Source organism: Podarcis cretensis (assembly GCF_951804945.1).
Source record: "Podarcis cretensis genome assembly, chromosome: 8".
Lineage (NCBI taxonomy): Eukaryota > Metazoa > Chordata > Lepidosauria > Squamata > Lacertidae > Podarcis > Podarcis cretensis.
In genome coordinates this window covers 15,665,604-15,737,692 of record NC_137177.1, presented here as the reverse complement: position 1 = coordinate 15,737,692, position 72,089 = coordinate 15,665,604, and the positions used below count along the sequence as shown (strand labels likewise).

Below are 72,089 nucleotides of genomic sequence, written 5' to 3'. Positions count from 1 at the left end.
GCATTAAACATTAAAAACTTCCCTAAACAGGGAGGCCTTCAGATGTCTTTGAAAAGTAAGATAGTTGCTTATTGCCTTGACATATGATGGGAGGGCGTTCCACAGGGCAGGCACCACTACCGAGAAGGCCCTCTGCCTGCAGACATCTTCCCTATTCTGATTAATTCAAGGGGGCTCTGGAAACTTCTCTGTATGAAAGAAACAAGCAGAAGGGTCATGATGTTTAGGTTACTCCTTCAGAGAAGCTTAGTACTGCTGGCTTGAACTGATTCTGTTATCTCTTTTTTAAGGTCATATTAAGAGGCCAGAAGGAGCCCGGGTTTCATTTCTCTTTCTATATCTCTTCCTTCTGGTGTGGAGTTCCGTATATAGTGTTAAGGTTTAGACTTATTGTAAGTTATTGTAAGTTTATGTGAAGTCTGCTGCAACTGGATTTCTTGTGGACAGTGCCAATCCTGAATGCATTGTATATGTGACCATTGTGTTCATTTGCCTTCAGTAGCAGTAAAACTCTGCTGGATGAAATATTAATTGCCTCCGGTCTATTTTGGGGGGAATCCTAAAACGTGTTTAAGTTTTTACTCTGCTAACTATACATTGGGATCTTCTCTGGATTGATATTGAGTAGAATTTCCATGACAGTTGTGTGGGAATTGTGTATTATAACTACAAAGAACCCTGCAATGTTTCAGTAAAAAATACTTGTTTTCATTATGTTCATTACAATACGAAATAAATGGTTATGGGAAATAAAATGCCGGATCTCAGATATGTTTCTTTCAGATACAAATGCAAGTATTATTTATTGGTTTAGCCAAAGAGATTACAAAAGATAAAATACATAAAAGAGGTTAAAAACAAAACAAAATACATTGCACAGAGTTCATACACAGAGTCTCATATGACAGAGTTCATACACTGGAGTTGTAGAGATGTAAAAGCTTTTCCCCATTTGGTATTTGTAATGCTGGTTACAATCTGAGGGTGAGGGGGGGTGATGAGTAGTCTGGCATTCTAAAGTGCAGGACTGTCCCAACCATGAGGCTAGGTGTGACAACCATCTTAGGCGGCTGGATCCATAAGAGCAGGAGATCTGGCCTCCAGAGAATTCCTTGTCCACTGCTGCTGCCTCAGTGGCAGAAACAGTTGAACTGCACTCCTGAGAGACCAGATTGGCCCCTTCCCCCAAAATCAGGTCACCTCTTCAGTGGCCTCTTGGGCAATAGACAACAGGGCTAGACTGTGCTCTGCATACCCCTTGAGATTCATCTGCAGTAACAGAGGGGTCAAGTTTCCAGTGGATGCAAGCAATTTCATCCTCAATATTTTTTGCAAACAAGTTACAGCATTGACAAGTCGCAAGCATACTCCCTGGCTCCCAATGACATGCCCTCCCCATTTTCACCTTGGAGAATTCCTCACCCAGCCACTCACCCTGGGAGATGGCCACTTCTCCACCTCTCAACCTGGTTACTGGCACCACGTTGAGATTTTCCTCTGGGCCCAAGCACACATGCATATTGTATAAAGGTGCAAAACCCTTCTTTCACACTCTGTGAAACATAAATGCACAGAGTTTTTTTAAAAAACTGGGCAACGGCACGTCACCTGCTTGTGACTCCCGAGCCTTCCCTGATCTCCTTCCCCTTCCCCCTTTGTTTTGACAGATCAGGGGAGGCTCGGGAGTAACGGGCGAATGGCCGTTGCCCAGAAGGGGCCAGCCTGGGAGTGCACTTGGCTCTGGTTGGTTTCAGGAGCTGCTTGCTGTTTGCTGACGTGGTGTCACGGCAGAGAGCAACTCCTGAAGCCAGCCAGAGCCCACTGTGCTAATAGGCTGGCTCTGGGCTGCTGAGGCTGCCACTGCCACATTTCCCAAGGACAGATTTGCAAATCTGGGGACATTCCAGGGACAGAATTTGTCCAGGGACAGATTTGCAAATCGGGGGACATCTGGTAACCCTACAATAGGAGGTTCTACTGATCTCCTCCCACTCTTGTTTCCAATGTAGGTCTTTATTCCTCACCTCTTGCATTCTTCCTGATGCTGAAATTAACTCAACCCTTCTTTCCTGGAATGGGGAGGCACAATTTTGTGGTTTGCCTCTTCTGGCAACATGTCTTGGGGAAGCCTTGCCAAGGAGCACATTTGACCAGACAGGCAGAAGTGTGATTAGCACAGAAATCATGATTTAAAATATGAGATTTCCTGAACTCATCCAGCTCATCTCTCCTGAAATTGAACTACAGGCCAGGGCATGACAACCGGTCTGTCTGTCTCTCCTAGATGCCTTCAGACAGGGTGCCATAGACAGTGTCCCGTCCCCCAAATTCCACGGACTGAGCAACCTGGCAGGAAACTTTGGTCATGCTTACAACAGGCACCACTTGTTTAAGGATAATACCTCCTGTCAATTGCTTATGCCCAACCCCTCAGAGTTTGATGGATGATGTCATATGATAAAATAGGAGGAGGAGGAGGAGGTTTTGGATTTGATATCCAGCTTTATCACTACCCTATGGAGTCTCAAAGCGTCTAACAGTCTCCTTTCCCGTCCTTCCCCACAACAAACACTCTGTGAGGTGAGTGAGGCTGAAAGACTTCAGAGAAGTGTGACTAGCCCAAGGTCAACCTGCAGCTGCATGTGGAGGAGCGGGGACACGAACACGGTTCACCAGATTACGAGTCTACTGCTCTTAACCACTACACCACACTGGCTCTCTTAAACCCTTAACATAGCCACAAATCACACGCAATATCACCACTGAATATCGCCTCCTCGTGGCAGCAAACTATCCAACCAATCATGGAATCATGGTGTTTGGGGGGGGGGGATAGTGTGGTAAAATATCAGCTGGTTGGCTGGCATACAAATCCCCCAATGCTGCTTGGCCAGCAAGTGCTCTAGGGAGCGTTTCTTGCCCATGGTGCTGTGGGGAGGGGGGAGCAGCTGCCCACTTTGCCGAAACCCAGGAACGGCCCTGCTGGGGCGATGGTGCATGTGCCAACAGAGAGGGCCACCAGGCCATTGTTTGCAGGATCATGGAGAACTCTAAGAGATCAGCTTCCTCTAATGATGGCTGGAGTCAGTGGCGGAGGAAGACTTTCCGGCACCCAGGGTGGGGTGCCGAGGGACAGGGCGAACCGCCTGGCATCGCACGCGCAGCGCCCACACCGACGATGCCCTACAGCTGGGGGGGGGAGGCAGTGGGCGGACAGTGTGGAGCCTGCGGGCTCTTGAGATGCATGGCTTCGGCATGCTGCAGGCCCTGCGGTGAGTGCCACCTGCCATATTGTCACCACCCATCAGGGTGACACCCGAGGCGGACTGCACCCACCAAACCCCACTTCCTACGCTCCTAGCTGGAGTTTCTCTTCTTTCTTTCTTTTTTAAAAAATGTTTTATTAGGTTTTTGGTCCCTTTGGAGAAGCAGTCTGGGCACTTCAAACCATTTTCAGCCAGCATGTTGCGATCAGGAACTGCCAAAATCAAAAGTATAGCAGACGGCACAGCGATTTCTCCAAGTAGCTCTTTATTTTTGTAAGCTGGAATAGAACTGCCTGCAAACAGCTCAGCCGGCCTGCTTTTATAGGCAGCCGGCTGTCAACATTGTAACAACAACAGCCCGGAGTTCCCGCCTAAAATAACTGACGTGGACCTGAGGGAAAACTATCTACAGACCTGAGTGAAAACTATATACAGTATCCCCCTGCTGGCCCAGGGTGAAACTTCACTACATAACACTTTCTTTTTTAAAAAATGTTTTATTAGGTTTTTGGTCCCTTTGGAGAAGCAGTCTGGGCACTTCAAACCATTTTCAGCCAGCATGTTGCGATCAGGAACTGCCAAAATCAAAAGTATAGTGAGCATGTTAATGGTTTTATCTGTTTTTGTACCTGTATGTTATATTATTGTAATTCACCCAAGGGCTTTACAGTTTTGGTGGGGCACCAGCAAGTGTTATTGGATGAAAAGATTATCTAGACCCAGTCTGGGTTTAGGACTGACATTGGGACAGATTCAGGAGAAGGCTGGTTGGAAAGGGAACCCATCCCTTCTCAGGCAGAGATGTAGCTGCCCAGTAGGTCCTTTTTAAAAACAGTTTCTCCTCCTGCCTGCTTCTTCATCCTGCCTGCCTCAGCACCCCTTGAGAGGCCCAAATAGTGCTGAACTGCTCAACCCAACCTATAGCCATTTTGGCTGTCTCACCCCATTTGAATGAGGCACATATCCTCTGAGTACTGCTGCTTGACTAAGGATCCAGATCTTGGCCAAGTCCAGTGCAAAGCCCTAACATCCTATGGATTCTAAAATGATGCAGAAACTTACAGCTGAGAGTTGCATTGTTACACAGTTCAGTGTTGCAGCAGTGCCTCTTCATCTGAAAGAATTTACCATTCCCTGCAGTGAAACTGTATTCACCTGAGTCACAATACCTGGTTACTGCGAATGCATTCAGAAGTTGCACTCGGTGTCCCCCTATGAAAAAGAATTTGAAAGAAATATCTTGATCTGGAAAAAATATGCAGGTCTATTGCTCTTAAGGCATATTCAATGTAATGGTTCCAATTTTCTTTGATGCCTGAATCTGGACAATGTGGAAAGTGTTATTAAATTTGGTAATCTAAAGAGAGGTGCTATTTAATTTTTGTTTATTTATTTAAATGTGTGTGCAGTGCAATATCATAAAAGGAAAAAATATCAAAATGTTTTTCACATAGACATTAAATACATAATGGATATGTATTCATGGATAAAGAGCAATATACTGATCAAAGTGCAATGAGAGCCTCAAGGTACTGCTCAGGTGACTGCTCAGCTGCCAAACTAGACATAGCTCAGGGCTGTTGAAAGATGTCAGGGACACACTGGTATGCAGTGAATAGAATACAAGGACTCCAAGATCAACACTGAGAGCTGATTAAATCATTTTCCAGAACTTAATCCCTCCTTGTTTTAATTATGTCAGATTGTTGGGACAGGGAGAGATACTTTGACTCAGCTGTTCTGTTTAGTGATGAGTATCCTTAGCCACATTGTCTTGAACTGAATCCAGCTACGTAGTTGTTTATCCCTGCTTCAAATCCCACCCTCCATTTTCAGAAGACAAGAAGAACCCTGCAGTCTAGCAGCATCCTACTTGGAGTGGCTGATCAGATGTCCATGGGTACAGGACTATCATGACAGGAGGGCAGTAGCCCACTCCCACTGTTTTCCCCCAGCAACTGGAAATAGTATATCCATCAGAATTAATAGCCCCTGATAGCCTCTTCCATAAATGTGACAAGTCCACAGTTAGGTCTATCCAACTGTGGTTTTCATTGCTGATGTGGGTTTTCTATAGCTCAGCCAGTAGAGCATGAGACTCTTAATCTCATGGTCAAGTCCCATGGGGGAAATTGAGGGGTTGGACTAGATGGCCCTTGGGGCCCCTTCCAACTCTACAATTCAATGATTAAACTGAAGAATTTTTCTGATGCAGATTATGCTTTGCTTCAGCAGAATTTCTGATGTCCTGGAGAAGCTAAACTCATTTATCTAGGCCTATTTAGCAATGCAACGCCTTCCTTGATAGCCAAGGATGCTTCTCAAGTTTCTACCCCATCCCTCACTAATAAATATATTTGGCTGGAAGGATTGGAGGCAGGGGGCAGGTATTTTAGCAGACCTTGCCCATACCTGTTGCTCATTCTCCATTGGCTTTCTGGCAAGACTTACTTAACAGTTTCATTCCAGAAGGGAAGAGAAGCAGGATGGATTGCCTGACCTTATACCACCCCAGAATTAAAGGAGGCCTGGGAGCTACAAGCCTCAAGCATAAGGCTTTTAAAATAAAACAGCTAATACATGTTATAAGTGGTTTGGCTTCAGTTCCTTGGGTTAAAATTGAACTTGAATCCCCAATATCCTCTTCTTAAACCCTCCTAGGCATGCACTGGTAAAACAGATGACCCAATCTTACATATGACTTTCCAGATATGGATGTAACTTTGGCCCCTGTCTGTCCAGTGATAATCGATAACTTTCAGTTTGTATAGCCCAAGGATGTGGACAGGATCCTTGGAAATGTGAGAGCTAATGCATGTGGCAAGCAGGAAAACTTAGGCTGTTTTTCTGGCTCGGAGTAACCGAAAGGGATGGGGGAAGGATATAATGAAAGGCTAGGAGGGCTGGTGATGCCTCCCCCCCCCCCCAAGCTCCAACACACAGTTTGGCTGCTTCACTTACTAACATTCTTCAGGATCCTCACTGAACTCCCTTTCCCCAGCATTCATTTCAGGCTTTGACTTTTTCTGCATGAAGGCTGAGAAACTTGAGCTATCATTAAAATAACAGAAGCCTTTTTGTTAGGTATAACAGGTGAAGAGTTACCAAGAGAAGACAAAAGTCTTTTTATGTATGCAACAATGGCAGTGAGCATGCTACTAGCCCAGTGATGGATGGAAGTAGAAGTACCAACAAAAGAAGAATGGCAGATGAAACTGATGGAGTATGTGGAGATGGCAAAACTGATGGGGAAAATCCAAAACCAGGAAGATCAAGTATTTACTAAAGGCTGGAGTAAATTTGTAATTTACTTAAAAGACCACTGTAAATGGTTAAAATATTTGGCAGGGATGTAAGGACACTCGTAATGTGGAATTATTTATGTTAAATATGGTTAATTAATAGATAGATAATGGTAAAAGATGCGGCAAACATACATTTAAATATGGAATCCATGGAGGGAAGGAAGGAGGTCCAAAGGTTCAAAAGAACCTTGTATTTGAATGTTTGAAAAGGTTGTTTTATATGTACAAAATTATCAAACAGCTAATTAAAAAATATTGTAAAAAAGAAAGAATGAAAAAAAAACCAGCTAGGGGCTTAGGAATCATGCTGTGGTGGGTGCGGTCTGCCTCGGGTGTCACCCTGAGGGGGGTGACAAAATGGCAGGCGGCACTCACCACAAGGCCTGCAATGCGCCCGAGCTACACGTCTCGGGTGCCAAAAGGTTCCGCGCTGTCTGCCCACCAGAAGTGGTTTGGTCATGCTGACCACATGACCCGGAAAGCTGTCTGTGGACAAACGTCAGCTCCCTCGGCCTGAAATCGAGATGAGCACCACAACCTTATAGTCTCCTTTGACAGGCTTAGGACTCTTGCAATGTGGAATGATTTATGATTATTATGGTTAATTAATAGATAGGTAAAGGTAAAGGGACCCCTGACCATTAGGTCCAGTTGTGACTGACTCCTGGGTTGAGGCGTTCATCTCACTTTATTGGCTGAGGGAGCTGGTGTACAGCTTCCGGGTCATGTGGCCAGCATGACTAAGCCACTTCTGGCGAACGAGAGCAGCACACAGATATGCCGTTTATCTTCCCGCCGGAGCGGTACCTATTTATCAACTTGCACTTTGACATGCTTTCAAACTGCTAGGTTGGCAGGGACCGAGCAACGGGAGCTCACCCCATCGTGGGGATTCAAACCGCCAATCTTCTGATCGGCAAGTCCTAGGCTCTGTGGTTTAACCCACAGCGCCACCCACGTCCAAATTAATAGATAGATAATGGTAAAAGATGTGGCAAATTACTTCATTGCTTCACCCCAGTTGCATTTGGATCTCTCCACCATTGGTTTGCATTCCAGAACAAAATGTGTCCCTCTTGCTCAAAAAGCATATTTATTATGTAAAAGGCATGTAATAAGTTTCCTTAAATTCTGTGAAAATGAGCAGTGTTTGGCTAACTCAGACCATCAGTGCAAGGATTTACAGTTGTGCAACAGAATTTCCGCTCTCCTCTGCCTGTATGTGTTCTGTATCCTCCCAAAACTTACTCCACAGAATTGGGGAAAACCCCGGAATGTATTTAGGAGGACGAAGAGAGGGAGGATATACTCAGTTCCACAAGAATACATCATTTTGCTGATGTCATGATTTAGCTACATTAGTAAAGATATAGCACTTTTTATTCGTTATAACACTGTGACACCAGATGGCATGACAGAATCCCATCTGTCGTCAATCGCATTTGCTTGTATGAAGGTTGCAACGCATTTAATTGAATTGCTATTTTGATGTGTCTAGATCCAGCCTTAGATGGATACCTCCCTATCAACATAGTTTTGAGGAATAATGCTGTTTGGAGACAAGACAAATTTGCCAAATCCCTCCTTTCTGAAAAGAAGAGGGAATTTGGAATGAATGGGGGAAGGGAATCTGGGTTGATTTGCCCCATAAAGGAAGAGGCAGAGTCAAGGCCATTCTGCCCTACATTCTTTCTTCTTATCCTTCTCCTGCCCTTTATAGCCCCAGGCTTTGCAAATTTCTCTTCTAAGGGCTGAGTAAGAATTCTGAGGGGTGTTCCTGATTGGCTTTTGCAGTCCCCCCTTTTCACTTACCTCATGTTAGATGGGTTTAACATGAAACTTGTAAAATAAAAGGAGGATTCTCTGGATGCTTAGATCACAGTGGGGCAATGAGGAAGCCTCAGTGGGCATCCAACTGTCCTGAGAGACAATGGAGTGCACCTCCAGCTTTTTGTGTGTGTGGCTGTTGACTCATGCCAGGTTCAAACACTCAATGCTCCCACACCAGGGAGGGAGTGTTGTTTTCAAATCTTGCTGTGTGTCCACAGCATGTGACTTTTAACATGCCCAGGAGATGGCACGGACAGAATTCCTCCCATTTTATTCAACTCAGCTGCACACTAGAATTTGACCAGTTTTATCTAGTTAATTAGGCCTGTTTTCAGATCCTCTAATTTCATTATATTTTATAAATATAACCTGTTTACTAATAATCTTCATGTCTTGAGACTCCTTTGGGTATGATGGCCATTCTGAATAACATATGAGTTATTTTTTTTTTTTTATCTGAACTTCATGTTCAAAATTTTGTATATTCATGTTCCGATGAAATTATATTTTTCAGATTTCTTAAATATACACATTTTAAAACTAACTTACTAAAATTCTCATTTAGCCTCACAAGCACAATCTCCTAGTCCCTGAGTAAAGGACTAATGTCAGCATTTCTTTCCTTTTTTCCTAGCCCCCTTTAATTGCCACATTTTCACGTTCCAAGGTTGTGGAACAACAGATTTTTGTGCCATCACGAAAAACAGAAGAAGACTTGGATGTGGGGGATTTGTCCTTTCTATTACCCAAAAAAGATGTTATAATGCTTCAGGAATCTCACACCAGCCTGAACATGAAGGGTAAATAGGACAGTGTAGACCTCTTCCTTGTGTATTGCAAAATCCATAACAATAAGGGGGAACTGGAGGCCTAGTGGTGAAATCCTGGACTTCGGATCTGTGGTTCTTTCTTTTTTGCTTTTGGTGGAGGTAAAGAGAAGCAAGGGGCAGAGAAAAATGGTTCAAAATGTGGGCATTGTAATTTCTAACTACAAAGAACCATATAGTGTATCATTAACAAATAGGTAAGTTTTCATTATGATCATTACAAAACAAAATAAATGATTATGGGAAATAAAAGTTTGGTTCTTAGTTCTGTTTCAGATACAAATGCAATTGTTATTTATTGGTTTAGCTGAAGCAATTACAAAATCAAAAATACATAAAACAGGATAAAAGCAGAATAATTTTTTTTCATTATAATCATCACTGTAAAGGCAGAACAGACAACTTTTTCAGAGGTGTATGGGCACTTGTTCCTTAATAAAAAGTTAATCATATACCCAATCCATCTCTCAGTTGGGAGAATTAAATATTTGAACAAAACTTCTCTTAAGTCCTCATAGATGTGACAAACCAGCAAGTAGTTGGGTAAATATTTAGAAACCTTATCTCCATGTAGGCAAACTTTTTCTACATAGAGAATCCAGTGATAGCATCTGTCAGAGCTGCCTCCAGGTCCCAGCTCACAGAGGACCAACGCTAGGCTGTAGTTACGTACAAAAGTCTTTATCGAGGTTCAGTTTCCATTTTAAAGCCGCAGCGTGCAGCTCTACGTCTCGACCTTAGACCGGCGAAGTCCCGTCTGAGTCTCCTCCCCTTCCACACCAGTTTAAGACTCTCGCCTTGCTCCACCTCTTCCTAAGTTCCTTTCTCCTCTGGGCCCTCCTGCCCGCTAGGGTTTCATCCTTCCTGGACTCCTCTGACGCTGACCCTGATGATTCTTCCCCCTCCTTCCGGCGGGCTTTAGGACCTGGTTCCCTATCCGGGCTACCTTCTGTGCCGCTCGCCTGTACATTTGAACTTGGCACGCCCGCCCAGCCTGCAACATTCCTCTTGACCGTTCCCTCGCTCTCCGATGGAGGCGTGGCCACCCCTGACTCCTCTTCTCTCGCTGGTGGTGAATATGTGGGCTCTGATACCTGGGACTCCTCCCCCCCACTACGCTCTGGTGGGGAAGCTGGTCCTGATTTCCAACTGCTGCTCTGGGAGTCCCCGCTGGCCCCTTGTTTCTGGGGTGTCCCCCTTGGGTCCCCCCTTGCCCTGCCCATCGGCGCCCCCTTCTGTGAATCTTCCGATTCGCTGGAGAGGCTCACGGAATCTATTGGGTTGCTGTCATCCTCTCCTACGCTGCCCTCGGATTGCTCCCCCTCGCTCTCCATCTCCTCTCCTCCCTGCGCTCCCGCTGTGTCCCTGACAGCATCCTTCAACTATGACAGACTTCATACACTGGAGTCACAGAGCTGTAAATGCTTTCCCCCATTTGTTATTTGTGATCCTGGTTACATAGTGAGGGTACTGAATGTGTAGTTTGACATATCATGGTGTCGGATTGCCCCACCCATGAGGCAAGGTGTGGCGATCATCTTAGTGGCTGGATCCATAGGGTCATCAGGAACATGGCCCCCCTCAGAAACTGAGTTGAGCTAGCAAAGGGCTAACTCTGCAGATGCAAGCTATCTGTTTGAGTTTAGAGAGGACAGCCCACCCTCCTTCCCAGGGAATAATCTGTTTGTTCTCAAGAGAAAGAGATGAAGAGTTGGAAGCCAGGCAACCATCAGATAAGCCAGAGTCTGAGGCGGTGTCTTCTGGGGAAGAAAGGTAAAAAAGGTAAAGGACCCCGGACGATTAAGTCCAGTCAAAGGCAACTATGGGATTGTGGTGCTCATCTCGCTTTCAGGCCAAGGGAGTCAGTGTTTGTCCACAGATAGCTTTCTGAGTCATGTGGCTAGCATGACTAAACCACTGAATCCAAATAAGCACGAAAAGTACAGAATACATATTTATAAATAAATAAATAAATAAATAAATAAATAAATAAATAAATAAATAACAGTGTAGTAAGAACCCTGTTATTCGGGAACATTTGGGAAAATACATACACAGAAAACAACAAATCTGACTTAGTCTAAGCTAGTGTATTTTTACACCACTTTCTGAGCCTCAAAGAGATGTGGCAACCATCAGTGAGTACACATCCCTTTCCGGGGCACATCTTCCACTATGATGTGCAAAAACTGGTATTAATAGGCTTAATGGCTCTCATACTGAAGGGAAGGTAGCCATCATGACTGCATAAAAAAGAAAATACTGATAAGGTACAAAACTGCCGGCGCAAACTTGAATGGCGCCATGGATATAAGCAGGTTCCAGGTTCACCTGATTTCTGGGAAGAGCTTGTGTGTGACATGCTAATTGTTGATTACTTTGTGCCTCATTAGGATTAGGTTGTTTCCAGTTCAGTTTTACCATAAAGCCCAAGGGAGGAACACATTTATTTAAAGTACCTGTTCACTGACACTGTAGGTCTGGCTGACTCCCACAGAGTTCTTTAAAAAGATTGCATCCAATATGAAAAAAGAGCTTTGTGTTACAATATAAAAAATATAGGATTTCTGGGAAAGCATGCACTCTCTATTTCCATAATTTCCTGCTCCTCACTAGAACAGTCCTTCCCAGTTGGAATCCTTGGTCACCTTTCCTTGGCCCATAAATCCCTCCAAGTCAGCTTCTTCTTCTTCCATAGGTCACCTGTTGGTTCATTCCTCCTTTGCTTATGAGGGCTTTCCTGAGTAAATGTTTCTTCCATGCACAGATAGTTTTGACTACTGCCCATGCTAAACAATACAGAGGTGTGGGAACAGTGCATTGGTCGGGCAAGCCCCTTCTTTCTGGTCTGAAAGAAGCAGCTTCTGGAAGAAGGGGTGAGGATTCTGACGGGGTCCTAAGTACTATCCCCTTCTTCCCAAAGCCAATAAGCACTGCTAAGTAGTCCTAACAAAAATCATGACGCAAAGAGAAGGACACCCCAAGATAGACAGCATAGTGCAGAATGTCCTCTGTGTCTTCTGTGCTGTGTATGGTTAAAAAATACCTTGGGTGGTGGGAAATGATGGTATTGCTCAATTCCTCACCAGTTAAAGGTGAACATGCTGGATCATGGCAATCACACCTCAAGTCCAGCATCTCAACAGATCCCTGTGGGAAGCCTGAAAGCTGGAATTGACTGTGACAATATTCTGTCCACCAGCAATTCCCAGGCACCAAGTGTTGTTTAGTCATTTAGTTGTGTCCGACTCTTTGTGACCCCATGGACCAGAGCACACCAGGCACTTCTGTTTTCCACTGCCTCCCGCAGTTTGGTCAAACTCATGCTGGTAGTTTCGAGAACACTGTCCAACCATCTCATCCTCTGTCGTCCCCTTCTCCTTGTGCCCTCCATCTTTCCCAATATGCGGGTCTTTTCCAGGGAGTCTTCTCTTCTAATGAGTTGGCCAAAGTTTTGGAGTCTCAGCTTCAGGATCTGTCCTTCCAGTGAGCACCCAGGGCTTCAGACCATATTTTGTGCTCTCCTCTTTCACCCTCATTAAAAGGTTCTTTAATTCCTCCTTACTTTCTGCCATCAAGGTTGTGTCATCTGCATATCTGAGGCTGTTGATATTTCTTCCAGCAATCTTAATTCCGGCTTGGGATTCATCCAGCCCAGCTTTTCGCATCATCTTTTAAAATTTTAAATAGTTCTGCTGGAATATCATCACTTCCACTTGCCTTGTTATTAGTAGTGTCCATGTGTAGAGTCGTCTCTTGTGTTGTTGGAAAAGAGTAGCTGGATTTCTGTGATGTTAAAAGGTCTGCCTTGGATTCGTATCGAGATCATTCTATCATTTTTGAGATTGCATCCCAGTACAGCTCTTGGCACTCTTTTGTTGACTATGAGGGCCACTCCATTTCTTTTATGGGATTCTTGCCCACAGTAGTAGATATGATGGTCATCTGAACTGAATTCGCCATTCCCGTCCATTTTAGTTCACTGATGCCCAGGATTTCAGTATTTATTCTTGCCATCTCATTTTTGACCACATCCAACCTACCTAGGTTCATGGTACTTACATTCCAGATTCCTATGCAATATTTTTCTTTACAGCATTGGACTTTCCTTTCACTTCCAGGCATATCCACAGCTGAGCAACCTTTCGGCTTTGGCCCAGCCGCTTCATCAGCTCTGAATCTACTTGTACTTGCCCTCCGCTCTTCCTCAGTAGCATGTTGGACGCCTTCCGACCTGAAGGGGTCATCTTCCAGTGTCATAACTTTTATATGCCTGTTGTCTTTGTCCATGGAGTTTTCTTGGCAGGGATACTGGAGTGGCTTACCGGTTCCTGCTCCAGGTGGATCATGTTTGGTCAAAACTCTCCACTATGACCTGTTTATCTTGGGTGGCCCTGCACAGCATAGCTCATAGCTTCTCTGAGTTATTCAAGCCCCTTTGCCACGGCAAGGCAATGATCCATGAAGGGACAGGCACCAAGTATTCAGAGGCAAACTTCCTTTGACAATAGAGGTAGAACATAGCTTTTGTGGGTAACTTTGCCCTGCCTGAATTTCTCTAATCCTCTTTTTAAGTCATCTAAGTTGGTAGCCATCACTGCCTCCAGTTAGGGTTGCCATATCTTGAAGAGCAAAAAAGAGCACAGCCAGGGTTCTTTCAAAATGCAGGATTGTATTTCAAACGGGTATAAACAGTGAGCTGGCTTCAATTCAAGACAATGTGGATTAGGGCAGTCATCATCAAACAGATCAGCTGAGTTAAAGCATCTCTCTCTGTCCTAACCATCTGACACAATTGGAACAAGGAGGGTCGAAGTTCTGTAAAATGATTTAATTACCTGTCAGTAATGATCTTGGACTCATTGTTTTCTATTCAGTGTCTACCAGTGTGTCCCTGGAACCGTTCAACAGTCCTGAGCTATGTCTAGCTCTACCACAGTCATCTGAGCAGAACCTTGAGGCTTTCATTGCACTTTGATTAGCAGCCTGGAAGATCGGAAAAAGTATATTGCTCTTTCCAATTCATTAAGACCCCGCATCAAGTAAGAGCAAAGACAGAGACACTAGTTCAGAATATACCTTTATCCATCAAGGACCAAGCAACTTCCCATAGATCTTGGAGGTCATAGTATTAGCAGTTTAGGCACATGTCTGTAGCAAATGAGGGCTACAGCCACGCACTGAAGAATATGGTTGGCGGTCTCAGCCATAGTGGGAGGAAATTTAAAAACCTTATCACAAACCATTCAAGCACTCTGTTTGCAGTAGAACAACCAAAAAACTAAATTAGTTGTTCTGCTTTAATGATGAGCATTAAACCACTTGACTGGTTTAAAGAATGGCCATGGCAGTGAATGAGATGGTTTTTTTACTCAACAAAATGCTTATCAAAAAAAGTTTGAAGAGGGTAAAAAGAAAGAAATATTGGAAGAATTTATTTAAAAACCTGGAAAAGATTCAGAGGTGTTAGTGAACCAAGAAATTGAATGAAAGATTAAAATGTTAAGGCAGGTTTTTGTTTTTTTAAAAGCGAACAAATGAGGAAAACTTCTTGCTTGGCAGTTAAAAAAGAAACATGAATTGAATGCAATAAATAAATTGAAAGTAGAAGGAAAAATAATTGATAATCCGAATGACATTAGACAACAATTTGTAAAATATTATATAGAGCTATATCGAGCCAATAAAGAAAATAAAGATAGAACTGGAGAATATTTATTTAGAGCACAGTAAATTACCATAGATTCCAAAAGAGTAAATCAATTATTTAAATGCACCAATAATAATACAGGAAGGGCAACAAGAAATTAACCAATCAAAATTAGGTAAATTGCCAGGGCCAGATTTATCAGCAAAATATTATTTAAAAACTGCAGGATTTTCTGGGACAACTGTTGAAGGATGAAGGATGTAAAAGAGCTAATTCATCAAGGTCAAGCTAGCTTTCTTCCTGGCTGACAGATGAAGGATAATATAAGGAGAATTGATAAAATAGAGTATGTGGAAGTCAGGAATGAAAAGCAAGCAGCTTTGATGTTTGTGGATGCAGAGAAGGACTTTGATAACGTGTCATGGACCTTTATGGGGGGGAAATATGGAGATGATGAATTTTGGAAAATCATTCCTAAGGGGAATTGACGCAAGTTATGCAGACCAGCAGGCAATGTTGATAAGTCAATAATGTAGTATCAGAAAATGTAAAATTACAAAAGGGACAAGACAGAGTTTGGCCCCTGTCACCATTACTGTTCATTTTAGTATTAGAGACCCTGGTGAGGAATATAAGATCTGATGAAGAAATAAAAGGTATAACAGTTGAGTGCAAAGCATATAAGCTGAGAGCATTTGCAGATGACCTTGTAATGACCGTAGAAGACCCATTGGCAAATGTACCAAGGGTCCTAGATAAAATATCTGAATTTGGTGAGGTAGCGGGATTTAAGATAAATAAAAATGAAATGATAGTACTGGTTAAAAATATGACAGAAAAACATAAAAATGAGTTACAACTAGCAACACAATTGACAATTGAAAAAAAAGGTGAACTGTTTGGGGGTTTGGTTCACAGCTAAGAACAGAAATTTCTTTAAGGATAACTATGTATGGAACTATGGAAAGAAATAAAGGAAAATATGGTTGTTTGGGGAAGGATGAATTTATCACTATGGGGAAGAATTTCAGCAATGAAAATGAATGTATTGCCAAGAATGTTATTTTTATTTCAAACCATACACATAGTCAGTGGAGCAGAACACTTCAAACGATGGCAAAAAGATCTTTCTAGATTTATCTGGCAGGGGGGGAAACCAAGGATTAAATATAAATTATTAACAGATGCCAAAGAAAGAGGTGGATTTTCAATGCCAGATTTGAAGTTATATTATGAAGTATCCTGTCTCTGCTGGCTGTGGGAGTGGATAATTTTTTAAAATACATATATTTTAGACCTTGAGTGTCATGACAGTAGATTTAGATGGCATGCATTTATTTGGTATGAGAAGACTAAAGTGCACAAAGGGTTTTAAAATCATTTGGTATGGAAATCAATTTTCACAGTATGGGAGAATTATAAAAACCTGTTAGAGCAGAAGACACCATGGTGGCTTTCCTCACTGGAAGCAATATCCTTGAAAAAAACTAATGAAAAAAGTGAATGGGCAACCTATAAAGAGTTGCTAATGGAAGTAGAACAAGAATTAAAGTTGAAAAGATTTGAGGATACAAGACATTTAGTAACAGATTGGTTGCAATACCATCAATTGAATGATGTCTTTAACATTGATAAGAAAAATGGGTTTAGTAAGGAAATTTCAAGGTTTGAAAAAGAAAACAATGTGAAGTTACTTTCCAAAATGTATAAGTTGTTGCTAGAATGGCATACTATAGATGAGGAAGTTAAATCGGTAATGATACAATGGGCAAAAGATATTGGGCACAATATTCAATTTTCATCTTGGGAAAAGTTATGGAGGGGGGACTTAAAATTTACAGCATGCTGTGCATTGAAGGAGAACTATATGAAAATGATGTAACACCTACAAAATTAGCAAAGATGTATAGAACTTGTTGTTGTTTAGTCGTGTCCGACACTTCAAATGTGTATTGGAAGTGTACAGAGAAGGATGGCACGTTCTACCACATGTGGTGGATGGGCAAGATAACAAAAACATTCTGGGAAATGATATATAATGAGCAGAAGAAATGTTTAAAATAACATTTTTTGTGGGGGGGGAGAAGCTTTTTTACTAGGAATTTCAGATGTAGAGATGCCAAAGTAGCAGATTATGTATGCGAGGACAACAGCATGGATACTACTGGCCCAAAGATGGAAAAAAGACAAAGTCCTGACCAGACGTGAATGGTTGATGTAGATGATGGACAACACGAAAATGATGGCGAAAATGACCAGGGAAATCAGAAACCAGGACATAGTAACTTTAATAAGGAAAGGGAAAAAATATACAATTTACTTAAGAGAACACTGTAAAGAACTAAAAATTTGACAGGATTTGAGTAACGCTTGCAATGTACTAAAAGCTAAGGTCAAAATGGATTATTTAAAGAAAAATAGAGAAAATATATGATGCAGTAGAAAGTGTTTGAAAATGGAAACCATGGAGGGGTGGAGAGAATCCTAAATGTTGATGATTGTCACTAATGTTTGCATTCAAATGAATCGTGTAAAATTGAATAAAAAATATTTGTTTTTCTTTTTTTAAAAAAGAGAGAATAACCATGTTTGTGTAGCTCCCTAATAGAGAAAGCTCCATGGCCATTGCTGGCTCCAATCGAGACCTTCCTCGTAGTTGTGTAAGTGGCTGATTCATACCTGGCACACTCGGCCACTGGCACATTCAATTCCTGAGGTCTCACTTTATTCTTTTCACCCTCTGGAAACCACGTCGAAGACAGCAGGATCAGTTTTACTGCTTAAAGTCTCCATTGCATCTACAGCCCATTCCACACTTTCCAGCCTTCCTGGAATGGATCTAGTATCCAGGCTTTTCCTGAAAGAGCATCTCCACCCCACCCCCAATTCAGCCCAAACACTGAGATCTAGCTCTGAGGGCCTTATGGAGGTTTTCTCACTGTGAGAAGTGAAGATAGAGGAAACCAGGCAGAGAGCCTTCTTGGAAGTGGTACCCACACTATGGAATGACCTCCTATTAGATGTCAAGGAGATAAGTAACTATAGAACTTTTAGAAGACATCTGAAGGCAGTCCTGTATAGAGAGATTTTAAATGTTTGATATTTTATTATGTTTCTGTATATGCTTGAAGGCACCCAGAGTGGCTGAGGTAACCCAATCAGATAGGGTGGGGAGTAGTAATAATAAAATTATTATTATTACTATTAAGAGGAATCCTTAGATGGAGGCCATTTTGAGGGGCTATTTTGTAGGTGGCTTCAGGGCTTTGTAGGTGGCTTCAGGAGGGTCAGTTAAAGCATCCATTGCATACATGAGACCCTGAGCCCATTCCATACTTTCTAGCCCTGCTGGAATGGATCTAATATCCATTCTGAAGGAGCATCTCTACCCCCATCATTCAGGCCACACACTGAGATCTAGTTCTGAGGGCCTTCTGGCAATTCTGTCACTGTGAGAAGGCAACCAACCAGAGGGGCATCTTTGTAGTGATGCCCACACTGTGGAACAACCTCCCATCAGATGTCAAGGAGATAAGTAACTATGAAACCTTTAATTGTTATCTGAAGACTTCCCTGTATAAAGAGGTTTTTAATGTTTGATGTTTTATTATGTTTCTGTATAGGCTTGAAACCACCCAGAGTGGCTGGGGTGACCCAGTCAGGTGGGTGGGGAAGAAATAATAACATCATCATTATTATTAAGAGGAATCCTTAGATGGAGGCTATTTTGAGGGGCTTTTCTGTAGGTGACCTCTGGGCTTTTGCCCTCACCTATTTTGCTCTAAATTGCTTACTTGAGTGTCCTCACCATTTACATTTAAATTGTAAATTATCTATATCGAAAAATAAATCTGAGAAGTGTCTATCAACAACTAATGAGATCATAGACAATTCCTACGCTGAGCTTTGAATTTCAGTATGTTCCTCTTTATCTTTGTTGTGTACAAACAACACCCATTCCCGGACCTCACTGAACCATTTGTTCCCAAGTGTTGCCTGCAACATGAGACCATGGCCTATAAATTCCTCCAAGTAAGCCTCTACCTGCATCAATTCCCTTGTTGAACCATCTCTGCTCTGAGTCTCCTAATCTTTCCAGAATGATGAAGGCACTCCTGAGTGCTAGCCTCCTCTTGGTCCTGCTTTCTCCAGGTAAGATGGGGAACATTTAATTACCTTTGGAGGACACTGACAAGAACTTGCAGCTTGGGAGAGAAGGGGAGCTAGAAGTGCAGATCAACACCCCAGAGAGCAAGGAGGGCAGGGTTACCAAGAGAAAGTAGCAGAGAGTTAGGTCATGAATATTTCTTGTGTTGTCATTATGATGGGCCCAACGACCTTTTTCCCCCTGGCACCGTTGTGCCCATCCTCTCACTTAAGTATAGTCCACCTGTAATGGGTTAAGGGGCTGCTTGTGCGTAAATGGTTGAGTTCTCAACTCCTGCAATCAGTTTCTAAACTCTCCCAGTCTGCGGAGCCATGGATGCATGGCTACCTCAATCGCTGGCAGAATCCATCAGTGGGCGCTTCCGGAATTTACGCCAACATAAGAGTTCCTTAACGGAAACTCTCCTTCTGGATTCTCTGCGTGACAGTTTCCTGCGCGGAGTAGGCGTCCCCAGCAGAGGTCCTGAAACCTCTCCGCTGTTCTCACTGGAAGTATCTTGGAGCCATCCCTCCGACTGAGTTTCTGCGGGACCTCTCTCTCTCCCCCTGCTGGTTCCTTCCTCAGCATCCGAGGGTCTCCTAGCCTCCTTGAGCCCTTCCACCACCTGACTCTCCGATGGCAGTTCCCTGACACCACCCAACTCACAGAACACCAATCCCACGGATTTCCACAGTCTACCTCAGATTAGTTTGTATAGGATTTGCGTGAAGTAAAACTTAATAATTAGGAGTCTTGGGCAGGATTTGTTCAAATTAACATTAACAATTTTATTTAACAAGGAAGTTTATGACACAAGTTGATAAAACTTAGGATACTTCAGTTTACAATGTTATTTCACTTTTACCTCTTCATATTTCGTTTCCCATTCTAATAGTATGCTATATGTGGCCTTCAGTAATTTCACTTTCCCTTCAATCACTTCCGTTTGAAACCTAGATCTAGTATAACTAAATCCTTTCTTACAGTCTTCTTTATATGTTTCATGTAATTGTCGATAATGCAACCAACTGTGAAAGTGGCCTTTGATCTCATCATAATCTCTTAATTTCCATTTCCCATCATGTTCCTTTAATAAATCAGCATATGTGAGCCATTTTCCTTTCTTTCCAAGTGGTTTGAGCAGTAATGCTTCATGTGGTGAAAGCCACCACGGAGTCTTTTGTTCCAATAAGTCTTTATATCTCTCCCATACTCTCATTAATGATTTCCTGATTATATGGTTGTAAAAGCTTCTATGAATCTTCCCTTTCCCGTACCCTAAGTATGCATGCCAACCAAATCTGTTGTCATGTCCTTCTAGTTCTAGTGCCTCTTGCTTGTCCAATCTCATCCAGTCCCTGATCCATACCAAACAAGCAGATTCGTAATACAATTTAAGGTCTGGGAGGGCAAACCCGCCTCTATCTTTTACATCTGTAAGTATGTTTTATCCTTGGCCTTTTGCCCCCCCAGATAAATCTTAAAATCTCTTTCTGCCATTGTTTAAAGCATTCATCTTTCAGGATGACTGGTATTGATTGAAAATGAAATAGCATTTTAGGCAACACATTCATTTTAATCGCTGATATTTTTCCTAACATTGAGAGATTCATTCTGCTCCATATTTCTAAATTTCTTTTTACCTCAAGCCAATTTTTTTCATAGTTATTTTTAAGTAGGTTTATATTTCTTGATGTTAACCAAATCCCTAAATATTTAATCTTTTTATGGACTTCAATCTCAATATTTTGTTCTAATTCAGTTCTTTCTTCTTCCTTCATGTTTTTAACTAATAATTTAGTTTTATTCCTATTTAGCTTAAATCCTGCCACTTCCCCAAAATTCTGAATTTTTTCTATTACTTTAGGGAGTGAGGTTTTGTAAGATCCAAAAAGGAACAAGACAAGGTTGCCTATTATCACCATTATTGTTTATTCTGGTCTTAGAAGTACTTGCCAAAAACATAAGAGCAAATAAAGAGATTACAGGTTGGGAAAAGTGAATTCAAGTTAAAAGCGTATGCAGATGATTTAGTGATAACAGTGGAAGAACGTAAAACCAATACTTTGGTTCTTAACAAGGTGGTACTTTCTGTCAGTTACACACCCCTAGACAACCCTACTCCTGAAGCACTCCAAGGTTTCACTGGTTTGGGAGACTTCTCTTACTAGAAGAATCTCTCCCTTCCTGATTGGAATGAGACCTAAGTAGACTGTCTCTTTACAGCTTCTACTTCTCCTGTCTCAACCTCAGCCCCCCAGTTACCGTATTTTTCACCCTATAGGATGCACTTTTTCCCCCTCCAAAGATGAAGGGGAAATGTGTGTGCATCCTATGGGGTGAATGCAGGCTTTTGCTGGAGAGCGAGAGGCATCGGTGTGCACCGACCCCTCTCACTCTCCAGGCTTCAGGAAGCTATCCGCAAGCCTCGCGTGCCCGGCGGGAGGTCCCGCCGGACGCGCGAGGCTTGGGGCGGCAGCCTGCAGCCCGAAGTTGGGGGTGAGCTGCGAAGCCCGTCCCCTGCTTCGGGCAGATGTCCTTAAGCCTCGCACGCCCGGCAGGAGGTCCCCGCGAACTGCGGAGCCCGCCCCCTGCTTCGGGCAGATGTCCTTAAGCCTCGCACGCCCGGCAGGAGGTCCCCCCGGGCGAGCGAGGCTTGGGGCGGCAGCCTGCAGCCTGCAGCCCGAAGTAGGGGGCCAGCTGTGGAGCCTGCCCCCTGCTTCAGGCAGATGTCGGCAAGCCTTGCGCGCCCAGCGGGAGGTCCCACTGGGCGCGCAAAGGTTGGGGCGGCAGCCTGCAGCCTGAAGCAGGGGGCGAACTGCGGAGCCCGCCCCCTGCTTCGGGCAGATGTCGGCAAGCCTCGCGCGCCCGTCGGTGCGTCCTGCCGGGCACGCAAGGCTTGGGGCAGCAGCCTGCAGCCTGAAGCAGGGGGCGAACTGTGGAGCCCGCCCCCTGCTTCGGGCAGATGTCGGCAAGCCTTGCGTGCCCGGCGGGAGGTCCCGCTGGGCACGCAAGGCTTGGGGCAGCAGCCTGTTCTGGGGGCTGGGGTCGGGGGAAGCTCAGGCTTCCCCCGTGCCAGCCCCCGCGCCTGGGGGGGGAAATAATTTTTTTTCCTTTATTCCCCCCCCAAAAAAACCTAGGTGCGTCCTATGAGGCGGTGCGTCCTATGGGGCGAAAAATACGGTAATTCCTGGCCTAAATACTCTTACAGGACACCACACACTGTTCTTCACACTAAGCTCAGAGACTCCTTTCTCTAGCGTATGATATTTTCCTCAGAGTGGATGTTTCTGACAAGAACCAACTCTCTCGTCTTCTTTTTTTAATAATATTTATTCAGATTTTTTAAAGATTACAGAGAAAACATGGGGGGGGGGGAAACAAAAAATACACAATACAACACAAAAGGCAGGGGAAAAAATAAAAAAAATAATAAAAAAGAACAAAACAGAAAAATGCATAGAAAAAATGCAATCATTAAAAAAAGAACAAAGAAAAAACACCAATTTAAATCCTTTACATGACAACTTCCCTTTACTTATCTTCTTGACCTCCCCACACCTCCCATTTCTGTATTCAAATTCAAATTTTTATTTCAGCAAGTTCTTTCAACCTTATTTGTTAACTTAATAATTTATTTTAATATGTTATTCTTTTACTTTCTCTCTTTCGTCCATTTCCTCAGTTCATTTTTGCTTAATCTTCTATATCTAATCATTTTTCTTATATATCCTTCCAACCTTATTTTCATTTAATTTAGTTTGTTTTAAAAACCACTTTTACTTTATCCAATCTTGACTCTCATCCAAACTTATACATCAATACTTATTCTTAATACATTTCTCTAAGGTCGATCAAAATTCCCTTCCACTAATTTCCCAATTTACATACAGATAACAAAACAAAAAGGAAAACAAATTATATTTATGTACCCTTTGAGTTCCCAATTTCTATTCCACCCATACCCCCTTCCCGGTATCAGTCCCCAACATATGTCCATCAGTCTCAATATACAATCAGCCTGGAGATCTTACATCCGAGGCTCTTAATTCCCTCTCACTTCCTCTCTGCCGGTCTTTTTGATAGTCCTTAATATTGAAAACCAAATCTTGGGGAAGCTCCGGCCCAACAGGATCCACATTTCTTCCAGCCAGGCCTTCATACTTAAAGGTAAATCCTATGGGGTATTCCAAATCTTGTTTCATACTCCTTTCAAATCCAAATGTCCCCAAAGCTCCAACTTCCACCTTGATCAAATTTGTAATCCTTAGGTCTTCAGATCTCCACATAAGGAGATCTCTCCATTTTTCACTCTCCAATTCAGGCCAGACTTTCCACATCAAGTTTTTATTTTCCTTTATTGCCATCATGTCAGACCTCAAATTACAGCTCTCCTTTGACATCTGCAAGGTTACAGCTCCCCCTTCCTTTTCTTCAGGGACAACATATATCTCCTTCTCCAAGTTCTCAGAGCTCTCACATTTCTCTGTTTGTCCAGTTAAGTAGGCTTCCTGTGTCAAATCCTTATCAAATTCAATGAAGGTATTCACTGTTAAATCCAAAGTTGTAGCACTTGTAGCCAAAACATCAATTTGACCTTGCAGCTTTCCCAAGAGAACAAATGCTCTGTTCAGTTCAGCCTGTATTTTTCCTCCTTCAGCCATTCTTTGTAATGTCCCAAAACCCCCTCTAGAGGAATTTTAGTTCCTTGATGTTCCTTTCAACACAAATCCAAAAGTCCAGTTAGTTTGTATCAGCCCTTCCTTTTTTTTTTCAGGAGCAAATTGTAACAAATGTAACCAGCAGAAGCAACAGAAACAAAATCCTCTTTTTATGTCTTGACAGCTAGCTTGACAGCTGTCAAGACCTTCTATACCTCATCACCAGGCTCTCACGGAACACTCCCGGGTCCGGGGTGGTGGTGCTTCAGCTCCCAGATTTAGTTCTTTTTCTGCAGGCTCCCCTGCTTCCAATAAGATTCTTATAGTGCCAAACCGTGAAATTAAAGTCTTTTACAAGAAAAAAAAAAAGAAAAATTCTCCTCGACCTTAGTAACAGGTCCTTTGCTTTAAATTGTTTACAGAGAGGGAAGGCAGACTTCCCTGATCATGCCGAATTTAGGAAATTTTCTTTAAAATTCCAATTTCCGTACTACTCACGGGTTGTTGCTTTAAAATCCAATTGTTCACAAGAAGAAGTCAGCGCTCTCCGACAAACGGCTGTGCGGCTTCACTCCACGGAAGAAGCAGTCAACTCTCAGCACCGCACCGCTCACCCCGTCCCATTCCAGAGCCTTTAAAAAGGCTCCTTCGTGGCTTGGGGGGGCGCAAATGGTGCCCGCCGAGTCCCCACATTCACAGGCTTCACCCACCTGTGATTTTTGAGGGTCCCCGCTTTGCCGCAGCTGTAAGACCCGATCTCGCGGAGCCGATCCCTCTGGAGCTCAGAGGGAATCCGCCATTAGTTGTTGGCGCTAACCCGGAAGTCTGCCAAGAACCAACTCTCACTCCCTATCTTCATACCTATCCTCCCAACCTCAATCCCAACCTACTCCAAAACCTCCTCCCAACACTCCCTCCAAAACTCACTCTCCCTGTCTTTCCAAATCATCTCCTTTTTCAACTCCCCCTCCTGGAACCTTGGCCAATCAGAGGGTGCCATACAAGGAAATACTTTGGCATCCAACCTGCCCCAGCAAAAACAAACTTTTCCTTCACAGTCATCCAGATAAATAATGTCATAGTGATAAATAATGAATACCTTACAGGAATCTTCTGAGATTTAAATTGGGAGGGGGAAACTATGTACACAGCCTTGAGCTTCTTGGAGGAAGTGGATGCAGATAAATAAATAAATCGGAAAAATAGAAACTGAAAGTAAGTTAAATTGATAGATTGGCTCATCCCTAGTCCAGGATCCTGTCCTCACACTGGCCAACCCAATGATTATGGAAGCTCACAGTCAGGACCTCAGTGCAACAACACTCTGGCTTACTGTGAATTCCAGCAACTGATATCTGAAATATGCAACTTTTAGTAGCCACTGAGAGTCTTATTTTCCATCAATTTGTCTAATTCCCTTCTAAAGCCATTCAAATTGGTGGCATTGACTACCTCTTGTAGAAAATTCCATAGTTTAATTGTGCTAAGTTTGTAACCAAACGGTGGGAAGAAAATATATTTAAGTGAGAGTCTGGATGGGGGGAAGGTTGGCCATGGGAAAGGGGGAGTTCACCTCCCCACTTCTTGGAAATAATTTAACCGGTATTCTTGGCAATGGCTTCAAGAGTTTTAATTAATGAGTGTTTCATTCTATTCTATTCTATTCTATTCTATTCTATTCTATTCTATTCTATTCTATTATTTTCTATTCTATTCTATTAAAATGCTTTTAAAATTGAACCCCTTTTAATTTAGAAGTATTAATTGACTCTCACCTCCTCCTTTGTGTGTCACTTAGCAAAGTGCAAAACCAATTAATAATAATGTTAATGATGATAATAATAATAATAATAATAATAGTTAATAATTTATGAATTAAACTTTTGCTTCTGTCTTCAGTATTACCTCTGCACTGCAGATATATTTATAACAAGACTGGAATGACATACAATAGCTATCTTGAAACAACTTGTGACTCCGTTGAAGATTCCTGTGAGGCCAGTGTTCTGCGTATAAATATAAGTAAGATTTGCCTGATTTTTTTGGCTTTTTTTTTCCTTTTTTGTCTTTTACTGTTTGATTAGATCCAGGTTAAGATAGTTGAACTTTAAGGGTTCTAATAGCATATAGAAGTCTACGCTGGGGCAACTCACCTAGGAAAAAAGTGAAGTGAGGAAGCTGTGGCACTTCAGCTATAGATGAATTAGAACTCCCATCAGCCTTAGCTAGCCTGGCCACCAGTCAGGAATGATGGGAGATGCAGTCCAACAACATCTGGAGGATCACAGCTTCCCATCCTGAAGTAAGGAATGGCTTACTTTTGAAAATAGGGAATCTAACATCACCTGATCACAACCAGTGGCTGAATCTGGGTGCTTATCTCCAAGCTTGGGGAACTTGATTTGTATCAACCAGAAATCCCTACTGACCCAAACCAATGAACTCCAATTTAGTTTTGGTTATCAAACTAGACAATAAGCCTAGAATATAACCTGAATATCCCCTTTGCCATAAATGACATTGAAATTGAGACTCCTTTCACAGATCTATAAAAAAAAAAACTAATCAAAAGCTGAGCAATTGGGATGGGAAACTAAGGTGCTTCACACTTTCATGGCTCCCCCTCCCCCCTCAAGTAATTTTGAAATAACTCTCAGTGATGAAGTGATTAGGAAGGAACCAACATTAAGGGAGTATTCTTGTAGTTCACCTATTAAAAAGGGTTTCCGTTACCCAGCTTGTTTCAGTGTGGGCCCCTCCACCCTGTTGAACTTCTTTCATACTTCAATCATTGGTTAAGGTTGATTTGATCCCCTTGCTTGATCCTGATTCACCCACCCCTTCTACCCTGGAGGACATGGGTGCCATTTCTGGTTCGTCTGAGGCACCAAAATGCCTTGGGGCAATCCTGGGTGGGATGGTGGTGCTCACTTGACCATCTGTTCCAACATCACTGCTACATTTTTGGAGGGAGAGGGGCAAGTGGGCAGTAAGTTTGGTGCAATGCAAGTGTCTTGCCAAGTGTCTTCTGTTCAACAACAGGAGTTCTGTGAAGCATGCCCCGAACCTGCAAACTGTTATGATCGACTAGCAGAGAGAGTGCAGTGTATGTCAGATGTATTGTCAGATGTATAGGAGAAGGCATGAGTCCTTGTGCTAGAAATTGGATGTGAAATGAAGTTCTGCATACATTCCAAATTTAAAGCATTATACAAATTAATTGCAAACATAAAAACAGAGGTTGGTCCTATGGATTAAGGAGGCAAGAGACTACTGCTTGTGGCAGAGAGCTGAACTCATAAATGCCTGCAGAAAACTATTCTGTTCCACCAGGGCTATGCAGATCATTACGAATAGATCCTTCCTCACTGGTTAATTGATATCTATTTATTTACTTTTAATGTGGTTTTTCTTATATCTTTTATGTATTATTACTGAAAAACATTTTGATATTTTTTCCTCCTATGTTATAGAAGTCCATACACATTTTAAAAAACAAACAAACAAACAAACAAACAGCGCCTCACTTTTGATTGCCAAATTTTACAATGAATGTGCCTTAGGAGCAATGGTCCTGAATATTTTTCCCAGATCTAGATATTTCTTTCAATTTCTTTTTCATAGGGGGACACCAAGTGCAACTTTTGAATCAATGCAGATCATCCGATGATTGTTTCCCAGGCAGTTACAGCTTCACTGCAGGGGATAGTAAATTCTTTGAGATGAAGCAGTTCTGCTGCAACACTGAACTGTGTAACAATGCAACTCTCAGCCGTAAGTTTCTGTATAATTTTAAAATCCTCAACATGTTAGGGCTTTGCATTGGATTTGGTCAAGGACTGAATCCTTAGTCAACCAGCAGTACTCAGAGGACCTGGACCTCATTAAAAAGGGGTGAGACAGCCCCACATGGCTATATGGGTTGAGCAGGTCAGCACTATTAGGGCCTCTCAAGGCGTGGAGAGGCAGGCAGGACGAAGAAGCAGGCATGAGGAGAAACTGTGAAGAAGAGGGACCTACTGGGCAGCTACATCTCTGCCTGAGAAGGGATGGGTTCCCTTTCCAACCAGGCTTCTCCTGAATCTGTCCCAATGTCAATCCTAAACCCAGACTGGGTCTAGATAATCTTTTCATCCAATAATATTTGCAGGTGCCCCACCAAAACTGTAAAGCCCTTGGGTGAATTACAATAATATAACATACAGGTACAAAAACAGATACAGTGGTACCTCGGGTTAAGTACTTAATTCCGGAGTTCTGTTCTTAACCTGAAACTGTTCTTAACCTGAAGCACTACTTTAGCTAATGGGGCCTCCAGCTAACGCTGCGCCGCCGGAGCACGATTTCTGTTCTCATCCTGAAGCAAAGTTCTAAACCTGAGGTAATATTTCTGGGTTAGCGGAGTCTGTAACCTGAAGCGTATGTAACCCGAGGTACCACTGTAAAACCATTAACATGCTCACTATGCTTTTGATTTTGGCAGTTCCTGATCGCAACGTGCTGGCTGAAAATGGCCTGAAGTGCCCAGCCTGCTTCTCCAAAGGAACCACACAGTGTAAAAGTGAGAAGACCATCAACTGCCTTGAGAATGAAACCCAGTGTGTTGTTTTTAAAGGATCTCTTTTTAGAGGTAACATTGCTACTTAGACAGGGGGAAAGGGCCTAGTCATTGGATGGGTCACACAGACTCACTCCTGTTCTCCTATTCTCCCCCTCCCTTCCCTTTCCCTTGCATATTACTAGAAATGTGAGAGGATCCACATCTCTCACTGGCCCCATTCTGCACCCTTCCTTAGTGTTTTGCCTGCCTGGACTGTGTCCTTTAATGCCACTTGCTTGTCCAGAAGGAGTATTCCCTTGGCTGGGGAGGGCGGGGTATAAATAAATAAAAATTATTATTATTATTATTATTATTATTATTATTATTATTATTATTAAAAAAAACACACCCTTCTGAACAAAAGTAAAAAGTGCATTCATTGCTTCACCCCAGTTGCATCTGGATCTGTCCACCATTGGGTTGCAGTCGAGGACAAAATGTGTCCCCCTTGCTCAAAAAGCATATTTATTATGTAAAAGGCATGTAATAAGTTTTCTTAAATTCTGTGACAATGAGCAGTATCTGGCTAACTCAGACCATTAGTGCAATGATTTACAGTTGTGCAACAGAATTTCCGCTCTTGGAAACTTGTAAAATAAAAGGAGGATTCTCTGGATGCTTAGATCACAGTGGGGAAATGAGGAAGTCTCAGTGGGCATCCAACTGTCCTGAGAGACAATGAAGTGCACCTCCAGCTTTTTGTTTGTGTGTCGCTGCATCACACTGTTGTCTCATGCCAGGTTAAAACACTCAAGGTTCCCACACCAGGGAGGGAGTGTTGTTTTCAAATCTTGCTATGTGGCCACAGCATGTGACTTTTAACATGCCCAGGAGATAGCAGGGATAGAATTCCTCCCATTTTATTGCAACTCAGCTGCACAAAAGAATTTGATCTACTTAATCTAGTTAATTAGGCCTGTTTTAAGATTCTCTACTTTCATTATATTTTATAAATATAATGTCAGAGGCTGGACTGAGGAGGAATGGTGGGAACTGCCCCCTTCTGTTCTGATTTCCTGAAGCCTGACAGATAAACTGTTTATTAATAATCTTGAGACTCCTTTGGGTATGATGGCAATTCTGAATTACATATGAGTTTCTTTTTATCCGAACTTCATGCTGAAAATTTTGTTTATTCATGTTCTAATGAAATTATATTTTTCAGATTTCTTAAATATACACATTTTAAAACTAACTAAAATTGTCATTTAGCCTCACAAGCACAATCTCCTAGTACCTGGGTAAAGGACTAATGACAACATTTCTTTCCTTTTCTTCTAGCCCCCATGCATCTCCACGATTTCACGTTCCAAGGCTGTGGAACAACAGATTTTTGTGCCATCCACAGAAGAAAACTTGGATCTGGGGGATTGGCCATTTTTATTACCCAAAAAAGATGTTATAATGCTTCAGGAATCTCACTCCAGCCTGAACATGAAGGGTAAATAGGACAGTGTAGACCTCCTCCTTGTGTATTGCAAAATTCATGGCAATGAGGGGGAACTGGAGGCCTAGTGGTGAAGTCCAGGGCTCAGGATCTGTGGATCTTTCTTTTTTGCTTTTGGTGGGGGTAAAGGGAAGCAAGGGGCAGAGAAAAATGGGTCAAAAATGTGCGGGTTGTAGATTCTAACTACAAAGAACCCTCTAGTGTATCATTAACGAATAATTTTTATTATGATCATTACAAAACAAAATAAATGGTTATGAAAAATAAAATTTTGGTTCTTAGTTCTGTTTCAGATACAAATGCAATTATTATTTATTGGTTTAGCTGAAGCAATTACAAAATATAAAATACATAAAACAGGATAAATGCAGAATATTTTTTTCCCCTTATAATCGTCACTGTAAAAGCAGAACAGACCACTTTTTCAGAGGTGTATGGGCACTTGTCCCTTAATAAATAAATAAAATAAATAAATAAAATAAATAAATAAATAAATAAATAAATAAATAAATAAATAAATAAATAAAAGTTAATCATATACTGAATCCATCTCTCAGTTGGGAGATTTAAATATTTGAACAAAACTTCTCTTAAGTCCTCATTGTTGTTGTTGTTGTTTAGTCGTTTAGTCGTGTCCCAACTCTTCATGACCCCATGGACCAGAGCATGCCAGGCACTCCTGTCTTTCACTGCCTCCTGCAGTTTGGTCAAATTCATGCTGCTAGCTTCAAGAACACTGTCCAACCATCTCATCCTCTGTCGTCCCCTTCTCCTTGTGCCCTCAATCTTTCCCAACATCAGGGTCTTTTCCAGGGAATCTTCTCTTCTCATGATGTGGCCAAAGTATTGTAGCCTCAGCTTCACGATTTGTCCTTCCAGTGAGCACTCAGGGCTGATTTCATTAAGAATGGATAGGTTTGAACTTCTTGCAGTCCATGGGACTCTCAAAAGTCTTCTCCAGCACCATAATTCAGAAGCATCAATTCTTTGTTGATCAGCCTTCTTTACGGTCCAGCTCTCACTTCCATACATCACTACTGGGAAAACCATAGCTTTAACTATACTAAGTCCTCATAGATGGGACAAACCAGCAAGTAGTGGGTAGATATTTAGGAACCTCTATCTCCATGTAGGCAAACCTTTTATACCTAGGGCATCTGGTGGTAGCATCCTTCAACAACGATGGGCTTCAGGCACTGGAGTCACAGAGCTGTAAATGCTTTCCCCCATTTGGTATTTGTGATGCTGGTTACATAGTGACGGGGTTGAATGTGTAGTTTGGCATATCAAGATGCAGGATGGTCCCACCCATGAAGCAAGGTGTGGTGACCATCTTAGGTGGCTGGATTGATAGGGGTTGTCAGGAACATGGCCCCCCAGAGCACAGCAGGACAGGCAGCCTCAGAAATTGAGCTGAGCTAGCAAAGGGCTAACACAGTAGATGCAAGCTGTCTGAGTTTAGAGAGGACAGCCCACCCCCTTTTTCCCAGGGAATAATCTTTTTGTTCTCATGAGGAAGAGAGGAAGTGTTGGAAGCCAGGCAACCATCAGCTAAGCCAGAGTCTGAGGCTGTGTCTTCTGGGGAAGAAAGGTAAAAAAGGTAAATGCCCCCTGGACAGTTAAGTCCAGTCAAAGGCAACTATGGGGTTGTGGCGCTCATCTCACTTTCAGGCCAAGGGAGCCAGCGTTTCTCCACAGACAGCTTTCCTTGTCATGTGGCCAGCATGACTTAACCACTTCTGGTGCAATGGGACACCGTGTCGGAAAGCAGAGTGCATGGAAATGCCGTTTACCTTCCCACCACAGTGGTACCTATTTATCTACTTGCACGGGTGTGCTTTTGAACTGCTAGGTTGGCAGGAGCTGGAACAGAGCAATAGGAGCTCACCCCGTGATCAGGAAGCCAAGAGGCTCAGTGGTTTAGACCACAGCACCACCCGCATCCCTCTGGGGAAGAGACAGGCCAGCAATTCAGTCCCTGAATGGGGAGACTGGAGAAGCTTTAAGAGCAACAGAAGGGAAGGAGAAGAAAGACGGGATTTTGGCATTCATGGATACAATGTTTGCGGGATTTTGGCGTTCATGGATATAATGTTCCAAGACCCCCAGAGGCTGGCTGTCACTTCCAGGCAATTGCTTAATTTGAGGCAGGGGAGTAGAACAGTGATGCAATTTTGGTTGGAGTTCAATATGTGGTGTCAGAGCTGCCTCCAGGTCCCAGCTCACAGAGGACCAACGCTAGGCTGTAGTTATGTACAAAAGTCTTTATTGAGATTCAGTCTCCATTTTAAAGCCGCAGCGTGCAGCTCTACGTCTCGACCTTAGACCGGCGAAGTCCTGTCTGAGTCTCCTCCCCCTCCACACCAGTTTAAGACTCTCGCTTTGCTCCACCTCTTCCTAAATTCCTTTCTCCTCTGGGCCCTCCTGCCCGCTAGGGTCTCATCCTTCCTGGACTCCTCTGACGCTGACCCTGACGATTCTTGCCCCTCCTTCCGGCGGGCTTTAGGACCTGGTTCCCTATCCGGGCTACCTTCTGTGCCGCTCGCCTGTACCTTTGAACTTGGCGCGCGCGCCCAGCCTGCAACTTTCCTCTTAACCGTTAACTCGCTCTCCGATGGAGGCGTGGTCCACCCTGACTCATCTTCTCTCGCTGGTGGTGCATATGTGGGCTCTGACACCTGGGACTCCTCCCCCCCACTACGCTCTGGTGGGGAAGCTGGTCCTGATTTGCAACTGCTGCTCTGGGAGTCCCCGCTGGCCCCTTGCTTCTGGGGTGTCCCCCTTGGGTCGCCCCTTGCCCTGCCCATCGGCGCCCCCTTCTGTGAATCTTCCGATTCGCTGGAGAGGCTCATGGAATCTATCGGGCTGCTGTCATATTCTCCTACGCTGCCCTCGGATTGCTCCCCCTCGCTTTCCATCTCCTCTCCTCCCTGCGCTCCCGCTGAGTCCCTGACATCCATCCCCCCCTCGAAGCCCCCCCTTCCCCCCTCCCCCTCTTCTGGCGTGGGTTCCGGGTGCTCCAATGCTATGGGGGTGCCTGCCGGATACCGGTCTTCCCCCCTGGCATGCTGCCAGTCCGTGACGGGTACATCGACGTCGCTCTCCTCCGCTTCCATCTCGTTGCCGGCGTGCTCGAAACCAGGATCCTCCCCCAACCCGTCCATGCCCCCTTGTTCCCCCATTTCCTCTGGGTAGTCTGCGTGCCAGGGCCCTCTGAGCAGTCTCCTGCGCCACTCCTCCTCGGGTTGAGTGTCCCACCAATAAGAGCGCTCCGCACCCAAGTCTGAGACCGACCCCTCCGGCGAGGTAGTCTCTGGAACCGTCTCCTCAGCCGAGGAGAACCCCTGAAACGTACTGGCTGAGAGTGTGGGGGTGAAAAGATATTCATCAAAATAATCCTCCGGCATGGGCCTGTGTGGGAAGAGTGTGTGGAACTCGTCTTTGAGGTAGTGCTCCTCCACCGCATAGTACGGCACCCAGCTGTTGGCGCTGGCCGGGGCACCTTCCCTTGCGATGAGATATTCGACGCCCTCTTCCCCCCATCTCGAGTCCAAAATCTCCGTCACCTCGTTGAGTGGCCCCGCCCTCGGCGACCCCCCTGTCATGGGTGCATCTCTAAGCGGACTGGGAGCTGTTCCTGGCTCCTGAAACCTGTGAGGTGCCTTGTAGGGCGTTAGCACCGATCTATGAAAGACCGGGTGCATTCTGGAACCCTCCGGTAGTGTCAAACGGAAAGCCACTGGGTTGATCTGTGCCTCGACTAGGTAAGGGCCCAACTGCTTGTGTCCTAGCTTCTTCTTAGCTAAGGATCTGGCCGGCACTGCCTGGGCCGCTAACCAGACCCAGTCCCCTACCCGTATGTCCTCCCCCACTCTTCTGTGTTTGTCTGCTTGCATCTTGTATACGTGTTTTGCTAGGTCTAACTGTCTACGGAGCTGTTCATGGACCTCCTGTAACTCCTCTGCCAATGCCTCTGCTCCCTGTGGCTCCCCCTCCCCCTCTTTCTCTAAGCCCGGGAAGGTCCTGGGATGTCGCCCGTGGTTGGCAAAAAACGGTGTCACCCCCGTGGACACGTGTTGTGTGTTGTTGTAGGCAAACTCGGCCAGGGGCAGATAGTCCACCCAGGTCGAGGGCTGCTGGTTGGCGTAACATCTCAGGTACTGCTGCATGACGGCGTTGACCCTCTCCGCTTGTCCGTTGGTCTGCGGGTGTCTTGCCGACGCTAGGTTGACCTTGACGTTCAGGATCCCCATCAGCTTCCGCCAGAAACTCGAGATGAACTGGCGCCCCCTGTCGGACAGGATAGACCGTGGCAGGCCGTGTACCTTGAACACATGGTCTATGAACAGCTTGGCTGTCTGTTCCGCTGTGGCCACCTTCGCGCAAGGAATGAAGTGCGCCATCTTGGTGAACATGTCGACTACCACGAGTACTGCTGTTTTGCCCCTCGAGCTGGGCAGGTCAGTGACAAAGTCCAAGGCTACCCTCTCCCACGGTTCGGACGGGGTCTGTAGCGGTTCTAACAGTCCCGCCGGCGGTCTGTGTACTGGCTTGGCCCTTTGGCAGGTGTCGCACCTCGTGACGTATTCCGCGACTTCTCCCCGCATCTTGGGCCACCAAAAGTCTCTAGCTACTAATTCCACCGTCTTTTCCTTGCCGAAATGTCCGGCGCTGGGTGCGTCGTGTAGCTGTTGCAGTACTGTCGCGCGGAGTTCATCTCCTGGTACGTAGATGGCCCCCTTGCGGAGGAGCAGTCCGTCGCGTATCTGGAACTCGTCGTCCTTTGCCGTGCCGCTGCGCACCTTCTCCATCTTGGAGCGCGCGAAGGAATCTGTTCGCAGCTCGCGCCGTATCGCTTCCAGGTCTACTGTGGCAGAAGCGCATGCCCACGCCTTGGGTGCGAAAATGTGTTTGGCCGCTACCGGTGCTGCTTCCTCCAGATACTGCGGCTTCCTGGATAGCGCATCAGCCATGACGTTGTCGTCTCCGGGGATATATTCTATCCTGAAGTCGAAATCCGCAAAGAACTCCGCCCAGCGGATGTGTCTCTGGTTCAGGAACCGCGCCGTGCGCCAGTACTCCAGGTTCTTATGGTCCGTGCGAACTTGCACCGTGTGTTTGGCTCCGATGAGGAAGTGCCGCCACGCCTTGAATGCTGCATGAATGGCCAGCAACTCTCTGTCCCAGATGGTGTAGTTCTGCTCCGACTTGCTGAGTTTCCTGGAGTAGAAAGCACACGGCCTCCAATCCCCTTGCGGGTCTCGCTGCAACAGGACTGCCCCCACGGCTCTGTCGGAGGCATCCGTCTCCACCCTCATGGGCTTGCTGGGGTTCACATGCAGCAGTTGTTCCTCGGAAGCGAAAAGACGCTTGAGTTTCTGAAAGGACTGCTCCGCCTGCTCCGTCCAGATGAACTTCTTCTTCTTGGAGCTGAGGGTGTCCGTGATGGCCGCCGTCTGCATAGCGAAACCCTTGATGAACTTGCGATAAAAGTTAGCAAAGCCGACAAACCTCTGGACCTCCTTCCGATTGCGCGGGCTCTTCCAGTCCAGTACTGATCGTACCTTGGCACTGTCCATGGCGATTCCCTTGTCGGACAGCTTGTAGCCCAGGAAATCCACCTCCGTCATGTCGAACTGGCATTTCTCCAGCTTGGCGTAAAGCCTGTGCTCCCGTAGTCTTTGCAGGACTTCCTTGACATCTCCCTCATGAGCCTCCTGCGATTCCGAGAAGATCAGAATGTCGTCCAGGAAGCAGACACACTTCTTGTAGAGGAGCCCCGCTAACACGTGATGCATGAATGCTTGGAAGCAGTGGGAGCCATTTTGTAAACCGAAGGGCATAACCCTATACTCATAGGTGCCCAAGGGCGTGAACATGGCCGTCTTCCACTCGTCGCCCTCCCGCATGCGTATAAGATTGTACGCCCCTCGTAGATCCAGCTTGGTGAAGATGCGTCCCTTCCTCACCGTCGCGAGCAAGTCGTCGATCTTGGGCATCGGGAAAGCCGTGGGCTTGGTTTTCGAACTTAAAATTCTGAAATCAACTACAAGCCTCTTCTGGGGCGTGTCCTTCTTCTTCACAAAGAACACAGGACTGCCCCCCACTGCTTTGGATTCTCGGATGAATCCCCGCTTCAAATTGTGATCTATGAACTCCCTGAGCTCTTGCAGTTCGTCTTCAGACATGGAGTACAGTTTTCCGGTCGGCAGCGTTGCCCCCGGCAGGAGGTCAATCTTGCAGTCGTAGGGTCTGTGGGGAGGCAGCTTGTCCGCTTCCTTCTCGCAGAAGACCTCCAAAAACGCCTTGTACTTGTCGGGTACAGCTTGCAGCATGCCCAGTTGTAGCTGTGCGTCATCCTCTTGCCCCTCGTCCTCCTGGTTAGTCATGATGCAATGTTCTGCGCAGTAGGAGGAGCAGAAGGTCAATTTACGCTGGTACCATGCCAATGCCGGGCTGTGCCTGTCCAACCAGCTCATGCCCAACACTATGGGCGTGTCTGACAGTTGGGTGACGTTGAAGCTGATGACTTCGCGGTGATTTCCAATGCGCATCACCATTGGCGGCGTTTGCTGTACCACCTGTCCCCCCAGCAATTCTCTTCCATCGACTGTCACTACTTTCAGGGGCATCGTGGCAGGCAGGAGCGCTATGCTATGTTGCTTGATGAAATCCACCCCCATAAAGTCTGCATTGCTACCAGAGTCAATGGTAATAGGCACTTCCATGGTGAGCCCATTGGGAAGCTGGAGTGTTGCGGTGAGCTGCACCACTGGTTTGGGCGGGAGGGGGTCTGTGGGCTGTAAGATTCCTGGGGACTGCTTTACTGATTCGTCTGGCTGGGCCCCAGCGGCTCTGCTTCCAGCCAGACTTCGTCGTTTCCCTGCTGCGGTTCCCTCTGCTGAGCTGCTTCTGTTACTTTTGCTGAGGCTGCATTGTGCTTGTGGAGCCTCTGGGGGCACTCTTTTGCCATATGCTGAGCACTTTCGCAGATGTAACACTTCCTGTTCCCTCTAGGAGGCTTCACCTTGGCTGCTCCTGGTGTGAGGGCTCTGGTCGCTGACTGAGCCTTGGCACCACCTATCTCCATCGGCTCCTCTCCCCCTCCCAGTGGAGGCGTGGATTGAGCGCGCGCTGAGTCTCTGGGAAAGAAAGGAGGTGCCCTTGCTGGCGTGCGTCCCCAACGCCCTTCATCTTTGCTCCAGGGACGTTCTTCCAGCCGCACCCCAATCGTCAGCGCCTTCTGGACCACTTCTTGAGTGCTCCGTGGCCTCTCCCCCCTTGCGATTTCGTCTTTCACAGCCCCGTTGAGCCCCTCCCAGAACAGGTCCCTGACGGACGCTGAGTCCTTTTCCCATCCCAGCGCGTTGACCAATGCAAAAAAGCGGGAATGATATTGCCTTACAGTGGCTCTGCCTTGTTTCAGACCGTGAATCTCTTTTCTAGCGACATCCACATCTATCTCTGATAAAAAACAAGCGTCCATCGCCTTAATGAAGGCTTTTGCGTTTTGGAGGGCTGGATCATTATCTCTCCACAGATTGCGCAACCACGCTTTAGCTTCTCCATGGAGATGCGTTAGTATGAAGCCTACTTTCTCCTGCTCATCTCTAAAGTCCTTCTCCAGCAACTTTAGCGCAAAAACTACGTCTGCTCTGAAGTTAGGATATTGCTGCAGACTCCCATCGAAATGAGACACCAGGCTCCCCCCTCTCTTCCCGAGCCCGATCCCTTCGGATTTGGCTGCCGGTGGCCCCTGTTTAGTCAACATTTCCAACCTGTTTTGCAGATCCTTGCAGACAGCATCTGATTCCTCTTCTCTCCTCCTTGCCGCTCGTATTTCTGCGTTAAGTTGTACCACTGCTTCTTGCAAAGCTGCCAGTCATTCTTCTGTAGTCATCTTGTGCTGCTTTTGTGAGCTCGCGAAGCACCAATCTTCGCCCCTCGCTGCGTCCTCTCACATTGCGAGGTTCTTTGAAATTTGAGACAGGACTTACTGTCAGAGCTGCCTCCAGGTCCCAGCTCACAGAGGACCAACGCTAGGCTGTAGTTATGTACAAAAGTCTTTATTGAGATTCAGTCTCCATTTTAAAGCCGCAGCGTGCAGCTCTACGTCTCGACCTTAGACCGGCGAAGTCCTGTCTGAGTCTCCTCCCCCTCCACACCAGTTTAAGACTCTCGCTTTGCTCCACCTCTTCCTAAATTCCTTTCTCCTCTGGGCCCTCCTGCCCGCTAGGGTCTCATCCTTCCTGGACTCCTCTGACGCTGACCCTGACGATTCTTGCCCCTCCTTCTGGCGGGCTTTAGGACCTGGTTCCCTATCCGGGCTACCTTCTGTGCCGCTCGCCTGTACCTTTGAACTTGGCGCGCGCGCCCAGCCTGCAACTTTCCTCTTAACCATTAACTCGCTCTCCGATGGAGGCGTGGTCCACCCTGACTCATCTTCTCTCGCTGGTGGTGCATATGTGGGCTCTGACACCTGGGACTCCTCCCCCCCACTACGCTCTGGTGGGGAAGCTGGTCCTGATTTGCAACTGCTGCTCTGGGAGTCCCCGCTGGCCCCTTGCTTCTGGGGTGTCCCCCTTGGGTCGCCCCTTGCCCTGCCCATCGGCGCCCCCTTCTGTGAATCTTCCGATTCGCTGGAGAGGCTCATGGAATCTATCGGGCTGCTGTCATATTCTCCTACGCTGCCCTCGGATTGCTCCCCCTCGCTTTCCATCTCCTCTCCTCCCTGCGCTCCCGCTGAGTCCCTGACATCCGGTGACAACAGCTGGCGTGGGGGGATAAGCCCCTCGTGACGTTGTATCGAGCCGGGCTTAATGGGGACTTACTGGATGAACTGGCCAGGATGTGTCCCCTCCTCATTAGAGAGCATGGTACAGGCTTCTGTCTGCAACTATGGAACAAAGGATCAAAAGTAGGGGGCCAGGCAGACAGCCATTAAAGATGGCTGGCATTCCTGACATTTCAGCGCGAAGGTTTGGCAGTATGCCCAGAGAGGAACTGGGGGAGGCAGGCTTCAGACTTCGCCAGCTGAGTGAGAGAGAAGGAGAAGAGAGAGGCTGTGCTTTGTCTGTGGCATGCCATGCTCTGGATGTGTTTTTCTTGTAAATAAACTTACATAAAACTGATGGAGAGTCCTTGATGCTTATCCTTGGCCATTAGGAGGTGCTGCTAGTCTCCTCCAGTCCTTGTTTCCTGTGGATATCTATCATCTATATCTATCTATCTATCTATCTATCTATCTATCTATCTATCTAAAATCTTTACTGAGGTCCAAAGACCTATAGAACAATTTCAGAAGAAAATACAGTTAAGACAGCCAACCACAAAAGAGAGAGAGAAACTGAGGCGCTCATTTTGTTTTGTCTCGAGCTTGATGATCATTGTTTCTTTTGACTTCCCACTTTTCCATGGCCAGTGTAATATCATCAAACCTTTTCCATGGCCAGTGTAATATCATCAAACCTGTCATCCAAAAGATATTTAATATGGGAGGCTTCAAATTTTCTGGCACATTTGCTAGTAGGGGTTTGATCATTTGGTCCCTTGCTTGCTCGTACTGCCCATAATGCAGTAAGATATGCTTCATGCAGTCAATGTTCTGAGAACATAAAGCCTATTCTGATAAGTAATGCCTCTCAGTCTACCATTTAGCACTTCCGAAGGAAATACATTTAGTCTGGCTTTGGTAAATAAATGCCGATAGGTCGGTACAGACAGGTTCCTATGATATGAGGATAGCTGAAAGTCGTACCCATATTGGATTCCTGCTGCTATCGGGCCGCAGATTAAATAGGATCAAGATGGCAGAAATGTTTCCTGTGGCGATCTTTATTCCTCCCCCCTCACATTGTTCCTGATGTTGATCTTCACATAACCCTTTCCCCCCAGGAATGGGGAGGTACTATTTTGTGGTTTGCCTCAGCTGCCAACATGTCTTGGGCCAGCCTTAGCAAGGAGCACATTTGACAAAACAGGCAGAAGTGTGATGAGCACAGAAATAATGCTTTAAAATATGAGATTTCATATGGCAAGGTGCCACCTCACTAGCTAGCACACTCATACTAATCAATAATGTGTAGCATTTCCTTATCCCTAGCTGGAGGCTCCCCATTGTTAAAAGTCAGCATCTCATTGAAACCTCCACCCCCATATAAAATACCTAAGGGAAAGGATATTCACTCTGACCATTGTGCAAACACCAGCTTCCCTAGGAGCCAACTCCTTGGGGGCAAGGGGTCTTCACCACCTCCAGTAAAATGTCTGAGGGAGCTGGGCTCTCCCAAATTTGATGGGTGCCATAAACATGATTGCCACAATTGTTGTCGTTCCCCCTCCCCCCATTCCATGGACTGAGCAACCTGGTGTGACGGGAAAGTTTGTTTTGCTGGGCAGGTTCTTCCTCAAGTGTTTTATTTTTATTTTTCACTGCCAGCAAATGGTTAACGAATGACAGCCTCTGATTGGCTGGAGTTCCAGGAGAGGGGGTTGAAAAGGAGAGGATTTGGAGAGACAGGTTTTTAGGTTGGGACAGAGGTTGGGATAATAGGTTGGGAGATAGCAAGGTAGGGAGTGAGAGGAGAGAGAGTTGGTTCTGGGTAGAAGCATCCACACTGAGGAATATATCAAAAGCTAGAGAGAGGTGTCACTGAGCTTAGCATGAAGGATAGTGTGTTGTGTCCTGTAAGAGTAATAGGTCAGGAATTAACTGGGAGGCTGAACCAGGAGAAGTAGAAGCTGGAAAGATACAGTCTACTTAGGTCTCATTCCAGTCAGGAGGGGAGAGATTCCTCTACAAAAAGAAAAGACTCTGGGGTAGTTTGTAAGAATTCAGGTAATTTGTGTTCTGTGAGGTGGGTGCACTATATTTAAGTGAGGGCGGGCCCAACTCCGCCAGGAGAAATACTGCCATTGTGCCTTTGCACCTGGCAAGATACTTTGGTCATGCATACAACAGGCATCAGTAGTATACTAATACTACTTCCTGTCAATTGTTTATTCCCCACCCCTCCTGTGTTTAATTGGTGATGTCATATGACACTCCACCCCAAGAGTCCCATCCCACCTCCAAGAGCCACCATGAAAATGATTTTTTGGGGGGTTCACACAACCCACCTGTAATGATGGCACACCACTGCTTCCTTCAAGTGGGCAGGGACCACCCCCTTTTGCAAGGAGGCATTATCACCTCCCTGACCCAGTCAGCTGTCCCCGTTCTGCTAGTATTCCTCAGACAACAGGGGCAGGGGGCATTGTCCTTGAATGTTACCAACTGAAACTCATCCAACACAACAGGGCTAGACTGTGCTCTGCACACCCCTTGAGATTCATCTGCAGTAACAGAGGGGTCAAGTTTCCAGTGGATGCAAGCAGTTACTTCCTCAATATTTTTTGCAAACAAGTCACAGCATTTAAAAGTCACAAGCACACTCCCTGGCTCCCAATGACATGCCCTCCCCATTTTCACCTTGGAGAATTCCTCACCCAGCTTCTCACCCTGGGAGATGGCCACTTCTCCACCTCTCCACCTGGTTACTGGCACCAGGTTGAGATTTCCCTCACCACCACTGGCAGCACATTAAGCCTTATTCTATTTTATTCTATTTTATTGTAAAAGCTCAGGCCAATGCTTTCATATCATCATGTGGCTGAGATATCTTAAGTTCTGAGATTTAGAGATATCTAAATACTGTTATTGGGACGCAGGTGGCGCTGTGGGTTAAAGCCTCAGCGCCTAGGGCTTGCCAATCGAAAGGTCGGCGGTTCGAATCCCTGCGGCGGGGTGCGCTCCCGCTGCTCGGTCCCAGCGCCTGCCAACCTAGCGGTTCGAAAGCACCTCCGGGTGCAAGTAGATAAATAGGGACCGCTTACCAGCGGGAAGGTAAACAGCGTTTCCGTGTGCGGCTCTGGCTCGCCAGATGCAGCTTTGTCACGCTGGCCACGTGACCCGGAAGTGTCTCCGGACAGCGCTGGCCCCTGGCCTCTTGAGTGAGATGGGCGCACATCCCCAGAGTCTGTCAAGACTGGCCCGTACGGGCAGGGGTACCTTTACCTTTACCTTTAAATACTGTTATTATCAGAAAATACAAAAGACAAACCGTTACAAAGGAAATGAGTAGAAAGAGGTATATTTAAATAGAAAGAATAGCAAAAATGATGGTAAAGGTGATGATGTTAGGGTCTATAAAAGAGAGAACAGCATAAAAGTAGGAAAGAGAGGAGAAAAGAAAGGGGGAAATAAGAGAAAAAGGAAAGGAATGAGAGGGGAAAGAGAAATATGGGGAAGAGAGGAATGTTTGTTTGTTTAAAATGCAGATGAAAGTGTTCAGAAGGCAGATCGCTGAAGATAGGTCACAAGAGGAGATGTTATCTACAACCTTTTCATTCCTGTAGCTTATGAAAAGGACCCGTCATTCTAAGAGCTTGTTCTCTTGTTGGCTTCTGATTTCTGTTCAACAAAAGGCCAACCTCCCAGAACATTAGAATGTCACCCCTCTTGCTATCCATTCTTCCCTTCAGGTCCAGGAGACACCTGTGGGTACAAAGGACATCTGGGTGACCCAGAAAGCAGGAGCTGTTGCCCAATGTCTCCAGCAAAATATATCACCCAGGATGCACAAAGAGATCTGAGGTTCTGGTTTGAATCAACACTGTATCCAAATAAGTACAGAATACATATTTATTTTAAAAAATAACAACAGTGTAGTAAGAACCCTGTTACCATATAGGAATAAAAGATAGTAGAAGAAGGTCACTTAAGAATTTGGGAACATTTGGGAAAATACAAACACAGAAAATAGCAAATCTGACTTAGTCTAAGCTAGTGTATTTTAACACCACTTTCTGACCCTCAAAGAGATGTGGCAACCATCAGTGAGTACACATCCCTTTGCGGGGCACATCTTCCACTGTGATGTGCAACAACTACTATTACCAAATTTTTCGCTCTATAAGACACACTTTTTCCCTCCTAAAAAGTAAGTCTTATGGAGCGAATGCAGGCTTTGCGGGGATATCCCAGAAGCCAGAACAGCTAGAGGGAGAGCTGCACAGCGCTCCCTCTTGCTGTTCTAGTTTCTGGCTTAGCTGCGCGAAGCCTCCGCAGGGCATGGGAAGCCTTCATCCTGCTGCCCTGCGGAGGCTTCACAGCTCTAGCTTTTGCTTTTGCTCTAGCTTTTGCGGGAGGTGGGGGAAGGGACAGAGCACGCAGCTCTGCCCCTTCCCCCACCTCCCAGAAAAGCCCCAAGAGCCATGCTCCCTTTAAAGAGTCATGTGGGGCGTGTGTGTGGCTATTGGGGGCTTTTCCCCAAGGAGGGAGCAGGGCAGTCCTTCCCTCTCCTTGTGGAAAAGCCCCCAAGAGCCACATCCACACTACTCGCGGCTTGTGAAAGGAGCGCTGAGCAGAGCCTGGGATGCATACAAGCTCTGCTCAGCACTCCCTTTAAATAATTTTTCTTTTCTTGCATTCCCCCTCTAAAAACTTGGTGCACAAAACTGCCAGTGCAAACTAAAATGGCCCCATGGATACAAGCAGGTTCCAGGTTCCCCTGATTTCTGGGAGGAGAATGTGTGTGACATGCTAATTTTTGATTACTTTGTGCCTCATTAGGATTAAGTTGTTTCCAGCTCAGTTTTATCATAAAGCCCAAGAGAAGAACACATTCATTTAAAGTACCTGTCTATTGTTTACTGACAATGTAGGTGTGGCTAGACTGGAAGGGGCATCTGGCTGAACTCCCACAGAGTTCCTTAAAAGGATTGCATCCAATATTAAATAAGAGCTTTGTGTTACAATATAGAAATATAGGATTTCTGGGAAAGTATGCACTCTCTATTTCCATAATTTCCTGCTCTTCACTGGAACAGTCCTTCCTTGGTGGAATCCTTGGGCACATTTCCTTGGCCCATAATCCATCCAAGTCAGCTCCTTCTTCTTCCATAGGTCACCTGCTGGTTCGTTCCTCCTTGGCTTTTGATTAGTCCGGCATTATGAGAACTTTTCTGAGTATGTATTTCTTCTTTGCACATTTGGCTTAGACTACTGCCTAGGCTAAACAATACAGAGGTGTGGGAACAGTGCAATGGTTGGGCAAGCCCCTTCTTTCTGGTCTGAAAGAAGCAGCAAAAGGAGGCATTTGTACGGCTTCTGGCAGAAGGGGTGAGGATTCTGACGGGGTCCTAAGTACAACCCCCTTCTTCCCAATGCCAACAAGCACTGCTAAGTAGTCCTAACATAAATCATGATGCAAAGAGAAGGACACCCCAAGATAGACAGCTTAGTGCAGAATGTCCTCTGTGCCTTCTGTGCTGTGTGTGGCTAAAAAAATACCTTGGGTGGTGGGAAATGAGGGTATTGCTCTGGCCATCACCAGTTAAACATAAGGTGAGCATGCTGGATCAGGGCAATCACCCCTCAAGTCCAGCATCTCAACAGATTACTGTGGGATCCCTGTGGGAATGAGCTGGCTTCAATTCAAGACAATGTGGCTAAGGAGAGTCATCACCAAATAGAACAGGTTAGTCAAAGTATCTTTCCCTGTCCCAACAATCTGGTGCAATTAGAACAAGGCGGGGCAAAGTTCCAGGAAATTATTTAATCAGCTCTCAGTAATGATCTTGGAGTCATTGTATTCTATTCAGTGCCTACCAGTGTGTCCCTGGCACCTTTCAACAGCCCTGAGGTATGTCTAGCTTTGCCAGCTGAGCAGTCACCTGAGCAGTGCCTTGAGGCTTTCATTGCACTTTGATTAGTGGCCTGGAAGAACAGAAAAAGTATATTGTTTATTCTAATTCAGTAAGACCCAACACCAAGTAAGTGCAAAAACAGAGGCATTTGCTCAGAAGACACCTTTATCCATCAAGGACCCAGCAACTTCCTATAGGCCTTGGATGTGATAGCATTAGCTGTCTGCGTACATATTTGTAGCTAATGAGGACTGCAGTCAGGGACTGAAGAATATGGTTGGCAGTCTCAGCCATTGTGGGAGGAAATTTAAAGTAAACTTTTGCTTCTGTCATCAGCATTACCTATGGACTGCTTCTTTGGCTATAACAAAACAGGACTGACATATAATGGCTATGACAGAATAAGTTGTGACTTCAATGAACATACCTGTGTTGCCAGTGCTCTGAGTACAAATATAAGTAAGATTTGCCTGATTTTTTGTCTTTTTCTTTTGCAGTAGATCCAGGTTAAGATAATTGAACTTTAAGGGTTCTACTAGCATATAGGTCTATTTCTGGGGCAACTCACCTATGAAAAAGGTGAGGTAAGAAAGCTGTGGCGCTTCAGCAGTAGATGAATTAGAACTCCCATCAGGCTCAGCTAGCCAGGCCACCAGTCAGGAATGATGGGAGATGTAGTCCAGCAACATCTGGATCACAGTTTCCCGATCCTGAAGTAAGCTGAATTTGGGTGCTTATCTCCAAGCTTAGAGAAGTTGATTTGCATTAACTAGAAATCCCTTTTGACCCAAACCAATTTACCCCAGTTTAGTTTAGGTTATCAAACTAGACAATAAGCCTGGAATATACAGTGGTACTTCCGGATGCAAATGGGATCCGTTCCGGAGTCCCGTTTGCATCCAGAGCAGAACGCAACCTGTGTCTGCGTGTCTGTTCAGGTTGTGATTCGCCGCTTCTGCACATGCGCGTGATGTCATTTTGAGCACCAGAGCGTGTGCGAGTGGTGAAACCCGAAAGTAACACATTCCTTTACTTCTGGGTCACCGTGGAGCGCAACCTGAAAATGCTCAGCCTGAAGCAACTTCAACCTGACTGTAATCTCAATATCCCTTTTGACATAAATTACATTAAAATTGAGAGTCCTTTCACAGAAACTATTCAAAAGCTGAGCAACTGGGATGGGAAATGAAGATGCTTCACACCTTCATGGCTCCTTATCTCCCTTCAAGTAATTTTGAAATAATTCTCAGTTATAAAACGATGAGGAAGGAAACAACAGAAAGGAAGTATTCCTGTTGTTCGCTTCTTAAAATAGGCTTCAGTTACCCAGTTTGATTCAAATTGGGCCCCTCCACCCTGATGAACGTTGGTTCCTACTTCAACCATTGGTTAAGGCTGATATGATCCCCTTGCTTGTTCCTGATTCACCCACACCTTCTACCCAGGAGGGTGTGGGTGCCATTTTGTGGTTCGCCTCAGGTGCCAAAATGCCTTGGGGCAATTCTGGGTGGGATGGTGGTGCTCACTTGACCATCTGTTCCAACATCACTGCTACATTTTTGGAGGCAGAGCAGCAAGGGGGCAGTGAGGCTGGTGCAATGCAATGTCTTGCCAAGTGTCTTGCATTGGGAACAACAGGTCAGGGAAGCATTTTCCCCAACCTACAAACTGTTACGATCAACTAGAAGAGAGAGTGCAGTGTATGTCAGATGCATTATCAGATGCATATAGGAAGGCATGAGTCTTCATGCTACAAATTGACCTCAAATGAAGTTCTGCATACATTCCATTGCCCAATTTAATAATATTTTCCATATAGTTAGCTCTATTTTCCATATTTTTAGTTTGAAAAGGTAACACAGGCAACACAGAAAATTACAAATTACAAAATTAGGAGCAATAGACCTGCATATTTTTCCAAGACCTAAATATTTCTTTCAAATTCATTTTCACAGTGAAACCGAGAGTGCAACTTTCAAGTAAATGCACGTCATCCAATGATTGTTTCTCAGGCAATTACAGCTTCGCTGCAGCAGATGGTAATTTTTTGGGGATAAAGATGCAATGCTGCAACACTGAAATGTGTAACAATGCAACTCTCAGCCGTAAGTTTCTGCATCATTTTAGAATCATTAATGTTATGTATTGAAGTTCTCACCCTGGCCACCAGAGGTATTGTGTATATAGTTTTCACTCAGGTCCACGTCAGTTAATTTAGGTGGGAAACCCTGGGGTGTTGTTGTTACAATGTTGACAGCTGGCTGCCTATAAAAGCAGGCCGGCTGAGCTGTTCAGTTCAGTTCAGTTCCAGCTTACTTATAAAGAACTACTTGGAGAAATCTCTGTGCCGTCTGCTATGTCAACCCACTACTTAATAATTAACATGTTAGGGCTGTGCACTGGATTTGGCCAAGGCCTGGATCCTTAGTCAATCAGCAGTACTCAGAGGACCTGTGCCTCATTCAAATAGGATGAGACATCCTCAGATGACTACAGGTTGGGTTGAACAACAAAGGACTATAAGGGGCTCTTAAAGGGTGGAGGGTCAGGCAGGATGAGGAGAAAGTGTGAAAAAGAGGGACCTACTAGGCAGCTTTGTCTCTTCCTGAGAAGGGATGGCTTGCCTTACCAGCTAGGCCTCTCCTTCTTCTTGCCCCTCGAAGCAGCTGCATACAGGATTAGATCCTCCTTCTGATAGGTGGGAAGATTGTATTTTGCTTTTTAAGGGGAAGGGTCAGGGCTGCCTGGGAGTGGGCCTCAGCCAATAGAATGGCTGGGACAGGTTCTACAGGGGGGGATGTATTGGGCTCAGTAGTGGCGCCCACCCTGTGGAACACCCTCCCTTCAGATGTGAAGGAAATAAGCAGCTATCCTATCTTTAAAAGACATCTGAAGGCAGCCCTGTTCAGGGAAGTTTTTAATATGTAATGCTGTACTGTTTTTAACATTTGATTGGGAGCTGCCCAGAGTGGCTGTGGAAACTCAGCCAGATGGGCGGGGTATAAACAACAAATTATTATTATTATTATATAAGATCTGATCCTGCACAGTTCCACTGCCCCTTCAATCCATATTCTTGCTGGATGTTAAGATATGTGCCTTACAACCCAACTATTATATCCCAGTAACCTCCAAAATGACCCTCGAGCTGGTTCTGGTTAGTCTTTTAATGGGAAAAATAAGTATTATCTAACACAGAGATGCGAAAACAGACAAAACCATTAACATGCTCACTATACTTTGATTTCCCCCCCCCCACATTTTTCTTATTCATTTTCCAAATTTATAACAAACTTAAAAAGAAAACATCAAAAAAAAGCAAGCAAACAAACAAACATATATCCTAACTGTAAAAATTCCACTTCGGTTTTCATTGTTGGGTGACTTCCTCGAATCCCCCTGGCTGAGTTTCCATATACATCATTGTAGCAGTTTTTCAAAACTAGTTTCACATAAATTTACTTTGTCCATTAACATCTCTCTTTCTTTTCATTTGGGCTTTTAACCTTAGTATTCTATAACATCACATGCTGAAACAGTGGAGTAAAGTTCCCAGTGGAAGCAAGAAATTTCATCCTCAAAATGCTTTGGAAACAAGTCACAGCATTGACAAGTCACAAGCACACTCCTTGCCTCCCAATGGCAGGCCCTCCCCATTTTCACCTTAGAGCTTTCCTTTTCTCACCCAGCCTCTCATCCTGGGATATGTCCACTTCTCCACCAGGTTGAGATCCCCCCCCCCCAAGTCTTGCAGCACATTAAGCCTTTTATTTTATATTTAAAGCTTGAACCAATGCTTTCATACCATCACACGGTTGCGATATCTTAGCATTGCCTTCTCTCTCTCTCTCTCTCTCTCTCTTGCTTTTTCAGTGTGAAGGGGTTGCCTAAATAATGAAACATTGAAAATAAATGGGGAGGGAAAATGCCACATCTTGTTAAAAGTGATTACACACATATTACTGTACTCCAGTCCTTAGAAATTCTGTTAGAATAAGCAGATACAAATGACACAGTGATACAAAGGAAATTAGTAGAAAGGGGTATATATAAAATTAATAGCAATAATGATGGTAATGATGATAGAGAGAACACCATAAAAGTAGGAAAGGCAGGAGAGAGAAAGGGGAAATATGAGAAGGAGAGGGGGAGAGAGAAGATGGGGAAGAGAGGAATTTTTTTTTTTTTTGTATTAAGGGGCTTACTGGCTCTAATACTTGAGAGAAGATAGCTGTCATGACTACAGTAAAAACAAAACATACTGAAAAGCTACAAATCTGACAGTGCAAACTTGAATGGCCTGATGGATGCAAGCAGGTTCCAGGTTCACCTGATTTCTGGGAAGAGCAAATGTGTGACATGCCAATTGTTGATTACTTTGTGCCTCATTAGGATTAGGTTGTTTCCAGCTAAGTTTTACCATAAAGTCCGAGGGAGGAACACATTTATTAAAAGAACCTGTTTCTTGACTGTGTAAGTGTGGTTGAACTGGAAGAGGCACCTGGCTGTTTCCCACAGAGTTCCTTGAAAAGATTGGATCCAATATGAAAAGAAGAGCTTTGTGTTACAATATAAAAATATAGGATTTCTGGGAAAGCATGCACTCTCTATTTCCATAATTTCCTGCTCCTCACTGGACCAGTCCTTCCCAGTTGGAATCGTTGGGCACCTTTCCTTGACCATTAATCCCACCAAGTCAGCATCTTTTTCCATAGGTTCATTCCTCCTTTGCTTTTGATCAATCTGGCTTTATGTGGGCCTTCCTGAGTATATGATTCTCCTTTGCACAGCTGCTTTCAACTAATGCTCAGGCTAAACAATACAGAGGTGTGGGAGCATTGCAATGGTTGGGCAAGCCCCTTGTTTTAACCAAGCTAAGATACCTGAACATACAAACATTGTTAGGCCCGGCCAGTCTCTTCCACCACCTCTTCTGACTCTTTATCATTTCACTTAGTCGACAGATGTGTTCTGTCAAATCTCTGCTTGCCTGTTGTTTTCCATTAAAAAACAACAACACTGATGCTTTATATAAGGAAATACCATTATTCCCCATTCCAAACTATTGATTTGAAGGATAAATATTTTAGAACCAACTTTTGATTTGCCACAATCATTTATATTTATCATAATAAGCATAATGAAGCACACGAATACAGCACTCTTTTCTCTGTGTCCTGCATCCCATTTCACAAGGAGTTGGTTTATGCTGAAACATAATTACCCATCAATGTGAGATTTGTGAAGCATTATAATAGTATTTCTATTTGAAAAGAGCACTATTGCTCCAATTCCAACTCTTTCCAAAAAAAATCTGTTGTTCAACATCCTTGGAAAGTGAAGTCACTCCTATGAATGAAATCTGAAAAAGAAAAAGAAATATTCACATTCGTCATTTACTAAGGCCTTGGAGTTTGTGGTTCTGGCGGTGAATAATAATAATAATAATAATAATAATAATTATTATTATTATTATTATTATTATTATTATTTATACCCCACCCAGCTGGCTGGGTTTCCCCAGCCACTCTGGGCAGCTCCCAACAGAATATTAAAACAAAATAAAACATCAAACATTAAAAAGGTCCCTAAACAGGGCTGCCTTCAGATGTCTTCTAAAAGTCTGATATCTGATGGGAAGGCATTCCACAGGGTGGGCACCACTTCTGAGAAGCCCCTCTGCCTGGTTCCCTGTAACCTCACGTCTCATAGGGAGGGAACCACCAGAAGGCCCTCAGAGCTGGACCTCAGTGTCCGGGCTGGACGGTGGGGATGGAGACGCTACTTTATGTATACTGGGCCAAGGCTGTTTTGGGCTTTAAACGTCAGCACCAATACTTTGACTTGTGCTCAGAAATATATTGGGAGCCAAAGTATGGCTTTCAGGACCAGTGTTATGTGGTCTAGGTGGCCATTCCCAGTCACCAGTCTAGCTGCCGCATTCTGGATTAGTTGTAGTTTCTGAGACACCTTCAAAGGTGTCCCCACGTTGAGTGCATTGACTTAATTTTATAAAGTGTATACTTTTTGTTTCCTTTTAAGTATACTATGCTATAATGATTTTTATAGTGTCCAGATCAAGGGAACTAATGGTACTGCTCTATTCTGACTTTCTCATTCCACACCTGGAATGCTGTGCCCAGTTTCGGACCCTGCAATCTAAGAAAGATATTTAGAAGCTGGACCGTGTGCAGAGGAGGGAAACTAAAACGATAAAGGGTCTGGAAACCAAGCTTTATGTGTAATGGATGAGGGAGTTGACTCCTTTTCAAAGCCTTAGCCATTGGACTGTGACAACTGACCTCAGGATTCTGTCCTGTTTTCAGTGCTATTCAACATTTACATGAAACTCTTGGAACAGGAAATGCCACACCAACTCAGTGAAGGTTGGTTTCTTGGATTGAGTTTAAGATACAGGTGAGGACCAAATAGATTGCAACTTTAATTTCATTTGGCAGCAAACTTTGTGTGTGTTTGTGGGTGGTAGTTTCTAAGAGAGAGGATTCTTAAAGAGTGACTGTATTGGTAGGAATCAAGAGTGTGAGGCAGGGGAGACAGAGGGAAGTGCCAGAGGAAACAAAACTCCTAAGTATACATTGGAGAAGTTGTAATAAAGAACTGCACACACTTATCTACGCGGGGCTGCCCTTAAAGCTGACCCAGAAACTCCAGCGGGTGCAGAATGCCACGGTGAGGCTCCTTACGGCAGGATCACATTCATCTAGTGCTTTACCAGCTGCACTGGCTCCCCAGTGGAGTACAGGGTCAGGTTTAAGGTGCTGGTTTTGACCTTTAAAGCCCTATGTGGCCTAGGACCCTTGTACCTATGGGACCGCCTCTCCTGGTATGCCCCGTGGAGGACCTTAAGGTCCATAAATAACAGCACTTTGGAGGTCCGAGCCTCAAGGTTAGATTGGTCTCAATTAGGGCCAGGGCTGAAAAGGCTGCAAAAGTTCCGACTTGGTGGAACGCTCTGTCACAAGAGACCACGGTCCTGTGGGATTTGACATCTTTCTGCAGGGCCTGCAAGATGCAGCTGTTCCACCTGGCCTTTGGCTTGGACTCACTCTGAACCCTTATATGGGCTTTGGTATATAAATTTTCCCTTGGCTTTTTTGCTGGCCCATGTAGGACCAGCATGGATAGCTGGCTTGAGTGAATATTTGATTTTTCCTCCCTTTATGGTCTTGATTTATGGACTACTACTAAAATGAGGCTGTATTTTAAGTTGTATTTTAATTAATTTTTGTTTGTTTTTTGTTTTTCCCCCTATTACTTTTTAGTGGAATTTCTATTTGGTGTTAGCCACCCTGAACCTGGCCCTGGCCAGGAAGGGCAGGGTATAAATGAAATTATTATTATTATTATTATTATTATTATTATTATTATTATTATTATCTGGGAGTAAGACCCATTGAAATCAGTGGCATTTACATCTATGTAGACAGATATAGAATTGCACTGTAATCCCTTTGAAATAAATGGTTACTACTTCCAACAACAGTGCCTAGGAGTGTGCTGAAATCCCTACGCCACCTCCAATTTTTCCAGCCAAATATATTTATTGGTGAGGGATGGGGTGGAAACTTGAGAAGCACCTTTGCCTATGAAGGAAGGAGTTGCATTGCTAAGTAGGCATAACATAAATAATGAAGCAAAGAGAAGCCCACCTCAAGATAGACAGCATAAAGCAGAATGTCTTCTGTGCCTTCTGTGCTGTGTGGCTAAAAAATGCCTTTGTTGGTGGTATGAGCGTGAAATGAGGCTATTGCTCTGCATCCAAGAGCAATAGAAAGAGAAGAAGGAGATAGTTAAAAGCCTCCTGTTAGGGCTGACATATCATTAAGAGCAAAAAAAGGGCACAGCCAGAGCCACTGCTAGTCTGCCAGATGGGGAAAGAGGCATGAGGGCCCAGGGGCACTGCTGCCACACCTACACAGTTAGAGTGGGTTACTCAGGGACGTCTTTACCCGGGGGTGCAAGGGGTGCGGGGCACCCAGGTGCTGAATTCTGGGGGGCGTCAGGCGCCTGCCGCTGAAGCTGCCTAAGCTCTTAACTATGTACCTCAGGGATGTCCAACCAGTCGACCGCAAACTGGTCATGCCGGTCTATTTTTCGGAAGAGCTGCAGAATAAATGTATCTGGTAGCACCCCCTAGTGGTGTCTTCCATTTTCGCATGATCACAAAAACGGAAGATGGAGCTATCGCTGCCGCTTTTTATTTTTCCATGTTAGCGGTTTTTGCTGTTCCCCTCTGTAAAACTTAGACTTGCACCCCTTAAAAAAATCTCAACACCTTCTAGCTCACCCCCCCCCATTTTTTTTTTGGGGGGGGGGTGCTGGGCGAATCTTTGCACCCTGGTGGAACATATGCTAAAGGCGGCCCTGGGGCTACTGCCCTTCTGTCATGATAGTCCTGCACCCATGGATATCTGAACAGCTGCTCCAAGAAGGATTCTTCTGTACTTCAGGGTTTTTCTTATCTTTTGAAAATGGAAGATGGGATTTGAAGCAGGTATAAACAACGATGTAGTTGGATTTAATTCAAGACAATGTGGCTAAGGACAGTCATCACCAAACAGATCAGCTGAGTCAAAGTATCTTTCCCTGTCCCAACAATCTGACACGATTAGAATAAGGAGTGACGGTGTTTTGTAAGATAATTTAATTAGCTCTCAGTAATTATCTTGGAGTCATTGTATTCCATTCAGTGCCTACCAGTGTGTCCCTGGCACCTTTCAACAGCCCTGAGCTTAGTCTAGCATTGCCAGCTGAGCAGTCATCTGAGCAGTGCCTTGAGGCTTTCATTGCACTTTGATTAGTGGCCTGGAAGATCAGAAGAGAGCAGAAAAAGAATATTTACTTTTGAAATCAGTAAGACCCCACATAAAGTAAGAGGAAAGACAGAGGCACTGGCTCAGAATATACCTTTATCCATCAAGGACCCATAGACCTTGGATGTGATAGTATTAGCAGTCTGTAGATAGATAGATAGATAGATAGATAGATAGATAGATAATACTTTATTCGGCTATAAGCCCACAAGGTAAAACAAACAACTAAATTAAATAGCATTTCACATTCTAAAATATCAACTAAAATATTTCAACGCATAATCTCCTTCACATTACTTACAATCTCTAGATGTACCGTATTATGGCCTTGAAGATAAAGATGGTGCATAGAGCTTACTAGATTTTTAATAGTCATGCAGAATCCCATGAAGTCTTTTATATGAAAGAACTGCAAACAGGAATCTGGCAACCTGTAATGTTCTATAAGAGTCAATGTCCTGGAGTAGATACGCTAGATGTAATTCAGGTGGTTTCGCAACAATTTCCAGAATGGTTGAACTCAGAATCTTTGATCGGGGAACAGTGTATAAAGGGCAATTAACCAAGATATGATAAAGGGATTCGATTGATTTGTTGTCACATGAGCATAAAACAGAGATTTTACCGTTAGAAAATCTATTGCCCAGCACATTTGAGGGGAACACATTAAATCTGGCTCTAACAAATGCGAATCTATGTGACGCAACCGATAAGGTAGACAGATATCGAGGTATCTGGGACATAGATGTAATGCCCTGATTTATCGGAGGACATGTACTTCCACCTGTAGTAAGATTTTGTTGCAAATCAACCTCCTCCAATCTTTGTTTGATGACCTTTTTAGCTGTAATTAGATCTAACTTTAGTATATCGGAAGGAGAGATTCCATAAGACAACAGGTTGGAATGGATTTTTGTTGCCCATGGGCTGGTGAATTCATCTCTCCAAAGGCACTGAATAAGATGGTAATTTGGCAATTTATGCCAAAGGGACAGCCAATAATTAAAGGCATGTCTCCACATCAGAATCTCTAAGGAGGGGGTCTTAAGTTCTAAGCGAATGGCAGAGTTGCTTACACAGGAGGGTAGTTTCAAAAGGCGTCTTAGAAAAAGATTTTGCAATGTCACCAGAGGCATGAGGTTTACAAAGGCGCCCCATAAAGGGACCGCATAGGCCATAGTTGCAACCACTTTTGCACTATAAACTTTTAAGGCGGATGGAACATGCATAGCCCCCTCAGTAAAGAAGAAGCGTAATAGAGCGTAGATAAGGGCTTTAACCTTATTTTGTAGATATGTGATATGCGCTTTCCATCCCATATTATACTGGAAGTAAATTCCTAGATATTGAAATTTGTAGGCTTGTTCAATTGGCTTCCCCTCGAGTTCCCACCTATACAGTTTACGACTCCTGGAAAAAATTAAGACTTTAGATTTGGAATGGTTAATAGTAAGTAAAATTGTTTGACAATATAGCGCAAAGATCTTAAGGGCCCTCCTCAAACCGATTCTTGACTATGAGAGGATCACAGCATCGTCAGCGTACAATAATAAGGGGCAGCGATAGTCTGCAAGCCTGGGTGCATGAGTGGTGGTTTGGGCCTCAGCTAGGGGAGTTCTCATGTCACTAATATAGAGGTTAAAGAGATAGGGGGCAAGGATGCACCCTTGTTGTACCCCCTTATTTATTGGTACAGAGTTTGTGAGATCACCCTCAGGTGTTAACCTCACCCTAGCGGCCGTCCCTTCATGTAATTTAATCATAAGCCACAACAGCCTTTTATCTATGCCCCACTGAGCCAGTTTTTCCCATAACAGCTCTCTAGAGATACTGTCAAAAGCCGCCTTCAGGTCTATAAAAGCGGCACATAGAAGACCATGAGTGGGGGAAGAATACTTCCGCGCCAAATGATATAGAATTATTGCATGGTCAATAGAAGCACGATTTGGTCTAAACCTGGCCTGTTCATGGCCTATCAGATTGGAATCTTCGGCCCATTGGGTTAGTCTGGTTAGCAGGAAGCGTGTATAGATTTTCCCGATGATTGATAATAAACTAATATTACGATAGTTTCCTGGGTCCTCTGGTGGTCCTTTTTTATATATAGGAATTATGATAGACTCCTTCCATGATCTAGGTATCTGGCCCGTGGCATTGATTGCATCAAAGATTTTTGCAAGAATTTTGGCCCACCATGCTGGGTGTTGTTTAATAGCTTCCGCCGGGATCAGATTGGGCCCTGGGGCTTTATCAGTTTTCAGTTTAGCAATTAAATCTACTATTTCCTCCAGGTCAGTATCTGGCCATATGGGCAAGTGACTTGAAAGAGTATCAGAATGAATGTTAGAGATATCTGTCTGGGAGAAATATTTTCTTAGAAATTGTTCCCATGTTGGGGCTGGTATAACCGTCAATGGGTATTTCCTCGATCTTTTGTTGATTAAATTCCAAAAACCACAAGAGCTGCGAAGCTTAGAGGCAGCAATCAGCGCTTGCCAACGTCTTAGCTGCCACTCATGCTTGGCTGACTTCTGTGCCTGTTTGTAAGCAATTTTGGCCTGCAAGTACTCTGGGGGAAGAGTTTCCACCCCAGAAGATTTATATCTGTTGTAAATACAACAGAGAGAGAGTCTAGCTTGCTTACATTTGGAATCAAACCAAGGTGCACCGAACCTGGATTGATCTCAGTTAACCAGGTGAGCCGGCATCGTAAAGAAGCTAGTTAAATCTACAGAGAAGTGGGAGAACCACTCCAGTATCTTATTTGGTTCAGACAACTCCGCCACTGAAACAATAAGGGATTCGGAGATATTCCTCTGGAAGAATTCTGCATATTTTTGGGCCTGTTTCATAGACCATTTAATGCCTCTTACTTGAGTTGCGGCATTTAAACCTACATGGATTGGGTGTGAACCGCTAACCGGGTGCCAGTCAAGCATTAGCTTGGCCGCTAGAGGTAGGTGGTCACTGGATTGTAAAATAAAAGAAGTTTGAAAATAGGTCTTCTGAAACTAGAAGGTAGTCTAGGACACTGTTTGATGTTGTGAATTCTCCTGGCACATCCGGAGGGCAGTTGCCATTCAAAATGTTCAAATTCATACGAATGGCCAATTGATAAAGAAGGATTCCCGTCTCATTCACTCTGTTATCCTTAGATCTTCTTGATGTAAAAGAGATTAAATCAGATTTTGGGTAGGGGGGAGATACCCACCACTTGGCCTTAATTATCCCATCCCAGTTGGCGGCTGTACGTGCATTAAAGTCACCACCCATTATTGATGGAATATTAGGGTACATAACATAGCATGCCAATAAATGATCTTCCAGAGAATCCCATCTATAATGGAGGTCTGATATAAGACCACCTGGAGGAAGATAAACATTGGTGACTAATAGTGAGAATTTTTCGCTTGAAATCAGACCTGTAAAAGCAAAAGGAGGAAAAGTCTGAACTAGCGAGAGTTTAGCACTCATTTTAAGCGATATGGCGATTGCAAGACCACCTCTGGACCGGCCACCTTTCTGGGAGGGACTAGCTGGAAGTGATATCAGTTCAAAGCCATTTATATCTATTTTATCTTCTTCCCATGTTTCTTGCAAAAGGATTATCTGAAAAGAATTTATATAGGACAGAAATTTGGGATCTAATCTTTTCCTTTTCCAGCCAGCAATGTTCCAACTTAGGACTGCTAGCTGGGGACTTCTGTGTTGTTCTTTTAACAGTCAAAATGGCGGAGGGGCGGACTCTCTGGAAAGGACGGAAGATGTAACAAAAAAATCAGTTATTTTACTTTGGGAAGATGATAACTGTGAGGAGCCCTCCAAATTAAATTTTTTAACAATTTGGTTCGACTGTTGGAACACTGTGGTTGATCTACTAAAAGTAGATCCCTGAACAGGAAGTCTCTTCATTTCAAAATTCTTTGTACAACTTGACAGAGAAATACCCAGGGAGGGAGAAATTAAGTCCGTCGGAGGAAACCCTCTGGCAGATTTATCATCAGACATTAGGATGATTTTATTGATGCGTCCCATCAGGTCTTCAATCGTTTCCGACAGCGGGTCCCGAAGTGTAACGTTCGCATTTTCCTTTGAAGAAGGTAATTGAGGGGACATCACGGGGGCGGGAATTGCAGAAGACTCTCTCGGGGGCATCACTTGTGGACTACTTCTATATCTGGTCGAAACTGGAGAAGATTCTAGCTCTGGCATAGATGAGTGAGTTAAAGAGGGATTTGAGTCAAGCAGGGAAATCAGAATTTCGTCCTTAGGTGTCTTGGTCGATGAAAATAGATGGAGGTTAAGTGAGGATGGCAGAGCCTGGTCATCTCGTGATATAGCGCAAGGGGCAGAAACAACTTGAAGATTTGAGTCTTGCAGGATGGTTTTTGTTTTCAGAGTGGGGCTGAGCTGAAGAAGGTCAACCACTTCTGTCTGGTGAGCCCAAGTGGGGTTATTTGAAACATCGTTAGTATCTTCCCCTCTGTGTTGGACTTGCAAAAGCTGAGATTTAAGCGTGTCAAATCATTGCATCATCACCGACTGTTCTTTTGGTGGGAGGGCTCTGAACGAATCAATAAGTTCCCTTTCATCAAGGGCAGTCTGCAGATTTTCGTCCTCATATATGGCTGTTTGAGAGGGTATCAAGTTTGGTCGGGAATGGCACGCTGCAGAGTCATCGCAGTGGGGCCTGACAGTATATTGGAGTAAGGCAGAGTCTCTTGTCCTATTGTCCTCACCGCCAGGGCACCTATTTAGAAGGGGTTTGATCTTGCTCTCTGCAAAAACCCTCGTTGCTACGATGTCGGCCATGGTCAAAAGTGTTTTCCGCCTAACAATAATAGATGGTATCTTTTCAGAGTGGAACGCAAGTATCACCTTCAAGAAGTTGGTCTGCCGGAACAGGGGCATCACAGCATATAGGTCAATCTGGTGTTTCTTAATTTTTAAAAGTTTGCTTAAACAGTCTTTAGCCCCTTCTAGCGTTGACCATCTTCCTATTTCCGACCTGACAGAAAGGCAACTTTTCTTGGGTTGCAGAGTTAATATCTGATTATTCAATTGGGAATTTAAGATATATTTAATTTTAGTCTCCTTTATTTTATCTGAATTGGGGTGAGGCAATAAGTTTTTGACCTCACAAACTGAAGATTGTGTTGTTGATTCAAGTTTTTCGACTTTCAGCAGGATATTGGATAATTGTGAAGATACCTCAACCAGCCTTTTAAAAATACAGTGATGGGTCTTAATTACTAAGTGTAACTGCTCACAACTGGGGAACTCCCCCATATCAGATGTTAAACCATCTTCCTGTGATGAGAGTTTTTCTTTCGTATTCTCCTTTACAGGCTTTACTTTTGAAAAAAATTTGAGTCATCAGAATTGGAGTGGATTCTAAATCAATTAGAGGTAGGAAGCAATTTTGGGTTTCCACCGCAAAGCAATGCTTGGCATGGTCACTCCCTCCTCTATTCCGGTGTGGCACCAACCTTGATAGTTTTGGTTTAGGGGATGATAGGGGCTCGTCAAAGTCTCTCAAGCGTTTGTTCTGACCCATACTTTCCTCAGGCCAGGGATTATACGATTCTTAAAATAATATAACACTTGACACACAAATAAGATAGTTAAGACCACCAGAAGATGGCACCGTGGGTGAAAGCTCCTTGGATGGATACTAATAGTGAAGTTTTCCTCTCCACTACGGTAAAATTCACTTACAATATCAGTCTTTCATGGACACCTCACACCCAGTTTGCTGAAGCTTCTCACAAGGGAAGTATTGAAATGTGACAGCCTCAAGATGTCTAGGGAGTAGGGTGCCAATTGTCCTGACTCCACTGGCCTCTCTCAGCCCTCTATGACAGCAGCCTGGGCACAAATGATGTCTTATCCAGGATTTAAACACCACACAGCCTCTTCCTCTTAAGCCCTCTCTCCAATTAAGATAATGGTGTTCTCATCCCTTTTAGCAGCCGAGGCCGGCCCGCTGATAAGAGAGAAACAAGGAGCAGTCTGCAGCAGTCTGGAGCAGGGCCAAATCTCTCAGAGAGTTGCCATAGCATGCAGCTGCAGCAATTATATAATGCTTCAAAAAACTGACTGGGTCAGTTAAGATAAAATATAAAAGATTAAAAGAAGATTAAAAGAAGTCCGAAGAGCACCGGTAAGCGCGTCTTACCTCGGCGCCATATTGCCCCTCCTTCTCTTAGCAGTCTGTAGCAAATGAGGGCTACAGTCTGGCACTGAAGAATATGGTTGGCAGTGTTAGCAGTTGTGGGAAGAGATTTAGGATTATTATCACAAGCCATTCAAGCACACAGTCCTTGCAGCAGAACAACCATAGCACTAAATTAGTTGTTCTGCTTTAATGATGGACACAGTCATATGATCTCAATAGACTTTTCAGTCTTCTTAGAAGAAGTTACTGTCCATTGTCCTGCAGTATTCCTATCAGGGAGAGTTGACACCTTCCCTTCTGCCCTGTACCAATATTTGCTGCAGCTGCCTCGTTTGCAAACAGACAATCATCTGTATTCTCACTATCCAAAACCTTTTAGGATTCTTTAAGGAGTTCCTGCTTTAAAATTGCTATGTAGATACAGTGGCACCTTGGGTTACATACGCTTCAGGTTACATACGCTTCAGGTTACAGACTCCTCTAACCCAGAAATAGTACCTCGGGTTAAGAACTTTGCTTCAGCATGAGAACAGAAATCGTGTGGTGGTGGCACAGCAGCAGCGGGTGGCCCCATTAGCTAGAGTGGTGCTTCAGGTTAAGAACAGTTTCAGGTTACGAACGGACCTCTGGAACGAATTAAGTACGTAACCAGAGGTACCACTGTATAGCCTTATAAAACCAGGCAGAGGGACTTCTTGGTAGTGGTGCCCACACTGTGGAGTGATCTCCCATTAGATGTCAAGGAGATAAGTAACTATAGCATCTTTAGAAGACTCTGAAGGCAACCCTGTATAGGGAGGTTTTTAATGTTTGATGTTTTATTATGTTTCTGTATATTCTGGAAGCCACCCAGAATGGCTGGAGTGACCCAGTCAGTTGGGTGGGGTAAAAATATTAAAATTGTTATCATTATTAAGAGGAGAGGAATCCTTAGATGGAGGCAATTTTGAGGGGCTATTTTGTAGGTGGCTTCTGGGTTTTGCCCTTTCCTATTTTGCTCTCACTTCCTTTCTTGAGTGCCTTCTGCATTTGCATTGTAAATTATCTATATGAAAAAAAGAAATCTGAGAAGTGTCTATCAACAACTAATGAGATCATAGACAATTCCAACAGTGAGCTGGTTTGTCAATTCGTAGTTCCAAATATTCTAACACATTTCTAATATTTCTGATGTTATTCTGAATCATGCGGCCGGGGAGAATATAAATTTATATATTTTTATATATAAATTATGGGCATTTGCAGATGACCTTAACATCACAACCGAAAATCCCAGAGAGAGTCTTATTAAAATCTTGGAAATAATTAACAACTTTGGGAAGGTATTGGGGTTTAAACTGAACAAATCCAAAACAAAATTAATGGCAAAAAATCTCTCCCAACTGGAAAAAGATGAAATTGAAAGGATAACACAACTAAAGGTCTGCCAAAAAATAAATTTGTTGGGAATATGGTTAACACAAAAAAATATTAATCTTTATGAAGATAATTACATTAAGGCATGGTCTAAAGTTAAAAGGAATATGGAAATTTGGAGTAAATTAAAATTATCTTTTGTGGAACGTATTTTGGCTGTTAAATTAAATATTTTACCAAAGATGCTTTTTTTTTTTGTTTGTTTCAAGCCATTCCAGTTATAGGGAAAACAAGCTGCATTAAAAACTGGCAGAGGGAAATATCTAAATTCATTTGGTCTGGAAACAGACAAATAACAAAGCACACACTTCTTATTGACCTTAAAGAAAGGGTGTTTTTTTGGCATGTCTGACCTAAAATCATATTATGAAGCAGTCTGCTTTTCTTGGATAACAGACTGGGGTCATCTTAAAAATAATGAGCTATTAGATTCAGAAGTTTTGGTTGGCATGCATATTTAAATTATGATAAATCCAAAGTACATAAAAGTTTTACTGACCATATAGTAAGAAATGCTCTATTTAGGGTTTGGGAAAAATATAAAAGATTGATGAAACCTAAAACCCTTCGTTGGATATCTCCATTAGAGGCAAAGGCCGTAAAGAAGAAAAATATGAGCAGAAGCTGGCTAATGTATAACTCATTACTGATAGAAGAAGAAAATCAAATTAAACTTAGAGAATATGAGGAAATTAAAGATAGGCTCTCAGGCTGGCTGGGATATCATCAACTCTATGAGACATTTAAATAGGATGAGAAGAATTGATTTGCTATCGAACCCTCTAAATTTGAGAAGGAAATAGTAAATAATAATATGAAGATAATATCAAAGATGTACCGACTCCTCCTTGACTGGGAAGTCAAGGAGGAGGAGGTTAAGGCAGTTATGATTAGATGGGCTCAAGATATTGGATGCCCTATAGTGCTGAATGAGTGGGAAAACCTCTGGAAAACAACTATGACATTTACGGCATGTTATAACACTAAAGAAAACATGTTAAAAATGCAATAGAGATGGTATCTAACCCCATCATAGCTCTCAAAGATGTACAAAAACATACCACGGCCAAGACAGGAGGATCAGTTTTACTGGATAATGCCTCCATTGCATCCATGTGCAACCACAGCCCATTCCATATGAATCTAATATCCAAGCTTTCTCTGAAGGAGAGTCTCCATCACCGTTACTCAGCCCAGACACTAAGACATAGCAGTTCTGGCAGTTCTCTCAATTTGAGAAGTGAGTTTAGAGGGAACCAGGCAGAGAAACCTTTTGGTGGTGGTGCCCACACTGTGGAATGACCTCCCATCAGATGTCAATTAGGTAAGTAACTATAGAACCTTTAGAATACAACTTCTCCTACCTGGGCAGTTATCTTTCCACAAGGGTCAACATTGATGCCAAAACCCAGCATCGCCTGAGCTCTGCAAATGCGGCTTTCTCTTGATTGAAGTGTAGAGTGTTTGAGGACCAGGACATTCGCAGGGAAACCAAAATGCTTGTTTACAAAGCCATTGTACTACCAACCTTACAGTATGCTTGTGAAACATGGACCACTTACAAATGCTATCTCCAAGTTCTCGAAAGATTCCATCAATGGTGTCTCCGAAAAATCTTACACATCACTTGGGAAGACAGGCGAAACAATATCAGTGTACTGGATGGAGCAAAGATCACCAGTGTTGAAACAATGATTCTTCAACATCAGCTTCGTTGGACTGCTCATGTTTTGGGGATGCCTGATTATTGTCTTCCAAAGCAACTACCCTTTCCCAAACTTAAAAATGGAAAGTGTAATGCTGGTGGTCAACAAAAGAGGTTAAAAGACTGTTTCAAGGCAAATCTAAAATAATGTAGTATAAACACAGACAACTAGGAAATACTGGCCTGCGAGCGCTCCAGTTGGAGAACAGCCTTTACCAAAGGTGTCGTGGGCTTTGAAGACACTCGAACTCAGGACGCAATGGAGAAACATGCTAAGAGGAAGACACGCTTGATCAACCATGATCAACTCCTGCCCGGGAACCAATGCAAAAGGGAATGGAGGCGCAATTGCTAAGTTCACATCTGCCACATGAGTACTGGGCTGAGTCGCTAATGTCGTATTATTATACGTGGTTGAGAAAGTTTTCAACAGAGTTGGGAAGTTCTCCTTTTGAGAAACTGTTCCACAGAAAACCTTCTGTTGCCCATTTCAAGGTTTTTGGGTCTCATGTGAGGACAGAAGCTCCAGGTGGAGTAAAGAATGCCAGAGGCATTTTTGTGGGTTATGAAATGGGTCTCTACAGAGTAATTTTGTCTGAATCTGATCAGGTGATTCTCACAAAATTCCTAGAGAGTGCTCCTGAACAGGAGAGAGTGATTGTTCACACATTTCCCACAGGAGATGATGATTCTGATGATGATTCTGATGTTGATTTTATTGAATTCAGTAGTACTGATGATGACAGCGATAGCTCAGACAGCTCAGTTGTCACAGTCATTGAGAGAAAATCTCACATAATGACTAGACCCTCAGAAGAGGAGGATGAACCACTGATTACGCTTAGTACTGGTTCTCCAGAGAGTTCAAAGGCTGAACCAGAAAGCAGAGAAGAGCAGTACCTCTTACGTAGGTCTGAGAGAGCAACGAAGGGTGTACCACCCAAAAGGTATTCAAAAGAATTTGCCAACTTAGCTATTGCATGTGTTGCTGTTGTAAATGACCAAGGTCAAATTGAAGCTGTGTCTGAGTCAGAGACAAAGGCACAACAGAGAGTTGCTAACCAAGGTTAGGCAGATGCACTCATTCCTTGGAAGTCACACAACCAGAGAGGTACATTGGTAAAACCAGTGGTGGGTAGTTCCAAGGGTGGAGCTGAAACAACAGGGGAGTGTTATACATATAACAACTGTTTGTTTTCTTCTCTAGATCAGGCATTGCACGCTGCACACATTGATTCTTTAGGGGGAGGGTGTTACTATAAAGAAGCAATGCAGAAGAAAGAAGCAGCAGCTAAGATAGCTGCTGGTGGCTGGAAAGCCAGACAGGATGTTTATGACTGTTACCATGGCAATAAAGGGGCAGTCCATTCTCTGTATTGAGCACAGGATGTGAGCTCAGTGTGATGTACATGGGTGGAGTTATGATTCTCTCTGTTGTTTGTGAAGAGTGCAGACATGTTTATCTGTATGACTGCCAGAGACAGGAATAAAAGCATGTAGATACATTTCTGTCTGAGTCTGATTCCCCTCCCTGGGGAGCAGGGTGAGGGAGAAGCAGTGGTGTGTTTTTCTCACAGTCTGGGAAAAATCGCCGATACAGACCTCGCAAGTTTACCTGCCGGGAGTCGCAGGAGGGAGGTCAAAGGAATTCAGCCGGTGCCTGAAAAGGTAGGCACATTCCTCTGACCGAGGCAGAATTCCAACAGTCAGGAACGGATAACACAAGAAAATTTCCTTCCCATCTGCTATTTATTCAATGTTTACAGGGAGATGCTTGGGAATGCAGCCTCTTGGGAAAATGGCATAGTCCTGAGTAAATCTCCACTCCCCTTCTTTCCCACTTCCTCATTCGTCAACAGCAGCACCCCTCTATGGTTGCCTCTTAGGGCCATTTGTCTTTGAGCTCTTTGCTTGCAGGGTTCAGGGAGATGGTGGTTCTGAAATGCTTTCTAGTGATAACGTGTCAGCTAGCTGCTCCGGCTCTGCCTCCTCCTACTCTCCCATTATTTCCCAACTTCTCCCCTCATCTTCCTATGAGCTGTGATCTCCCTCAAATCTCTGTTGTAATTCTGAACTGTCTTCTTCTCTGGAAGGGTCAGGTTGGGGAGGCGGTCTCCACCATTCCTCCTCTGCCCAGTCCCTGACATCACTCCCCTCTCCAGAGTCCTCCTCCACCCATCCCAGTAGTTTTGTTCAGTTGGGGTGGCATGTATGCAAACCCTTTGCAAGTATGGTGAATGGACATGTTCTGCATACCCCCATGATCTTTCTTCCGGTCAATACCCCCCCCCCCCCAACAATCAGGTATTGCAACTTCTTTCTTTGCATCCTGGAGTCTAGAATTTGTTCTACTTCGTACTCTTCCTCTCCTTCTACCATGTGTAGCTGCCTGGTAAGGGTGTGCAGGCACGACGGGTGACAAGACTGATCTGCGCAAGATGGGGTGAATCTTCATAGACACAGGCAATCGGAGTGAGAAAGCCAGAGAGTTGATCTGGTCCACAACTTCAAATGGGCCCACTCTTTGGGTTCATTTTCCTGCACATGCCCTTTTGTGGCAAATCAGGTTTTGACAGCCACACCTGATCTTCCACATTAATCTCGGTGCCAGGTTGTCAATGCGCATTGGACAATATCTTATAGGCCTCTTTAGCACAGTCCGAACGCTCTTTTAGCAAAGTCTGCATTGCTGACAGTTCTTCTACAATGTCTTTTGCTGCCAGAACCGACGAGGTGTCACTTGGGGTTGGGACGCTTGCGAGGATGGTATCCATAACAGACAAAACCACTTTGTGACCCACAAAGAGGATGTGATAACCATCAATGTATGTGTATCCCTTTATAGATCACATTTTCTGCTGTGATCTGCAACAGCAGATATTCAGAGACTTATTAGTTCTCATACTGGAGGGAAAATAGCTATCATAACTATATTAAAAACAAAATACTGATAAGTTACAAAACTGACAGTGTAAACTTGAATGGCCCCATGGATACAAGCAGGTTCCAAGTTCACCCGATTTCTGGGAAGAGCATGTGTGTGACATGCTAATTGTTTATTACTTTGTGCCTCGTTAGGATTAATTTGTTTCCAGCTCAGGTTTACCATAAAGCCTGAGGGAGGAACACATTTATTAAAAGTACCTGCTTACTGAGAGTGGGAATGTGGTTGAACTGGAAGAGGCACCTGGCTGACTCCCACAGAGTTCCTTAAAAAGATTGTATCCAATATGAAAAAAGAGATTTGTGTTACAATAAAAAATATAGGATGCACTCCCTATTTTCATAATTTCCTGCTCCTCACTGAACCAGTCCTTCCCAATTGGAATCCTTGGTCACCCTTCCTTGGCCATGAATCCCTCCAAGTCAACTTCTTCTTCCAGAGGTCACCTGTTGGTTTATTCCTCATTGGCTTCTAATCACTCAGGCATTATGAGGGTCTTCTTGAGTATATGCTTCTTCCATGAAGAGTTGGTTTCGACTACTTCAGGCTAAACAATACAGAGGTGTGGGAGCAGTGCAATGGTTGGGTAAGCCCCTTCCTTCTGGTCTGAAAGAAGCAGCAAAAGGAGGTGCTTCTGGCAGGAGGTGTGAGGACTCTGACAGGATCCTAGAGTCAAACGGCCTTTCCCCCAAAGCCTTTTAAGGACTAACTAGGCTTTGGGAAGCAGCCCTCCTGTCTCTTTCCCAATGCTGCTGCCACCCCAGGAGCTGCTTCCGTGGCCCTTCTCTGCTGTCAGGGAGAAATCAGGACACCCTGGAATCAAGGCACAACCCAGGACAGCTTAATGAAAAGCCATTCCGGCCAAATCAGGACTGCTGAGGCCTATGCATTTAAATCAGCTTTAAAATAAATTTGCCTCCAAGGTGAATGGATTCTTGAAGTGTAAGGAGAATATGAGAACATTTACAAAGCAAAATGGTCAGAGCTGGAGGCCCATAGGATTGGCGTTAAAGTGCATTGCCTTTTGAATATGACTTTTTGTATGTTGTGCTTTAAAAAGGCTAAGGTACCTGAGCATACAAACATTGTTAGGCCCAGCAAGTATCTTTCACCACCTCTTCTAACTCTTTTATCATTTCACTTATTTGAGAGATCTGTCCTTTTGCATTGGGGTTAGATGACATAACCATGCATCAAAAACTGTCAAATCTCTGCTTGCCTGCAGTTTTACATTAAAAACAAAACTTTGATGCTTTATATCAGTAAATACCATACTTCCCCATTCCAAACTATTGATTTGAAGGATACACATTTTAGAACCAACTTTTTATTTGCCACAATCATTTATATTTGTCATAATAAGCATAATGACACACTATAATATAGCACGCTTTTCTCTGTGTACTGCATCCTATTTCCCTCCATGAACAGCAAAAAAAAGAAAAGAAAAGAGGAAGAGACAGGGATCCTAATGCCTGACTCTCGCCACTAGGAATCACTCTCACATTGCTATGAATTATTGAATTCACAAGGAGGAGATTTATGCTGAACCATAATAACCCATCAATGTGAGGCTGGAGTTAGATATGTGAAGCATTATAATACTTATTTCAACTGGAAAAGCGTTTGAGGCAGTGGAGATAAAGGGAAGTGCCAGAGAAACCAAAATTCCAAAGTATACTTTGAGGAAGTTGCAATACAAAACTATACAGACTTATCTGTGAGTAAGACCCATTGAAATCAGTGGCACTTACATCTAGGTAGACAGGTATAGAATTGCACTGTAATCCCTTTGAAATAAATAGTTATTACTTCAACCAAAAGTGCATAGGAGTGTGCTGAAATCCCTAGGAGTTTGCTCCAATCCTTCCAGCCAAATATATTTATTGGTGTGGGATGGGATGGAAAATTGTGAAATATCTTTCGGTTTCAAGGAAGGAAGCAAACTTCCTTTGAAACTGGAGGTGGAGCATAGATATTGTGGGTTATTTTGCCCTGCCTGAGTTTATCTAATCCTCTTTTCAAGTAATCTAAGCTGGTGGCCATCACTGCCTCCTATGGAAATGAGTTCCATGACTGAACTATGAACTGCATAAAATATTATACAGCATATAGCTTCTGAACTGCACTAACCATACTTTACCCCTTCTTTCAACTATTTCAGCTAAAATATTTGTGATATTATGGGGTTAATCATTAAATAGAATACTTTTCTTTTTTCTTTAATTTACTAAAAACAAGCAACATAATTAAGAAAAAATAGGTTTCTTAATTACATTAGGTTTCTTAAGTACATCGGAAATTTTTGTTAGGTCTAATTGGAGATGAATCTATATATGTCACAACGGCTACAAGGATACTCCTGGCCCAGAAATGAAAATCACAGGAGATTCCAGCATTGGAAGAATGGTGGAGTAAGATGGTGGAATACGCTGAGTTAGCAAAGCTGACGGGGAAGATCCGGAATCAGCACGACAAACTGGAAAGGACTGGAGCAAATTTATATTATATATCAAAGAATATTGTAAACATCTGAAAACATTTGTAGCTTTGAGTTGAAATGTTTTGTAATGACAATATAAGGAACTGATTTACATTTAATAAAGGGAAATATAAAAATAAGAGAGAAGGTTAAAAAGTGGTTATAGAAATGCTAAGAATAAAGTAATTACGTACTGAAGTCAGAAAAAGGGGCGGGAGGAGGTCGATGCTCGGATAGAGCAATGTTTGAGCATATGGATTAATGTATGGATATTGTGATTACAAAACACTGAAAATGTAATAAAAAATATTTTAAAAAAGAAAAGAAGTGAAGCATAATCTGCATCAGCAAAATTCTTCAATTTAATCATAGAATTGTAGAGTTGGAAGGGATCTCAAGATTGATCTAGTCCAACCACTGTAACTCCCCCCATGGGACTCGACCATGAGATTGAGAGTTTCATGCTCTACTGGTTGAGCTATAGAAAACCCACATCAGCAGTGAAAGCCACAGTCGGATTGACCTAACAGTGGACTAGACACATTTATGGAAGAGGCTATCAGTGGCAATTAATTTGATGGATATACCATTTCCAGTTGCTGGGGGAGAACAGGGGGAGTGGCCGACTGCCCTCCTGTTGTGATAGTCCTGTACCAATGGACATCTGATCAGCCACTCCAAGAAGGATGCTGCTAGACTGCAGGGTTCTTTTTGTCTTCTGAAAATGGAGAGTGGGATTTGAAGCAGGGATAAACAACTACGTAGCTGGATTCAGTTCAAGACAATGTGGCTAAGTCTAGTCATCACTAAACAAATCAGCTGGCTCAAAGTATCCTCTGCCTTTCACAACAATCTAACACAATTAGAACAAGGAGGGGCAAAGTTCAGTAAAATGATTTAATCAGCTCTCATTAATAATCTTAGAGTCACTGTATTCTATTAAGTGCCTACCAGTATGTCCCTGGCACCATTCAACAGCCCTGAGCTATGTCTAGCTTTGCCAGCTGAGCAGTCACCTGAGCAGTACCTTGAGGCTTTGATTGCACTTTGATTAGTAGCCTGGAAGAAGAGAAAAAGTACCGTATATTGTTCCTTCCAACTCAGTAAGGGAAGGCAAAACAGAGGAATTGGATCAGAATTATTTTTTCTATTTTTAATGATGAGCATAGTCACGTGGCCTCAATTGACTTTGCAGCCTTCTTGGAACAAGTTGCTCATTTGGAGCTGTTTGTGGTCCTGCAGTAACATTACCTTACAGTGGTACCTCTGGTTAAGAACTTAATTCGTCCTGGAGGTCCATTCTTAAGCTGAAACCTTTCTTATTCTGAGGCGTGCTTTCACTAATGGGACCTCCTGCTGCGCGCGATTTCCATTCGCATCCTGGGGCAAAGTTTGCAACCAGGAGCAGCTACTTCCTGGTTAGCGGAGTTCGTAACCCGAATCATTCATAGCCAGAAGTGTTTGTATCCAGAGGTATCACTCTGCTTTCTACCTCAGCCTTACTTGCCTGCCCCTGAAGTGATTGCTTTGCTGCCACTGAGTCACCCTCCTTTTTTCTGTGTGGATCAGTTTTACTGCTTGAAACCTCCATTGCAGCCAGGTGCGCTGCAATATGAAGTCAACATTTTAACCACAGCTCATCCTACACTTTGCAGCCTTACTGGGATGGATCTAGTATCCAGGCTTTTTTCTTCTTTAGAAGAGGAATCCTTAGATGGAGACTGTATTGAGGAGGTTTCTTGTAGGTGGCTTCCGGGCTTTGCCATTGCCTTTTTTGGTTCTCAGCTCCTTTATTGGGTGCCGTCAGAATTTAAATTTTATATTACCGTATTTTTCACTCCATAGGGTGCACCTGACCATAGGGCCCACCTAGTTTTTGTTGGTTTCTATTTCCCTCACTGAGCAGCAACTGCAGTCACAAGACATTGTTTTGCATTCCACAGTCAGAGTTACTGTTGGATTCCCACGGGAATGGGAGACTGGATGTGACATTCACTGGTTTCCTGATTTGCACTGTTCTCTCGGTTTCTTTGTTAGAGAGACGGTTGCTTCTCTGCTCTCACAGAGGCAAGATGCATGTTTGTATTCTCTCAGCATAGAGTGGAAATAAAGTTAAAAATGTGGCACATACTGCTTATCCTTCTGCTGTGTGGACTACTCTGCTTGGGCTCAAGACGAGCCTGTATCAGCTTCAGATGGGCCGAAGCTGGTCAAAATCTCACAGTTTTCAGAGGGGGAAATCAAGGGAAAAAATATGATTCCCCCCCAGCTCTGCGAGCAGCGCACAGGCTGCCGGCAGCCTGTGCGCTTCTCCCAGACCTTCTTCCTTCTTTTGCGGGAGGTGGGGGCATTCCCCCATTTCCTGCAAAAGTCCACAGGAGCCACGCACCCTTTAAGGAGCTCACGGCTCCTGTCGGCTTTTCTACGAGGAGGGAGAAGGGACTGATGCAGCCAGTCAGTCCCTTGTCCCTCCTCGGGAAAAAGCCCTCAAGAGTGGCCCTGCAAAAGCCGTGTGCTCTTTAAAGGAGCTGTGCAGCTTCTGCTGGCTTTTCTGGGAGGTTGGGGAATTCCCCCACCTCTCGCAAAACCGGAAGAAGCCGCATGCTCTTTAAAGGGGCTGCACGGCTTCTGCTGGCTTTTCGCAAAACCGGCAGAAGCCGCACGCTCTTTAAAGGGTGCGTGGCTCCTGCGGACTTTTCTACGAGGTGGGAGAAGGGACTGATGCGGCCCCCAATAGCGCACGGAGCTTGTGTGCGGTTCTTGGGGGCTTTTCCCGGCTGCCTCCCCCCCCCTGCATTCGCTCCATAGGATGCACACACATTTCCCCTTGCTTTTTAGGAGGGAAAAAGTGTGTCCTATAGAACGAAAAAGACGGTAACTGTATAGAAGAAAAAAATTGAAAAGTGCCTGTTGACAACTAATGAGATTGTGGTGAAATAATTCAGACAATTTCAACAGTGAGCTTTGAATTTCATCATTTTCTCTACGTCTTTATGCCAAAGTGTTGCCTGCAGCACAAACACGAAGCCTATAAATCCCTCCAAGTAAGACTCTATGTGCATCAGTTCTCTTTCTAGAATGATGAAGGCACTCCTGAGCACATGCCTCCTCTTGGCCCTGCTTTCTCCAGGTAAGTAGGAACCAGTAGGATGGGGAACTTTTACAGTAATAATATTTAGAGGACAGAGGAATCCGGAGAGCTGAATTTAAGAGAGCTACAGGAGACCAGGGTTCAAATCCCCACTCAGCCACAAAGCTCACTGGGAGATCCTGGACCAGTCACTATACCTCAGGTTAACTTACCTCACAGGGTTCTTGTGAGGATAGAATGGGGAGCAGAGAACCATGTACACAGCCTTGAGCTGCTTGGAGGCAAGTGCAGAAAACAAATAAATCAAAAAAATTAGAAGCTAAGAGCAACTAAAATGGATAGAATTTTAAAATGATATTTGAAATATGCTAGTAACTGAAGGTTCTATGAGTAGCCACTGGTAGCCTAATTCTGCATCATTTGCCTAAACCTTTTGTGAAGCCATTCAAGTTGGTAGCTTTGTCAGTCTTACGAGAGAGGGATCAAAATGTTTTTATTTCCACTTTGTCCATGTCATGCAGAACAGTATGTGCTTCCAGGAAGTCCCCTCTTTCTCCCCTCTTAACTGTCCTAACCCCCTCCAAAAAAAAGAAAAACATCATCAACATTTTTCATAGGTGAATTGCCCTAGCATAGCTAGTAGAACCCTAAAAGATCAACTCTCTTAACCTTGATCTAACCCTGTTCATTTAACTCTGCTTAAAACTGGTTGAAATGCAAAATCTGCTCCCCAACAGGTCTAGTAAGTGATGGGACAGAGTTTTCCTGCAGAGGGTACCCAGTTTCCACAATGCTTTTTTTTTTTCATGCCTAAATGATGGGATAAGCCTTCCTCCTGCTCATCTGGCCATTGCTCCTTTATCTAAGCTCATGTCTAAGATTCTAATTGAATTGAAGTGATAGAGTGGATGGGAGGAAAAATGGGCCATTGGATGGGGGGGGGGGTTACCTCTTGGAAATAATTAAACCAGTGTTCTGGCCAATGGTTTTTACTCATTTCATTTTATTGAAAGATCTT

At 44.1% G+C, this 72,089-nt stretch overlaps 1 protein-coding gene and 2 long non-coding RNA genes across 3 annotated transcripts in view; all 3 read left to right on the top strand.

Moving 5' to 3' along the window:
• Positions 1–525, top strand: part of LOC307221689 (phospholipase A2 inhibitor and Ly6/PLAUR domain-containing protein-like) — a 5,816-nt gene extending 5,291 nt beyond the window's left edge. Inside the window, exon 5 of the mRNA XM_079986451.1 lies at positions 1–525. This exon is cut by the window's left edge and continues 477 nt beyond it. The gene's annotated coding sequence lies outside the window, so the exon portion shown is untranslated.
• An 18,368-nt stretch (positions 526–18,893) lies between these two features.
• On the top strand, positions 18,894–46,454 carry LOC307221813. Its single transcript, XR_013841544.1, has 3 exons — positions 18,894–19,030; positions 25,586–25,708; positions 46,377–46,454. It is a non-coding gene; the product is annotated as an uncharacterized lncRNA (long non-coding RNA).
• On the top strand, positions 27,321–29,893 carry LOC307221801. The gene is made up of 3 exons (XR_013841532.1): positions 27,321–27,460; positions 28,170–28,316; positions 29,568–29,893. It is a non-coding gene; the product is annotated as an uncharacterized lncRNA (long non-coding RNA).
• Positions 46,455–72,089: the final 25,635 nt, after the last annotated feature.